Source organism: Jaculus jaculus, chromosome 4, assembly GCF_020740685.1.
Source record: "Jaculus jaculus isolate mJacJac1 chromosome 4, mJacJac1.mat.Y.cur, whole genome shotgun sequence".
NCBI classification, from domain to species: Eukaryota; Metazoa; Chordata; class Mammalia; order Rodentia; family Dipodidae; genus Jaculus; species Jaculus jaculus.
In genome coordinates this window covers 109795147-109867235 of record NC_059105.1, presented here as the reverse complement: position 1 = coordinate 109867235, position 72089 = coordinate 109795147, and the positions used below count along the sequence as shown (strand labels likewise).

Here is a 72089-nt window from a genome sequence, read left to right as displayed (position 1 = left end):
GTAAGTGGATTGGCTTGGCCACAAGAACTACACAAGTGCAAACATAGGGTAGCTTAGTGTCTTCTGGGTACATTCAAAGTAGGGATGCAAGACCTTGCAAAACCACACAAGGTTTATCAAATACCCAGAGACCGGTAAATTTCAAATAAATAAGGATTTTTACTTTAAATATAATTTAAGCAAAGTGCTTCTAAAATAAAACCAATATATTATCCTAAAATCCACATTTAACAGGTGTATTGAAAGCAATAATCTGGCCACATACTAGTCAGTACAAAGAATATGAGTTTCCAGTGCCCTCACTGTGAGGCTTGGATGGGAAGATGGCACAGCAGTTAGAAGCCAGAACAGAGCCAGAAAGTTTATGTGTTACATTCACTCTGGAGCGAGGGAGATGGTTCAGTAGGTAAATAACTTCCTGTGCAAGCATGAACACCTCAGCTCATTCCTAGAACTCACATTAAAAAAAGAAACCTAGGCATGGTAGCACATGTGATCCCAGAACTGAGAGGACAGAAGCAGGTCGCTTGGCCTGTCTGCCCAGACTACTCTAATTGGAAAGCTCCAGGCCAATGATAGATTCTGCCTCAAATAAATAAATAAACAGAATAAAGTTTAATAGAAAAATAAAAAGAAAAATGACAAAAGAAAATGAACAGTGCTCCTAAGGAATACTGCCCTCTAGCCTCTGCATACACAAACATGTACCCATTGACCTGTACGCACACCTGCACCTGCACACACATAAACACATACACACAAATATTCATGCCCAAAGAAAAAGCAATTATCTATGAATTTTCTGGATATAATTAGCATGTCTTATCAACATAGTCTGTTCCTGAAGATTCCATAAACCATGTGATTAACATATGCCAATTTTTATTACTTTGTTCTCTAGTCAATAAAGTATAATAACAACTATTGTCATAGCATTTACATTGCACTAGGTATTACAAGTCATCCATAGATTATTTATACTTTAGAAAATACATGAGGGTGTGCATAGATTATGTGTAACTACCTATGATGGTTTGATTCAGGTGTCTCCCATAAACTTAGGTGTTCTGAATGCTAGGTCACCAGCTGATGGAGATTTGGGAATTAATGCCTTCTGAAGGGAGTGCATTGTTGGGGGTGGGCTGACGGGTGTTATAGCCAGTTTCTGCATGCCAGTGTTTGGCACACTCTCCTGTTGCTATTGTCCATCTTATGTTGGCCAGGGGGTGATGTCCACCCTCTGTTCATGCCATCATTTTCCCCTGCCATTGTGGAGCTTCCCCTTGACTCTATAAGCCAAACAAACCTCTTTTTCCTAGGTGCTTCTCTTGGTTGGGTGATTTCTACCAGCAATGTGAACCGGACTGCAACAGTAAACTGGTACCTAGGAGTGGGGTTGCTGTTAGACACCTGACTATGTGGCTTTGGCCATTTGGAGCTGGTTTTCAAGAGGAATGTGGAAGATTTGAAACCTTGGCCTAAGAGACACCTTGCAGTGACATAAGTACAGCTTGATGAGCTATTCTGGTCAGAGTTGAAAGACCTGGATGCAGTAAGAACTATGGACTGTGAGGTTAGGATTATGAGGGTGAGAAAGAGCTTTGTCTGGTCTGGGCTAGCAATTTGTGTGGGAAGGTTGTTGTTATGCCTGGGTCCTGAGAAGTTGTGCATGGCTGCTTTGCATAGAAATGCACTGGGAGCAGAGGGATATGGCACAGAAAGAAAAGTCTGTGGGTGAACTGTTGCCCATTCAGCTGCAACTGAGAGATTAAAACCTGTAAGACTGGGCCAACTGACCTACATTGGGGCAGCATGAAGAATGTAGACTCTTTTGAAGGGGCCTGAGTGCTCAAGAAGTGTTTAGTTCTTCAAAGTCTGCTTTGTTCCCCCCAAATTAACAAATTGGCACCCTACCTGGTATTGTGGAGTACAAGAAAGGCAGGAAAGAGCGGGTCAGTGATTGTGCAACACAGTGTTGTGTTTTGGAAATGGCCACGGGCAGTGTGAAGCAGGTTTGCTGGATGCCTGCATGGAGACCCAATGGAGCCATGAGGATGAACCATGGATGGCAGTGGAGATGCCAGGGCATGAATGGCTGCTAAGGCCGGCCCTGATGAAGTTTTCCAGGACTGTGAGTAGCCTAGCTGGAGGGGAAGAATTGTAATACCTGAGACCTGTTGTTGGTTAGAATTATCAAACTTGGAGATTTGTCACTGGCTAGTTGTTGAACTTGAAGCTACAGAGTTTGATGTTTTCCCTAGTTGTTTTAAATCATGTATTGGCTGAATGTTACTTTGCTAAGCCCAATGCATTCTTCTGCAGGGTGAATGTTTACTCTGCGCCATTATGGGTTTGGGGAGATTTTTTGGTATTATAGCTCAGTTAGAAGATCTTGGACTATGGGGATGTACAAACACCATTGACATTGATAAAAACTATGGGGACTCTTAAAGTTGTATTGAATGTATTATATTTGTATCATGTGTGGTTATCAGTTTATGGGGTCCGGGACAGAATGTGGTAGTTTGATGCAGGTGTCCCCCATAAACTTAGGTGTTCTAAATGCTAGGTCACCAGCTGATGGAGATTTGGGAATTAATGCCTTCTGAAGGGAGTGTATTGTTGGGGGTGGGCTTATGGGTTTTATAGCCAATTTCTGCATGCCAGTGTTTGGCACACTCTCCTGTGGCTATTATCCACCTTATATTGGACAGTGAGTGATGTCCACCCTCTGTTCATGCCATCATTTTCCCCTGTCATTGTGAAGCTTCCCCTTGAGTCTATAAACCAAAATAAACCTCTTTTTCCTAGAAGCTTCTCTTGGTTGGGTGATTTCTACCAGCAATGCGAACCTGACTGCAATACTACCCAACTGTTTTACATCAACACCTTGAACATTTTCCAGGAACCAAATCCCAAGGATAAAAAAAGAATGGGACTGGAGAGATGACTTAGCGGTTAAGCACTTGCCTATGAAGCCTAAGGACCCCAGTTAGAGGCTCAATTCCCCAGGACCCACGTTAGCCAGAAGCACAAGGGGGCGCACGCATCAGGAGTTTGTTTGGAGTGACTGGAGGCCCTGAAGTGCTCATTCTCTTTCTCTCTCTCTGCCTTTTTCTCTCTTTGTCTGTCACTCTCAAATAAATAAACAAAAAAAAAATTAGAAAAGGAATGATTGGGGCTGGAGAGATGGCTTAGCAGTTAAGTGCTTGCCTGTGAAGCCTAAGGACCCTGGTAGGAGGCTCGATTCCCCAGGACCCACGTTTAGCCAGATGCACAAGGGGGTGCAGGCATCTGGAGTTCGTTTGCAGTGGCTGGAGGCCCTGGCACACCCATTCTATCTCTCTCTCTCCCTCCCTCTTTCTCTATCTATATCTCGCAAATAAATATTTTTTTAAAAAAGAATGATTATAGCCCAGACAAATGTAACTATTTCTTCTGTCTTGTTTCCTGATATGTACATGAGAAGAAGTTAATAAATAAAGCATGTAGTCATTCCAGAAAATTCCCTTGTAAAATATTTTTTTTTTAAATAGTCAGAATTGATCATGGTGTTAGCCATCTGATTTAACCACTGTGAGATCATCATGGGTACTTTTGAATACCAGTGAGTAATATTACAAAATAGTTAATAACTTGAAACTTTTTAAAAAATAATCTTAGGTCTTAAATGTCTTAGAATTTCTGGAAACTAAATTAAATGACACAAAGATGGGATGGCCTTCTGCCTACTTTTAATACTGAAACTGAAAATAATGTATTACTTAAATTTTAAAAAAGAAGTATAATATAGAAACAAGTTTGTGTATAACAACACCTTGGTATAGAAGATACTTTTTGGCACTAATGAGTGTTGCAGGCAGCTTTTTATCATTGGCAGAAAACACCCAACCCAGTGTACCTTGTAGGGGAAGGGTTCGTTTGGCTTATAGACTTGAGAGGAGCTCCATCATGGCAGGGGAAATGATGGCATGAGGAGAGGGTGGACATCACCCCTTGGCCATCATCAGATATAAAATAGCAGCAGGAGAGCATGCCAAACACTGGCAAGGGAAAACTGGATATAATTAATACCCATAAGTCCTCCCCCAGCACTGCCACCAGGAGGCTCCATTTCCTAAATTGCCATCATCTGGGTACCTAACACTCAGCACTCCCAAGTTTATGGAGGACACCAGAATCAAATCACTACATTCTGCCCTTTACTCCGCAAATGGATAACCATACATGATATAAAATGTAATACATTCAGTCCAACTTTAATAGTCTCTATGGTTCTTGTTAATCCAAATGGTGTTCACACACCTTAATAGTTCAAGTTATTTTAACTTAGCCATAATAACAATAACATAGTGGCACAAAATAAACATACACACTGCAAAAGATGGCATTGGGTATAGCAAAGAAATATTTAACCGATACAAAGTTTATAACAGGTCAAACATCAAACCCTGTAGCTCCAAGTCCTACAATTCTAGCCAATGACAAGTCTTAAAGTCCAATAATTTTAACCAGTGACAAGTCTCTGGAGTTCCAATAACACCCTACCAGTTAGGCTACTCACAGTCCTGGAAAACGTTATCCAGTGCCAGTAGCTCTATTTGGCAGCCATCCCATTCTTTTGGCATCTCCACTGGGTCTCTACTGTAACCCATGGTTGATCCTCATGGTTTCATCAGGCATCCATGCAGGTAATCCAACAAGCCTGCTTCACATCGCACATGGCCATTTGCAAAAATCAAAACTGTATTGTATATTCAGTAGCCCTCTATTTCCTCAATTTGTTATACTCATCATATATATGTGTGTGTGTGTGTGTGTGTGTATACATACATATATTACACATATATTCATATATATATATATATATATATATATATATATATATATATAGTATATATACTCATAGTACAAGATGGACTACCTATTTGCTAATCCAAGGGAGAATAAAGCAGACTTTGAAGAACTGGACATTCTTTCAGCTTTCAGGCCCCTTCAAAATAGTTAGCATTCTTCCTCTTGTCCCAGTGTAGGTCAGCTGGCCCAATCTCAATAGTTGTAATCCCTCAAACAACTGCAGCTGAACAGGCAGAAGTTTCAGCCTAAAGATTTCATTTTTCTTTCTGTGCCATATGCCTCTGCTCATAACAGTCCATTTCTATGCAATGCAACCCTGCTCAACATCTCAGGACATGGGCATAGCAGCAAGCCTCTCATACCAACTGCTTCTAGCCCAGTCCTGGCAAAAGTCTTTCTCACTTTCTCACCCTCATAAGCCAAACCTCATAGTCCATAATTTTTATTGCATTCAGGTCTTTCAAACTCTGACCAGAATGGTCCATCAAGTTGTACTTAGAGCACTGCAGGGCATTTCTCAAGCAATATTTCACATCCCTTCACTTTCCTCCTGCAAATCAGTGAAAAAGGCCAAAGACAAAAAATCTGTTTTCTAGTAGCCATAAACCCCCTCCTCTGGTACCAATTTTATTGTGTTGCCATTAGAAAATACCCAGCCAAGGGCAGCTTATGGTAGAAAATGGTTTATTTTGGATTGTAGACTCAAGGGAAAGCTCCATGATGACAGGAGGAAATGATGGCATGAACATAGGGTGGACATCACCTGGCCAATATCAGGTATAAAACAGATGCAGGAGGGTGTGCCAAAAATTGGAAAGGGGAAGCTGGCTATAGCACCTATAAGCCTTCCTCTAACAATATACTGCCTCCAGGAGGCTTCAGCTCCAAAATTGCCATCAGCTGGGGACCTAGCATTTGAACATAAAAGTTTATGGGGGACACATGAATCAAACAACCACAGTGAGGTATACTAATGGATCACTAAATTCTAGACTTCTTTACAATATATGTTCAGACAAGTTCAGTTTATGATATAATCATTGATAAATAAGACCAAACCTTAAGTCACTTCTACCACCTGAGAAGACACAGAGAGAAACACAGAAAACATACACACATGTACTTTTTTTTTTTTAAGCCATAGAGAATCTCAGAATTCTGAGAGGGAAAAGATGTGCCACTATTTGACAGAAACACTTGGCAATGGTGCTGACAGTTTGAAGAGAAGCCAATCTCAGTGGTAAACTCTTTTATGGGCCCTTGGCTACGACGTTCACATAGGAATGTGGTGCACAGGGAAAGCAGGGTTGGTGAGAATGTGAAGCAGCCTTCACTCTGTTTATTTCTGCCTTCACTGTAAACTGCGCTCATGGCAGAATCTATGTCATGCCAGACTTGTGTCACCTGATAGACCAGAAGATGCAAGGCAAGTTGAGGGAGATTGAAGAAATGAGAGAAAAGGCAGCCGTCTCTTCTAATTTCAGCTCTTAGCAAAACTTTGAATCCATCAACTGGCTTTAGCATTGCCATTACTACCCATATGAAACACTACATGAGCACTTGGCCTCTCCCGTGTGCAAAATGGTAATAAGAACTGCATTTACTTCCTAAGGGTGTCCTGGGGATGAAGTCCAAGAACGCCTATGAAATGCTTGTCATGGTGGCCGGCACCAAGTAAACATTCAATAAATGTGAAGCCCAAAACTGAGTGGCAAATTTAGAACATTATAATTACTGAACATCACAGATCCAGGATTAAAACCAAGCAGCCTGGCTCCAGAGCCAGCCCTCTTAATCACTATCTTGCTATGTCGCCATTAATTATCCATTAATTTTCATAGAACATTTGAAAAAGCCTCATTTTGGTTATTCTTAATATTGATAAAACGAGGCACAGAGAATTTTAATAGCTTGGCCAAGATTTTAACAAAAATGAAGCTCTATCTCACAGAGACAATTCCCCATATAAGTTCAATAAATAAACCTGAGTGAGTGTGCACTACACTCTAAATATTAGAGAAAGGATTGTAGGGAAGCAAATGAACTAGAAGACACATGCCCACAAGGAGAAGGCTTTTATTCTCGTCAAGGTAGCAGACCCCAGTCACTCAGAAAATAGCTGATGAATGGTAGTCCATGCCATGTGAACCCACGGCTCTAAAATGTGTATACAAAGGACTGAAAGGAAAAAAAAAAAAAAATGAGAGGGAGCAGTCCCAGAAGCTTCCAGGAAAAGGAAAATGAGAGCCAACTTTGGAAAGAAAAGAGGAATATGGGTTGGCAAAGTCTTTTCACCCAGTTATCTTGCCAATCAACAAACGCTCCCTGTCCAAGGGCCGTTCCCAAGGCAAATCATGATGGCGAATGTGTGCACAGCTCCCGCCCAATGCCCTCTGTACAGGGAAAGTGCCAGCCTACACTTACAACATGGCTTTGACAAGTGTCCAAAGTCATGGAACAGTACAGTAGAGGGTGGCCTGCCCCAAAGGGATAGAGAGAGAGAGAGAACTCCATGAAGACAATTCAAGTTCTATAAAAATTCCAGCCTTTATTATTTTTATTTTTGCCATTATAAATTATTTACTTCCTTATCATAGAACACATGTAGCTTTTGTACTTCTATATCTGTATTTACATGTGCTCCACAGTTTGTTCCCCTTTTGTATCCTCCCCTATGTTCTTATCTTTCCACATCACCTCCAACGACAAACAAAAATAAAAGAAACAAATATGTGAAAACTCCTTCTCAGAATGAATCAGGAGTCTATACTAGTAAGACACAGAATATGACTGGCTGCTTTCCAGGTAGCTCTGCATTATGGTAAATAGCTCAATTAGTTTTTCTTTCTCTCTATCTCTCTCTTCCTCTCTCTCATTGAATTTTGCCAAGTTCATGTTGCATTGTTGGAAAGAGGTAGTGCCAAATTAGCCTAACAGCATCACATTATATCCCTGAAGATGGGACCCCAGAGAGCAGCGGAGAAGTGGCTGTCCCCAAGCCCTGTGAGGACCGCAGGCAGCAGAGGGCACTGATAGCCAGACAGTCCCTGTTTCTTAAGGGTGGCTAATGAATGATGTAGATGAAGACCCGTGAGAGACACCTGGGCATCCTGCCCACCCAAACAGAAGACAGTGTCAGATGGCAGCCTTCACTGGAGTTCAGGAAGAGGAAGAGGGACAGGCAAGGAGTGCTAGGGGACAATGCTAGCAGGCAGCCCAGCTATGTTTGAATAGTCCTAAGAAAAGCCCACTTCCTGTTCTTTTTAATATAATACAATTGCAGAAATTGTCAAAAATGCCAGCTGGGTGTGATGGCCCATGCCTTTAATTTTAGCACTAGAGAGGAAGAGGTAGGAAAATTGAGGTGAGTTCAAGGCTACGCTGAGACTACATAGTGAATTCCAGGTTAACCTGGGCTAGAGCCAGACCCTACCTCAAAAAAAACAAAAACATAAAGATAAAAATAAGTCAGTGTGATGCAAGTCAGTTGTGTGCCTTTAGCACCTTTTCTTCAGGGATTGACTCCTCTGGTCCTCTCTTCACCTAAAGAAAGTTTATGCACCAAACCTCCATTCACCCCATATGCTCATAAGGAGAATACTCCCATTTTTGCTATATTTATGTCTATCTGAGGCTCAGCCAGACATAAACAGTGTCACAAGAACAAATGGGAGGGCTGCCTTCTGTATGGATGCTGTATTCAGGCCGACATATTCATAATTCCTTAGCTGAAACTTGTTGCTGTGCCTGAAAATTCATACAGAAAGCAGGACATTCATGTCATAAGGTAAACACATTTAGTCTGTTGTCTGTTTCGGTAACACTTTTATTGGTATTGGCTATGTGATACTGATGTATTCTTTACATTTTGGCATTTACAATATACAGTATTTCTGTTTGACTCATTACAGTCGTCATACCAATTAGGTGAAAGAAAATATTGTTTGCAAAGATACTTCTAGAGGGATTGAATTTATCCTAGAATATTATGTATCACAATTTCAGAAACATTGAGTCTCAACATTTACATATAATTACTATGGTTATACCCTAGAGAAGATATTTAAATGTCTTGACCCTATCTATTGGGTATGTATTTCTCTCCAAAGGAGAACCCTGTTGAATAATTACATTGCTGAAAGAAGAAAAAATGTTCTTGGTTGGTAACTTCAAGAAAAAAATGTTGCCCCAAGATGAAAATCCTTAATGTAAAATTGTTCTATGATTTGGGTGGTTTATTTTCTATGACATTATGGGGATTTTTTAAAATTTTAAGCATAAAATAATACAACTCAATTATCATGATATTTGCATCAAAGAAAATCAAATACTGAAATTAGATGGGTGATTTTTACGTGGACTTAAATCTAGTTTGTTTGAGTGTTTTTAATAATGTTTGGCTGCTGATGTGTCTTGTGTTTTACATGGTGAATGTTGAAACAGACATGGAGGTGGAGATTCAGCCGAAGCCCTTTGCTGGATATGGCTAAAGAAAACCAGAAAGATCCATCAAGAAAGGTCTCAAACACAAAAGAGAGAGAGGGACAGAGAGTGGTCTCCAAATACATCTTCCTTCAGACTAAAAAATAATGTTCCTGTGAGAAGTCTGCAGGCCTTTCTGCTGGATGTACACATTCATAAGGGGAAAAAAAGTTCATTTTCATTTTAATAGCAGGACTTCAACATCTTAGTTAGCAAGCACCTACATCCTTACTGATCTAAGGTGATAGTGGATACCTGTAAGGCAGTAGTAAAATAGTATACTGGGATGGTCCATCACCCATTTTCATTTTTATTTTCTGAAAAAAAAGAAGGAAAACGAGAAAGAAAGCAAGCATAATCAAAAGCCTACATGACACAGAGTTGACAGTCAGATTCTGTGGTAAGTGATTCCAGAGTCGCTGGCCTGCGGAGCCGCTGAGGAAGTCCCCAGCAGACCTGATTAATTCCAGTCTCTCCAGCTGCCAGGGGAGCAGAGGGTAAGCAGTTTCTCAGAGAGGAGCCTATTACCACTATGAGGCTGAAATAGATCTAATCAACTCGCAGCCGCTCCAAAGAAAACTTTACAGGTTTAGCTCACTAAGGCGGTGCTTTAAAATGAGGACTACAAAGGACCGTGGGAGTCTGAAAGCATTTAGTCTTTATTGCAGCTCAAGGAAATTTTCTGCTGTGGTTAGGCCATGCTAATTTACTGAACATGACAAAGCCTCCCAAACGGTGTGACATCATTTGTTTAAAGGCCCCTGCACTCATACTAGAGTATTTCCAATATTACTTTTTTTGTCTTCAAAAACAGTTAATTTGTTGATATTTCATCTGCGTTTGGGCTAATTACATACACCATTATAAATGTCTGGACTAACCCACCTTAACATTTAATTTAAACAACAATGCTCAGTAATTTGTCATGGTGCTCACAAAGTGATGAAGATTGCAACTTTGCTTTCTAAGCAGTCAACATTTTATCAGTGCCTCTTATAGTAATTCTTGGCCTGAAGAAAACCCTGAAAATTGGATACATTTTCAGCTTTAGAGTTGAAACTGAGTTATGGAGCAATTTGTAATGCAATGGTCAGACTGGATTGAAACTAGAAGAAACTAATAAGAACTAATGGACACCATATCAAAATAAGTTATAGATTTCAAAAAGTATCCCATATTCTGTGTTGGATTGTATGCACTCCTCATTTTTAGTGGAAAATTATTAAGAAGAGATTGAAACCAGATAACTCTCTCCCCACCCCTCTCTCCTCTTTAGAAATCTTTGTAAAGACTTGCAGAGGTAAAAATCTGCTTTTGTTTAAAAATCAAGATTTGGAAGCTCTCCATGAGTAACATGATACATTGTTTAGGATGCTGTCTGTGATAGACAACATGCACATGCACATTTATTGAATATATTGATTTCTAATGAATTCACAGATCACACCACCAAAAGAAATTAAATAGAAGTACTCAATTCTTTGAGTTAGTTTGTTAGTTATAGGTGATAATCTACAAGTTTCCTTCAGAAATTTTATGATGAAAGAAGATGTGGCAAAACTCAAAAATAAAGTGAGGAAACATGAAACAATGACAGTGTTGAATTCTTAGTAAATTACTATGGGTTCTCTCAGACATTATTTTAACTACAGTCATGGGGTGATATGGGCATGGGATAGCTGGACAGGATCCTGGAATACCACTGTATCGTAGCAAGAAAGAGCAGTCTTGCTATATCCCAAGATTCCACTGGAGTCAGATAAGATTTAGAATGCTACTTTTGCTGGTCAGCAAGTGCATAGAATTTATTGAGACAACACCCAGTCACAGCCTTCTTATTATTTGAATGGCAGTTTAGTTATTCATTTACATTGAGTTCTTGATGATCAGTTTTGCCTCTTAAAATTCAATTTGGGCTGTTTATGCTAAACTTCCACAGAGATGAACATGGTCTCTAAGCTCCTCTCAGGTTAAAAAATCTTATGGGGAAATGTTTGATTTTCATACCCATATCATCTTTGGTTACTTTCATAATTTATGTCACTAGAATTCAAGCCAGGCTTAAGTTGTAAGCCAGAGAAATCTATCCTTTTCTGTGTCCTTACAATTTTGCTTCATTCAGACAAAAAGTTAACTCCAAGAATTCAATAGTATCCCCAGATGATATGAAAAGGCTGTAGTCTCAGCAGGTCAGTCCCTAGCTTTCTTGTCATCCTAGAACACTGAGGGCCAAATTTATGTTACTTTGGAAGTGACAGCTGGTTTCTTCTGGCCTCAAATGGGCAATCAGTTAAATAGCTGGGTGCAGAATTGGTTTGACTTGCCAGTTTTGTTCTTCTAAAGAAAAAAGTATACCTATTAAAAGCCTTCAGAAGGATTTTTAACAATGTGGGTAGTTTAATAAACAAGATGTTTTATTATTTAGCAGTATCTAAGAGATCCAAGCAAGTGTGTAAGATTTGGGGGGAAGTATCAGGTGTATATAGTATTTGCAGTTGGTTTGATACCTGAGTAACAACTAGGCTGCCCAGGCACAGGTCATGAATCTTCATGCCAAACCCAGCCTGTAGGTTACCTTCTGTTTTAAAGATGACTAATGATGTAATGGAGATTATTACAGGAGAGGGAAAAACAAAACAAAACAAAAATATCCCAAAGGAGTTTAGCAGGACCAGGCAAGAGAAAGACAAAATGATCAGTGTGAACCCCTCATGAAAGCAATCAAAAGAAATGACCAACAAAAATGGCTTATCAGTACCAGGATTTCCCATAACAGCAGAAACTCTTACAACCTCCTCTTTTGTTATTTGGAAAAACATTAGTAATAAAAACCTTTAAGATGGATAATGTTAAGCATGTAAGAAAAAGTACATTCATAAAGCAAAACACTAAAGAAAAGGAGGTGAGTTGAATAACAGAAAAGCCCTGAATGGACTGTGTGTGTGTGTGTGTGTGTGTGTGTGTGTGTGTGTGCTGCCAGGATTTCTTGTCACTGCAAAGGAACTTGCACCAAGTTTTGTCTCAGGCTTTAGAAGGGTGCTGGAGAAATGAATCCCAGGTTTTGCAAGCAAGTGCCTTTGACTGGCTTTGCAAGCAAGTGCCTTTAACCACTGAGCAATTTTCCCTCCCTATCCACAATAACTTTCTATTGAGCACCTCAGAATATATAATTACAAGAACAAATATGTTCTTTACTAGCTATCTGACCTACATATATGTTTATGGAGGATTAGTTTTTCATGAATTTTACAGCAGGGTTTACCAGTAGATTTAGCTAGATTAACACTATGGCCAGTGTTCAGGTACATGTGGTATGTCTGCAATCAACTCCATGCATATTCCAGAAAGTCATTACAGAACAATCCAGTCAGGGCAACCTCCAAGGGACAGATAATGAACTTCAAGAACATGTGAATGCCTACACAGTGTAGCCTGTTATTAAAGAGTCTGAGCCAAGACCAGCTTATCCCCATCAGAAAACATTACCAGCCTTCTAAAGAGCATGTTTTATATCACACTTTTGAAGGAAAGAAGGATAGTTTTGTACTCACCTGGGTTTGTTTTATTGTTTTCTTTCCTCTGGCAAGATCACAGTGGTATCAGATGTGACTCAGGAGTAGAGGCATGACTCTGTTGTCAGATTTTGAGACTACACTCCAAGGTCTGGCCTGCCTGGTTACGACCATGTGGTAGGGCTTTATAGTGCAGTTCAATAGGCCTCGTGTTTCTTATTATGATTTCTTTAAAATCTTTGTTTTATAGTAGTTTTTGCTACTGAATGCTGCTCTAGTTGTCTCTAAATGCCAAACCCTCAACATGGAATAGTTAGGGTATGCTAATTAAATTCAACCCGTTTCACATCTATTAACTCAAACTGTGATTGCTCATCAGATTCCTCACCATGAGTAGGGCTCAGGGCTGGCCAACAGATGTACTGCTCAGCAATGTGGGAAGCAACCAGCTCCAGTGACCATTCTAAGTCAGAATTCTTCCCTTGTTCAGATGCTGGGGGTATTATATTTCAATTCAGCTACACATTTGGCCACAGAAAGTGAGGGGAGTGTATTTTATAGCTCCCCTAAGTGTGTTTCAATTGTCATTATTTTAATTATTTCCACCATTTAATCTTTCTTCTGAAAAGCATATTCACTCTGATTCCACCACTGATAAACACAGTGACCACTGGGTAGTACCATGCCAAATAGGTGACTTCATATGATACAAATATACACAGTGTATACACTCTGCTTCTAGGAAGCTGTCCCCTGAACAAAAGCACTCAGGAAACACCACCGACAGCAAGGACAAATCCCTCTGAGGTGTGCAGAAGGATAAGCAATCAACTTAAACAGGGTGTTTCCAGTGGGAAGGCTACATCAAATGATAGGGATTAAAATGATTAACGTCCCTGCTTCTGTATTAGAAAAGAATGACAGAATTTACACAGCACCAAATCTTAAGGACTCTGAAAGCAAATGCATCCTATACCTCAAAAGACCAATGTGTGGAGATGTGAGGATAACTAAACATGAGAGCTGTCATTTTCACCATTACCTAGTATCATTTACTGATAAAGTGAAGGTCAGAGCATTGCAGAATTTTGGAGTTTCTTTTGAGAAGTCCATACAAGTAAGTCCACAGTGACAGAAAGAGTGATGTGTGAGGGTGCAAAGGATATGCAAATTACTATTCAAAATCAAAGTTGATGTCCAAAGATGTCTAGCCAATCAGAGGGTTCACATCTGCCCCCTAGTGGAGGGGACAGCACTTCCACATGTCCATTATATTAGATTACAAAAGCAATGGCTTCTGAAAAAACCATGTGATCTAATTTAACAAATTTTCTTCTTAATGAAAGCTTAGTAATGAAATAACAATTTGATATGAGCAATTTTGTTTTCTGTGTCCTTTAGGATGTGAAGTAGCATTTCTGTTGGGACCAGGAGCTCTGCGTGTTAAGGTCTTGATTTTTCATCATATTGTACTCTGAATCTCTTTCTTTTCCCATGTCACCTTCTCAGACCCAAAACTGAAGCTAAAAAGGAAGAAGACACGTTGATCTACCTTCTTGCAACCTTTCTTTTCTAGTAATACTTTGAAGTAATATATTTTTTTCTTTTCTACTACTATGGCTATAGTAATATTTACCACAATGGGATTTCAACAGGTTGATGGGTTAATAGGACAAGCAGCTTACACTTTTCATTTACTTCCCAGGTCAAATAATGAAAAACAATATAAGAACAAATTAGCAAAATGCATGGTAGCATGGCACCCACAGAGATTTTATTTCAATTTTGCCACCCTTATAGAAGTATTTTTGAGTGTGACATGCTCTGAAATTTTATAAAATTCTTGCCAAAGGTAAAAATAATATATAGTGATGACATTCCCTTTTCACAAATGCGCATATTGTAGAACCTGTGCCTAGCCACAGGATTTCACAATCTTTTGGGATTGGCAATTCACACAGTGCAAAATCCCATTTGCAGCATAGCTTTCCCCAATCCCATGGGATTCATTGTGAGATCATTTTAATATCATAGTTTTGTTATACTTGAGAACTCTGGAAGGATAGCCCTTTGTCCAGAAGGAAGGCCATTAAATGCAGTGGAAATAATGAAATGATGGTACGAAGGAATAGTTTCCCTTTTTGCACTCAATGTGATAAAAAAGTTGGTTTCTGAGGACAACACATATATACTTTGCATTTGGGAGCATTTCTTACCTTCTTTTCTCTTCATTTAAAAAATTTCTTCTATTAAAAGGACAGAGAAACAGCACAGATTTGGGGTTGCTACAATATGGACGTGTGTCTTATGGACAAAAATCAGAATTTTACTCCTTTAAAGAATTATCTCCATGCCATCCCCCATCCTCAGAAACCCACCCCTCTTCTTCTCTGGCCTATGAGAGCATAGCGCCTTATGAATATCATTTTCTTTCCTGTAGACACCTCTTCTCCATGGTAAATGGTTTTTGAAGGCAGATCAATGTTCCCTTTTAATCAAAGCACCCCCATCCAGACTTTTTTTTTTCATTTTTATTTTCAGAAGTATGAAGTTCACAGGAAAATGATTCTTTCAAAAAATGGTGCCTACATTTCCAGGAACAAACTCAGACAGAGTTCTTTATGTTTGCATTCCACAGGGTTCACACATTCAAATGTCCAGTGATCTCCAAAAGCAGAGCAAGTGTCAGCTTAATCATCCACTAAATATTGATAGCAATAAGAACATTGGTGTGTGTATGTGTGGAACAAGAAATGTGGATATGCAAAGGTAACGTGGACACCTTGTCCACTTAGAACCAGCCTCCTCCCCAGCTGTTGAATATGAGACTGGGAAAGCCCAGGTCATAAGTCCAGCACTCATAATGTTGAATGTCTGACTTCTGATGTAGGAAAAAGCTACACCATGCACTTAATGGTTGCTCTGGGTTTCCATGAGAATTCTTTGGAGAGAGCCGCCTTCTCTAACAACCATGATTTATGGTTTGATCCTACTGAAATTCTGGTTTCATCACATGTACTTGTGTATGTAGATGCTTCCACAGCTGTAAGTCATAAACAAAAACACCAGAAATTTTCCTGAAAAAAAAATATATTTAGACCTAAAAGTTAGAACATACTTCTAATATGAGCAATCAACTGCAAGCCAATAAGATCTCTTCATCTAAAAACAGAAAGGCAAAACTAGCCACATACTTCCATCTTTGGGTCTTTCTCCTGGGGGCAAACAGATAAATGACCCTTAAAACTTCAGACTACCTCAGTCCCTGTCACTGAAAAGAAAAAAAAAAAAAAAGACAAGGAATAAATATGAGCCTATTACTAATTGGAACAAAAAGTCATCAAATTTAGTAATTCAAGAAATTGACTAACTTTGTTTTATTCTGGTAGATGAATTATCCTCATCTGTGATATACATTTAAGAATGAAACTTAAATTAGCTCCTTAAAGTGGTCTTGTGACTTTAATTATTCACAAAGTACACAAATTTAATGAGTTTTTAAATATTAAAACTCCTCTCTATTGTCACTATGGTGAGCTCTTAATTTACAGAGCAATTAAGTCAGGACCCTCATTTATCAGGACATGTGCGTTTGTTGAAAACGTCGTCAGTTTTTATTAATTGATGCCGTAGAAAGAGTGAGGTAAAATTAATGCATGTCTTCAGAGGTCTTGCGGGTGGTGCGGGGGAGCTGGCAAGAGCAAGATGTGAGATAAGTAAGAGCTGCCCTTCCTGATTGCTCCAGAGATGGCTGAAATATTCAGTGGCACATTGGTTACTGGTCTCAGCCAGAATGCTTGCAAGAAAATGCCCCCTGAGTTTTTCTCTGGCAAACATCTGTCAGGGATAGTAGCTGAGAACTAGGAAAAACTTCAAAGCAGTACTGTCTGATTATTAGCAGAGTGCGGGAGTGAGGAGTGTAATGTTCTTACATTTTAATGCAAACCAAGTGTTGATGAGCTGAGAGGGGAGAATTAAAAAGTAGCCCAAATTTCCTTTGTTCTTCAAAATGGGTCTGACAAGAACATTTGCTTGAGGACTCTTCCTCTGTGCTCATCACTCTGTGAGCCACCAGAAATTCCAGCACCCAAAGGGGATGCTGGGAGGGAAGCTATGCTATCACCTAGCCCAGCTGTCCACCTATGGTGGCTCTGTCCATGCTCTTCTGCTATTCAGCATAAAGCTGACCAATGTTGTTCTAGAAAGGGATCACAAAAGATGAACAGCTTGTTCAGATGGTGTATTTTGGATAATTTGCCCACACTGAACCTTGGCCTCAAAGAGTCTGCTGTAAAGATTGATACCAAGTCACTTTCTGCTTTGGAAGAAAGAGCAGCAAAAGAGCCTGAGTAGCATTGAAAACATCTCCTTCAGATGCTGTGTGACTTCATGAAGCAAGGTGGATGTCATTGAACTGGTAATGGCTAGAGACACATACTTTTGTATGAAAACATTTGACAGTCAACCACCCAGACAGCAATTAATATTTTTATTATTTTGTTTTTGTTTTGAAAAACCAAAAGGTCACTCTAGATCCCAAGGTGGTCTTGGATTTGTTATGTAGCCCAGGCTAGCCTCAAAATTGCAGCCCTTCTATCTCAGCCACAACAGCATAGAGAATTCTGTAAATTCTGGACCTTCACAATTCACACTTAAAACTCATGCACGCACACATGCAAACACACACACACACACACACACACACACACACACACTACAGCTTGATTTCTACCAACTTCTGATTTCAAACAAACAGGTTATTTTAGCCATTCCCTGAGAGGAGATCCCAAGAGAAAGACAGACATGTCACTCTTCATCCCTTATGTCCTCCAGAGCACCCAAAAAGTTTGATGAGACTGTGCCAAGTGGTCCCCTATAACCTGGGGTTGGTTATCATATTTCCATTCTTCATTCAGACAGGCAACAGAGGCTAAAGAAAAAAAAAAATAGCAGCAGGCAACAAATGCTGTCTTCTGCAAATGCTTGGTAATAAATTGTGCTTTCAGCAGTGCAAAAGACGGATTTTTCTTTCCTTTGCTTCTTTCATCCTTTGCTGGGGAGCACCAATGGGAGGCTGGCTTTCCCACCTGGCCCTGGCTTCATGTGCCCATAAATTTGCCTATGCCTGTTTACGGGTCGCTGATGGAACATGGAGACGGTGCATTTTGCAAGCGCTGGGTAGATAATCATGGTAATTGATGTTTGGAGCTGTGAGCTCCTAGGAGCACAGGTCTCTCTCTCCCAGTGAGGCCCTGCTCTCTGTTATCAGTCCAGCCCATAATTAAATATCACTCTTTTACAATATGTTTCAGGCTCCTTAATGAGTCTAAAGCAGAAATAGTCACCTCTTTCCCCTCTGAGCTTTATTTGCTTGTTATTAAACAATGTTATTGAGCTGCCTTCTTTCCCTGTGTTGCCAAACCCGCATCATTTCCGTTTTATAATTGCACAATTAGAGCCAAGGCTTTGCTTTCCTACATCAGCAGGCCCTGCATGTGCGTGTGTGTGTGTGTGTGTGCGTGTGTGTGTGTGTGTGTGTGTACGCACGCATGTACACATGCATCTGTGTGTATGTGTGTGTGTGTTTGCTTGTGTAGGACAGGGAGAAAGAAGGAAATCAGGTGTTCGTGTAGACTACTCAAATGCATCTTATTTTCATTAACTGCCAGATTTTGCAGAATGGGTAGTGATTTATCATAAGCCGTTTTCTCCTATCCACCACCTCCACCAACCAATGCTGTGACTTTCACCGTGACCTTGTGCTGTAGCTGAAGGTCCAATTTGCTCATTGTTACTGGCTTGCATAATCCTGTCCCCTCCCCCACAGTCTTTTTTTTTCTCCCCCAAGCAAAATCTAGTCATTTATATTCTGAGGCTAAACAGTCATCTTTTTGCACCCAAAGCTGGCATGCTGTATAACACCAATAATTCCTTCTAACGAATTTCCAGAGAGCCCTTTCTCTTATACACATACCGCTCGCTCTCTCTCTCTCTCTCTCTCTCTCTCTCTCTCTCTCTCTTTCTCTCTCTCTCTCTCACACACACACATACATACACACACTTCTCCACACTCACATGCACCCCATAAGCTGCTCTGAGCAGTATATTAAGTAGCTGAAGAAAATCCATTCACATTCTGCTATGTCGCTTTCTTCTCAAGTCATGAACCCATCACAGACTTTTTCCAGCTCTGGGTTGCCACGGTGAAGATTTACAATGCCAGTTATTCATACAACCGCCTTCTCCCCCCCCCTACCCCCCCACACCCTTATTCGTAAATCCCTTGGGCGAGGGCAACCTTGATACTGAGACTCGTAAAATTCACACAGGCTTATCATCCTTGGTAAAGGCTCCAGGCTGTGTTCTGCATTCCCCACCAGCTCTTGCCATGTGGGGGTGGGGGGTCACCAACTTTTATCTCACTAAGAGGTGGGGGGATAAGGGTGCAGAGAGGGGATCATTACATGAAACATAATAGCAGAGAGGAATCATTACATGACACATAATAAGAAATATATACATATATATGAATATGTATTCATACAAATACATGCATATATATACAAATATATACATTCATATATGTGCAGCATTGACTTCAGCAATCATTTATTGATTTTTTCATTTTACTTTTGGGTCTCTGATGGCCACTATTCTTTAAAGGCTTGAATGTTAAATGAAAACTAACCTTAGTTTAGAAATATTAGGATGTCCCCAGGAGCATCTAAGGACTGACAGTGGGAACACAGATTCTTCTCACTCCACTCAACCTTCTAACCTCAGCATATTTGAAAATGTGTGCATTTCATGACCATTGTTTGATTTTTTTGCTATTTTCTCCACTTGATTATTTCTTCTCTTAATTTTTAACATTCCTTATTTTTAAATAATATAGAGAAAAGGGAAAATGAATACTTTCCATGGCAAAAATGAATATTCAAATGAAGTCATGGAAAATCACCCTCAATCCAAAGAATAAATTAATCATATAGTACATAATGGAGAACTATGCTGTAATCATTATTAAAAATTGCATGCAATGTTTGTTCAATATGCAAAAAAATAAGTTAGATCTGGGCAAGTGATTACCTGAATCCTTTTGTAAAACTTACAAATTTACTTTTAGCTGAATTGAAGTATATTTTCAAAATTATAGGGTTTTAAAATCTTAATAATCTGCTCTCTGATTGTATAGAGGCCTGCTCCATAGGAAGGAAGTGATGGCTGGTACTGGGAACCAAGTCAGAAGCCTATGGCTTGGAAGATCATAAACATTACAGCAAATATTCCACAGTTGTTTGGTTAAAGAAGAGGTTCTGCCCATCAAAATGTCTTCTAAATGTCTATGCTTATCCCCTTTGGTCCATGTTTTTCTCACTCTTGGATAGAAAATCTGACGTTTCAGATGACAGTGAATACTAAAGAGACCTAAGACTAATCAGTATGACAAGAATAGATAGCTGAGTGCCTAGAGGAAGAGAAGTCATATCACACCTGTCAGAGCCCAGGAATCATTACAGAGGAAGTGTCTGATTAAACATGAATGTTATTCTTACTCCTAGCCTAAGAACCTCCTCAGTAAGATGGCAGTAGACACTAAGGAGACTCAAAACTCATCAAAGCAAATAACAACAACAAAAAAAAAAAAAATAGAGGCTTCCCAAGAGAACTTAACACTAAAGGATACTTCTAACACACCCTATAAGGTTCATAAAACAGTGCAGAAGAGGTGGTGTGTGGTAATCAGACTCAGGTCATTGAGATGAACCTCCAAACCAAGCAATGTTATGGAAGAAGGAAATTTATGTGAAGCTTACAGACCCAGCAGAAGTTCCTTAATGGCAGAAGAAGTTGGAACCCTCTTACAGGACCAAGCAGAGAGAGAAGGCACTAGCCACTAAAACCAGTACACACAAGCACACTATTGGAGCTCCATGCTGAGCTCAAGCACTTTGTATAGCTTTAGACTGAAATTTTAAAACCACCACCACACCCTAAGGCAGGACCTTAGGATCCACCTGGTGACTGCAGATCAAAATTATAAACTTTAATAAAATTCTGAATATATTGGGGGCCATCAATTCAAACTACCACATTCTGCCCCTGGCCCCCAAGAGATTTATAACCATTTCACACTATCAATTGCATTCAGTCCAAATTCAAAGGTCCCAATAGTCTTTACCAACTTAAGATAGTTCTAAAGTCTCAAATCTCATCTGAGATTTAAAATGGTCTCTTGACTTTGAGTCCTGTAAAATCAAAACTAGTTATATATTTTCAGCATATAAAGGCACAGAGTAAACATTTTCAACTTCTGTAAGCATAGCAAGAAGATAGTGAAACAATGCAAACTCCATAACCATCAAGCAAACATCAAACTTCTGTAGTTCAAGTCCAATATAACCAATGACCAGTGAGGAGTCTCTGGATTTTCTATTTCTGTTCCTCCAGCTGGGCTGAATAGAAAGGGAAAACTTCCAACCCAAGCCAACAGCCTCCTTAGTATGCCTTTCATAGTTCTGGTATATCCAACATATCTTCAGGGGTCCATATAAATTATGGCTCATATGTCAATGGCCTTGCCAGCCTCTTCCTCAAGGTCATAATGGCCTGCCTATATGCCACATTTCAGCAGTAGATCCTGGAACCATATATGAACTTCATGATCACTCCACACATTTTTTTCATGCTTCCCATACCAATACCAGATGTACAGGACACAGCCATATTCTTACAGGACCTAGCAGAGTCAGAGAAAAGCCACAAACTACCAACACCAGTACATGCAAACACATTTTTTGAACTCCAGGTTAAGCTCAAGCACTTTGCATATCTTTAGATTGGAATAGTATGTGTACTCAAGTAACCCTTATCTTATAAGTAATAATGCTACAATGTGAAAGTATTTATTCTTGTGATTTTATTACAATATACTAACATAATAGATCATTAGTACAGTGATATGGTTTTTACAAGCAGGGGAGTGGGATTGAGCATGGTACTGTTTATATTGTGCCCAGTTTATAAAATAAAATGTAATTCAAGTGTGTATTAACAGAAAGAAGCATAGCATATCTACAGATTGGTATTATCATGGGTCTCTGACATCTACTATTATTCTTTTTTACAACTTTTTTTATTGACAATTTCCATATTTATAGACAATAACCCATGGTAATTCCCTCCCTCCCCCAATTTCCCCTTTGCAACTTCACTCTCCATCATATGTTTCCCGCTCTCTATTAGTCTATCTTTTATTTTGACATCATCATCTTTTCTTCCTAATATGATGGTTTGTGTAGGTAGTGTCAGACACTATGAGGTCATGGATATCCAGGCCATTTTGTTCCTGGAGGAGCATGTTGTAAGGAGTCCTACCATTCCTTTGGCCTTTACATTATTTCTTTTTATTTTTTCATTTAATATACATGGGAATATATGCAAATCAGAGGGATATGTTGATGCAGAACCAAAAACATAATTTCAGTACCTGTGAATTTAAAAGCAAGCTAAATGTGACCAAGTTCATGAGTGAAAAAATGAAAACATCAGCCTAGATAGAAATGCCTCAGACAGAAGTTTCTAGATAGTAACAAGATGGATTACCTTCTTTCTGCCACCTCTTCCACAATGTACCCTGAGCGTTGGAAAATAGAGATATTGCAGTGCTGAGCACTCTCTGTCACTTCTTCTCAGCACCATGTTGCCTTCTGATTCATCCCCAGGTCACTGCCACTTGAAAAGAGGAGCTACTCTAACCAAAAGTGAGAGTATCTTGAATATATGGGTATAAACACTAAAAGAAGTGCTTACCGAGCAGTTTGGTGAGCATAGTATATACATTTAGCCAGACACCAGCAGACATTATACTCCTAGGGCTCATGACTACCCTTGTTGTAGGTTTTCGGTACCAGGGATGTATTACCTCCTATGGAGTTGGCCTCCAGTCCAACTAGAGAGCAGTTGGTGTCCCCCCATAACAGACATGCCACTATTGTACTTGTTGGCTCATTTGGCCTGGCTGAGCAAATTTAAGGCTTACAGTGTCCACCGTTGAGTAATTCCACTGGTGATTTCTCTCTCTTCCATTGAACTGCACGCAGCATAGCTTTTTCCAGCTTTCTTTCATCTGGTCTACACAGAGGAGGTTTTCAGCTCAACTCAAGGAGGATTTCTCAGTGACCTTTCAGCCCAAGTATGTGGAGTCTTGAGCAATGGGGTCTTACCACTTATTCCTGGTGGGACACCAAGATCCTCAGTAACAGCCTGTAAAGTTTTAGGTGACTTCAGGGACCTCCCTTGCCAACAACTCACTGGAAGGCATCCCATCCCTGGCACTGAAGAATTTCTAATAGCTATCTATGGCTTATGGTTGTTCCATTGTCCAAAAGCATAGGTTTCCAGATGACTCATTCATACTGTCTCCACTGTTTCTTTACTCAATCTCTTCCCCTAAAATCACTCAGGTATTTCCACCCCCAGTAATGTGTTCTTCTACTTACATATATACAATACCATACTCTTTCTCTTCTATTCCCTTTAAATCCACCTATTAGCTTACTGGCCTCTGCTACTGAGTTTTATTCCATCTCACATAGAAGTCCAAACATTTGTAGCTAGGATCCACATTTGAGAGAACTTGTGACATTTAGATTTCTGGGCCTGGGTTACTGTTTACATAAACTCTACAATTTGGGTTGTGGTTTGTGTGTCTGGGGATGTGTAGCATAAATTTCTCCTCCATGGGCACCCTTTCTCCATGTAGGTGTCTACTGTACCTTCTGCTCTTTCCTTTGGGAAGTCTTCAGGATCAGCAGGTATATGATGAATCAAGTGAACAGGCTGGGAAGCTAGAGGTTTTACTGTGTCAGGAAGATTAAGTTCACCCCATGGAATATTAACTCAAGACCACATTCTGATTTCATGTGACATTAATCAATTTACCACAGATTACCTTCCAAATGCTATTCACCTTTCAGAAACTTGTAAACATACTTTTCTTCAAGGGGTACAAAAATATATTAAGAGAAAGAATTCTAAGCCCAGGATGGGTCCAGACTTCTAATCAAATTTGTATGGCTTTGACCCTGTGACCTTTGGGGCTTCGGTATCCTCCACTGGTTATTCATGGTTTAGTCACAATTCAATGAAATGTAGGCAAGAACTAGATTAGTTTGTCCCTTTCCAACCTCATGCATGGCTGTCAAATTCTATTACCCAAAGATATGGTTCAGCCTTCATCTTGATTTCCTTGTGTGCTAGACTCTGTCCTCCCTCTTTGAGGTACTTAGGAACTATTTAGTAAATGGTTACAGTAAGCATAAAGTCTGTAGAGAACTGGAAAAGTTCTCAAGGGAAAATACCACCAAGCTGCCAAGATTGTGTTCCTGAAAAGTTGGATAGGATGAAAGGAAGGCCATAATAGAACTTCTGAGGATCTTCTAATTTAATTTAATATAATTTGATTTATTATCTCTGCTTTCCCTCTCCAGTCTTTTCCGCTTTCTTTACATGGAGATGTTTTTCTCAAGACCATCTCTTGATTTACTCATCTCAATGGTCATAAACACTATCAGTTCCCCAGGCAAGACTCATGAGCAAGGAAATCCAACCATGGCTCTGATGCTTATCTTAAATGTCACCTCAAGAGTTTTGTCATACTGTGACCTCACTTCCTCTAAGAAAACTATCCAGCTATCTCATCATTAAAACTAAGTGCCATGCTGGGTATGGTAGGGTATGCCTTTAATCTCAGTCCTTGGGAGGCAGAGGTAGGAGAAGCACCATGAATTTGAGGCCATCCTAAGACAAAGTGAATTCCACTTTGAGATCATACCTCAAAAAACAAACATCAAAATAACTAAGTAGAACTAACTTTCAGCTACAAATAGCTTTGGTTGATAGCCAACTTAAAACATGGGATTTCACAGTGGACAATTCCACTCATCTTTCTGACCCACCTGTGTCTTAAATCTGATAAACAAATCTAGCATCAAAGTGTTGCCCTCATGTGAGATTCTGCTCTTATTACTACCAGGTAAAAGTAATGGACCCAATCAACTTCTCTCATTTCCCAGGGCTGCGTGCATCAATATGCACATGCCTTAAAATATTCGAGAATGTTTGATGGTGATATAACATTCTCATTATTTATTATTAATAGTATGCTACTGGCTGAAAAGATAGGCATGATGTCCTTCAAAAATTTTTGACCATGACTAACAGAAATACCTCTTAGATTTTACAGTAGGATACATTTATGTCATCTTAGCTGATATAAAAGTTTTATTACAAGAATACACCTCATTATCTGTGAAATATATATTATTTTATATACTAAAGTTATACAATTTTCATATTCCCATGGGCCTTGCCCTGCAGATTGAAAAATCCTGAATATGGCCCACTGAGAGCCTAGATGGAACCTCTGTGTGAATTAGTAAAGCAGATCAGACCTACTTCCTGCCTTGGATCCTACAGCTTGGTACATGGAGTAGGGCTTCAACACTCCCTTGTCCTCAGTTAGAGGCCTTTGCAGAGTCCTGCACCCATACAGGTGTCCACTGAAAGGGGAGCCACATTCGAGGCTAGGGAAGAAAGCTTGTCCTTCCATGAACTGTGCAGGGTGTTTCTGACTGGCCTAGACACTGGTCAGATACAGCCCCCAGTGCCAGGTCTACCAAGGAAATGAAGCAAGGACTAAAGTGATATTTATTAAGGCTAAAGCATTCTGAGAAGATAAATAGAAAATAACAAGGATCTTAGTTCATTAAAAGCTGCCACCCTCTCTTCCTGCCCACACTGTGTTCTGAAGCTGATGGAAGTAAAGATGGACAGCATTGCATTTCTGACCCCATTGAAAATTTTAAAACCATCTTCATCTATCCCACAAATTCATCTTCAACATAAATTGGAGGAAATAATAAGGAATATTGTCAACTGAGAAATCTATAAAGTCCCTCTTACAGAAATACCTTCATTTGTGTGTGTGTGTGTGTGTGTGTGTGTGTGCAATAAGGTCTGAGGAGCAGGTGGTGAGCTCAAGTCACCTCAGAGCTCCCCAGCAGGCCTTTCTGTCTGGGCAAGCCATTGGTCAATTGTGGGCTTTTAACAAGGTCATATTCTCCTATACCAACAAGGTTAGTATTAAGATTATTTTTCAGGTTCACAACAAAGTTAACCAATTGGAATCACCAAAAACCTGACATCAAAGCAACAAAAAGAAGAAAGAAGGAAGGAAAGAAGGAAGGAAGGAAGGAAGGAAAGAAGGAAGGAAGGAAAAAAAAGACAAGTATGTCCTTGTATCCCACTTGTTGAATGTTCAAAATATGTGTCATTAGTTTACAGTTACATATTTCATACTTAACACAACATTCTCTATACCCTTGACTTCTTCCTGTTGGCATATGACATTGAAGTTTTTTCCACTAATGCAATGTAGCCCAATAGAGCAAGAATAAACAGAAAATACATATGTCCCCCTTTTTCTACTGTCCCATGCTCCTTGGTATACACACACACACACACACACACACACACACACACACACACACTGATGATAGTAGCCACTTTTAGAGGAAAGAGTTGAATTTGAACAAGAAAAAACATTTAATTTTAAAACATTTCGTAAGTATATAATACGTTGCTATAACACATTTCATTTTTCTATGTGTTTTAGTTTTGATATCTGGTTTATAAACTTTCAAAATAACTTCACTGAAATAATTCTTAAAATATTTTCGTATGTGGCATGCCTTTTGATATCATGCTGTGGTCATACTAACAGCTAAAGTAATTATTAACAGGACATAAAAACCAGTCATGGGCTAGGGATATGGCTTAGCAGTTAAGGCACCTGTTTGCAAAGCCTAAGAACCCATGTTTGGCTCTCCCAACCACATGTAAACCAGATGCACAAGGTTACACAAGCATGCAAATTCATACATGTGCATGCAAATTCACACATCTGGAGTCAAATTAGTGGCTGGAGGCCCTGGAGCACTAATTCATTCTTTCTCTCTCTCTCTCTCTCACTCACTCACTTGTTCACCCTTACTTTCACTCCCTTGCATAAAAAAAAGACCAGTCTTTTGGGTTTGCCTTAAACAACAACAACAACAAAATTTACCAGTCATTTGAACACATGTCTGGATTAGGCAAAATTTCCTTCCTTTCAGAGAAGGATGGAAGAACAATAGCTTTAACCTGATCACATTACTCAAAGGAGATGAAGACATAAACCCTTAGGAATCATACTTTCTTATCTGATTCACCCATTCTCTTTTGTGCTATATTGTCTCTCCCATACTATTGCTCAGTGATAACACCCTTAAGAAGGCTGGAGGCGCAAGTTGAAAGCAGAACTTTTCCACAGAGCTAGACTATGCCACGGCCTTGACTCAATCCTGGCCCATCTAGGACCTGGACCAACTGCAGCTCACAGCATCTTGACAATTTGCTGCACTTGGCCTTATCAGGCTTTCACCTGTGCTCCAGATTTTTACCCAGAATAGCATCTGAGGGGCCAAGATTTTCCCAGAGTTTTCAGCAGATGGGAGCTAATAATCACTGTTGTCTTTTCTCTGCCCACAGACAACCACCTCCAGCTGGCTTCCCCATTTGACTTCCTGCTTCTTCTGCCCAGCACCCAAATCCTTTGATCGTCTGGTCACTGGCCTTCTTAGTTTCCTTTAAAAAATTCTGAGTGAGAGAAAAGGAAATAATTTTGGTACAACCCAGATGGCATGGATCCACCTACAGACATCTGTGAGTGGGTGACTATAGTTTAATATCACAGAGGGCTAAAGAGTTTAAGTCATATTGTAGGGGTGGGAGACCCATTCTGTGGGGCTCACATTACCCAGGGTCTATATGCAATGGCACCACCTGCAATGGAGTAGTAGTTCAGAGAGCGGCATCTATATGAAAACAAGGCCCATTTGGCCAGCACCAGAGTGTTCTTGTCCAGATCCCAACTAGCAGCAGGTAAAGTACTTCCTACAAATACCTCCAATAGGGTTTTTATGAGGGAAGATGTATGGTGTTTAGAGATTATAGATACAGCTCATGAAATTCTCTAGTCCATTGTCATGTGGTGCCATCTATTCTATCTGCTCAGATGCTAGCTCCTTATTGTCTTGACACTCATAGGAAATTCTCATTCTTAAACACCCACATCTTCCAATGGGAACAACCTTCTAGGTATGATTTTCTTAACCAGAATAATAATTTCCAAACATCTGGATTCTGGAGATGGCTTTCTTAAGCCAACCACTCTGATCTTGACTACTGTTTGAAGCACCCATCTTCCCCATGCCTACAAGGAGACTATCTTCTCTGACTTTAAAAATGGGACCCTACTTAGTGATGCTTCAAGAGCTCCCTCTTCTGTGTTCTCATAGCTCTATAGATATAGTTCTATTTTCACTCTATTGTATTGTATTGTTAGAACACACCAAAGTTACAGTCTCTTACAAACCATGAGTGGCATGAAAATAGGGAAAAGTGGAAGGGCTTCTTCCATCCTGAGAAATAGACAAGTGACACTCAGGAATTGTAGAAATTGAATATGTTTGTTGACAGAATGAATGCAGGAATGAAGAATGATTGTTTGATTAACATGCTTATGCAACAGCATCTCTGACATGTACACATAGCTCTATGTCCAATCAGCTTAATACACACATGAAAATCTACAAACGTGGTTATCATTTTATCTTTAAATCGGATATAGACATAAACTCCATTTTTTCCAGTTTTATGCTATTGTTTGATAGAAACTTAATCATTGTAAACATTTTGAGTTCAATTTAATTGCTCTATATTAACTCATTGTGTAATATCTCAATGAACTAATTTATGTAAACATCCCATTAGTTATTTATTACTTACAATTTGGTTACCTAAAAGAGTTAATTAATGAACTAACAGAAGACATATACTCATACATAAAAAGGCATATATATAAGTGCTATGGATGGTAAATATTTTACCTACATATAATTTTATTTTGCTCTTGGATAGAAAAGAAATAGATTCTATTAATACATAGTAGTATTACAAAAACACTACAGAAGACTGGGTGGTGCTATTGAAACATGGGTCTTGGAGCAGCTGACACCTTTCTGAGAGCTCTTTTGCCAAAACCATCTTGCAGCGGGTGGTTGCTATATCTAACAACATTCAGTTGAGGTCTTGGAACACATCCCTGTGTGATGATAACACTGTTCACTGTTCCCATTGTCCTCTTCAGACTACAAAGCTTGCAGTGGTCAGTTCACAGAACTTTTCAGCCAAATTCTCAAGAAGCAACCATTCTCTCCTTATTCTACTTTCCATTTATCTCTACTTAAATATATATATATATATATATATATATATATATATATATATATATATATGTATATTTGAGAGAAAGAGAGAGAAAGAAAAAGGCAGACAGAGAGACAAAGAGAGAATGGGTGCGCCAGGGCCTCCTGTCACTGTAAATGAACTCCAGATGTATGTGCCCCCTTTTGCACCTGGCTTACATGGGTCCTGGAGAGTCAGACTAGGGTCCATTGACTTTGCAGGCAAATACCTTAACAGCTACGCCATCTCTCCAGCCCCTATGTCTACTTTTTTCAATTGTTCAACAAAACGGTTTTCCCCATGGTCTTGCATCTTTTATCATTTTAGTTTTCTAGAAGCATATTATTTTAATAATTTTCATTCTTCAATTTTAAAAATTCGGTACTTTCATATTTTCTTCATGCCATAGGTTTTGCTTTCTGTACTTCCTGCATATCCCTCTGGGAGAAAGATGAGGCACTTGAAGCAGAGGGTCCTCTGTTAGGGTGACAGCAATCATAGAGATCAGAGCAGAACATTCAGGCTTTACATTCTTAGCTAGTATTTTCACCCTAAATCATTTCATATTTTATTTAATGATGCTTTCATTGATGGAGAGTATAGACAGAAGTTCCAAGGAGTTTAAATTCACCTATTCAAAAAATACAGAAGATCCAGTATTTTTCTTCCTTCTACTTTTCTTCAGGTTCTTGTATCTAAAATAGCTAGATTTAGTACTATATTCTGTCTTTTTCCAAGGCACATAAGTGCCTTTTGTAAGCATAAGCTTTAAAAAGATTTTTGCTATGAAACATGGATCAAAATCATAATTTGTAAATGATAAATCTGAAGTAGAGAGTGACTAAGCAATTCTTCTAGGGCATTCATGACTAAGCACAGCTCACATGGCCTTTGGAACTTAATTTATTCTGTAGACAGGCCAAGTTCCAGACTATGCAACTTACAGATGAAAAAGCAGTCCAAACAAGGCTACTTTTCTGAATTATAAGTAGAACACTTAAATTGCTTGCAAGTAAGCACAAAATTCCAAGTTTTACTGTGTTAAGATCCTTCAATACAGGCATACAATGGACAAAAGGAGGAAATTATGAATAAAACAAGATCACTAAAGTTATGTAGTAGGGTGCTTTTTATATGAGATAAAATAATTCATACATATATATATATATATATATATATATATATATATATATATATAAATCTTAGTCTTCATTACAAGTACTTAAGATATAAATTAGGTATGAATATCCTATTATGCTTTAAGTTCAATTATACATTTTACACAGAAGTATTCTGGGCTCATTCATCAACCTTAGAAATATATTTCCTAAATGACAAAGACCTCAACAGACCAACCCTAGGGAGCTTATGTTTGTATCCAAATATTTTTCATGTGGCTCATTTGGTCATGATGTGCTTGCTCACTTTGTGACATTTTAAATTTTGCAGTTGTCCTTTGCAGACTGAAATATGGATAAAGTTCTACTAGAGCCGGATGCCTGGAGAAATCCAAAGGAATGGCCTCAGAAATTAAAGCCTTCATGATTGTTAGTGTGCTAGCAGACAAAAATGAAGCAGGTGATAGTCAGAAATAACAATGGTCATTAAAACCCCAGCTCAGGCAGGTTAGGAAAAAGGAACAAGTTGAAATAAGAAAGTCCTTGCACTAAGGAATAGATCATAGGTTCATGGTGGAATGCCCTATACAAGCAGATATAAGCAGGGCTAGAAGCTGGTTGGAGAGTGTTCAAACTCAAGCAGCAAGTGACTGCTGGCCAGGCGCAGAGCAAGTAGAGTGGTGCTTATAGCTAGGAAACATTAGGAGTCACATAGGAGTTTAACTTTCTATACACAGTGACCATATGCATCTTTTTAAATGTTGTGTTGACCTCTTCATGCATGTGGGTATGTTTGTGTATGTACTACAATTCCAAAGGACAATCACTTGAACTGTTTAAGTGAAAACAGTGAAAAGGTGAAAAGTTTTAAGGATCTCTTAAGTTGGAAAGACTTCAGCAAGAAGAAAAATTACCTCCAGTTAGCTGTGTTATTAGTTACAAACAAAGGAACTGTTGTATTTCCAGTGGCAACCTATATACTTTAAAGGACTCTGGATTGTTGGCTCATAAAAAGAAATACAATTATATTGAAAAATATAACATAAGTTATACAAGAAAGACAAACATTCTCCAAAGCCATGTGTACAAAAATACCCATAATTTAAAACAGGGTGACTATTTATAATAAATACAAAATAAAATTTTGAGTTTGTATGTCTGGGTTCTGGTTTATATCTCTTCTCCAAATTAAGAGGAAAAAATAAATATTAACATCTATCTATACATAAACTCAAAAGTCTCAAGATTTTACAGAATTCCATAGTAGATGATAATTTGGAATAAATGAAATACATTTATAGGTATATTTCCTAAAATAAATTATTTAAGGCAATATTAGAAATGGAAAAATTCCCTACCAAGAGTTCTTTTTTTTTTTCCCCCAGAAAGAGACTGATGAATTAACGCCATAAGCTTGAAGTGGTAATTTTATTTAAATCATTTTCTATATTTCAGAATACATCAATATTTTTGTGCATTGGGTTTGTATGTATACATTAATGCACGCATTACTTGGTATATATCTGTGTGTGCATACGTGTGTGTGTGTGTGTGTGTGTGTGTGTGTGTGTGTGTGTGTACATATAGACATTAGTTGTGAGTCTGTTTTGCATATACAGGCTGGTTTCATCTTAGCAAATTCCAAATGAGGAATTAAATGTCCTTGACATTCCATTTAATAGACAGTGGGTGGCACCATCTTAAGCAGCAGATGATGAAAGTTTGAATTTGGCACTATTTTCTTTATTTGGGCTACAAACTCTATCCAAATTTGAAGGACTTTCCACATTAGTAATTAATAGAGACCCATTATGCTAACTATCATCCAACTTAGGACATCTTAGAGGAAAGATAAGAGATGAATAATTTGAAGTAATTTTCTTGTAATCATGCCAATCACTTGAGCAAAGTAGTTATTAAAGGAAACAGTATTAGGATGAATTATAGGACATCTAACACTGAATACCTTTTCTTATCAGCTGCTTAGAGTTTCGATGCTTAAAGAAAGTCAAACATGCATGTCTATTTCCAATAACACTCCTTTTATTGTAAATAGCAGTTTGTTTAGTAAACCCTGCATTTTAATGAGGCACAAAGGCAGCCTTCACCTTGCATTCTGCCCATCTTTGAGAAGAGCTGAAGTTCACAGGCTTCTCCTTTTTGTGGAAGGTAGGCATATCAAGCACGAATCACCTTTGGTGACAAGGGATTCTTCGAGTTCAGATCTGCTGAAGTGATTAGACATTATTTATCTAATTAAATGTTCAAAACACATCATTATTGAAAGGAATAAATTTAGTACATTTGTTGAGCAGCGTTAACTGAAATGTAACTGCACCTCATTTGACTTTTTAACATTTTATTATATCTATTAAGTCTTTCTGTGCTTAATTAAATCAACTTATTTTTTACAGTTAATTTAACGTGATTTCATTTTCGTTACGGAGAATGAATCAGATATTACAGAGAAAGCCAACTGTATACACAAATTAAGCTTTGGCTCCTCAGGTGTTCTTTGCGTCTCATTCAAGTCTGGCAGCTTATGGAAGATGTCATGAGTTTAAATTGGTGTTATTTTTACTCAATCGAAAACATATTCTTCATGTGAGATATTATTATTGTTTAAATGGAACCATGTTAACACTACAAAGTCATCAGGTTTATAATGTGCTGTGTCCAGTTTGAGGCGAACATGACCTGGACATAATGCTTTAAATGTTTGGATGGGGAGAGGGACACATAAAAATGATTTTGGAAGTATAAGCATCCCTTGCCACCTCCTTTGGAGCTATACTTTATGAATGAGGCCTCTAGGAACAATGGTGTCCTTCCTCAGATGGAGCAAAGTGTCTGAGCAACAGTGACGAGCCAAATGGCTACATGGGAGAAGCTATGTCTCCTGTGCCCAAATGAGCACTCCTCTCTTCCCAAGAATCCCAAACTATGAAGAAAGGGTGAGGAGAGGAGCATGACTGGAGCCACAGTGTTTGGTGTCAATCAAATGCTGTGGATTGTGACATGTGGGGAGGAAAAGAAGGCATTGGTTTGGTTCCCTCCAAAGTGTTCAAATGGAGACGGGGCTGCAAGCAAGCTGGAAGGAACACTCAAAGGTTGCCAGTGGTGGGGGAAAATCCTAATTAGACAGTTACGTCAGCTTGCAAAGCTCCTTCTTTTCCTCAAATGTTGGACTGTTTCATATTCTGTCACCCTTCCACTGAGAACATTAATGAAGAAGGTTTGCAAAACGCTCATCTTACTCCCAGATGGTGAGTTTAAAAGGTAGCCACAAAGACACTGTTTGAGGTTCTCTATCCCTCATCAGAGAACAAGTGTGGGGAAAAAGAAAAAGAAAGTGAGTTATGTGTGCCTAGGTCCCCCTCCCACTCCTCCAGGGCCAGGGCATCATACCAGCCTGGCCCCCTCTCTGGGCTCCAGGTGCCCATTTCAGGCTACCCTTTGATTCTCTGGGGTAAGTGTTCATGATGGCAAATTTGGCCAAAAGATTTTTTCATTACCCTCCAACATTTCCTTTCACCTCCAACCTCTAGGCAGGACCCTGGCTTTCCCTTTGGAGCTGAGAATATAAAGACTTGGGGCCATCAGGCTGACCCGGAGGGCCCTGCTGTCAATCACAGCCTCGCCATCCCTGCTGCCTTTCACACCAGGCAGCTGGACCCATCGCTGTCAACCAGGTAACAACCCCCAAACAATAGCGGCCTGAAAGCCTGGTCTAGACACTCTTTTAGCCACTTATTCGCTGCTCTTGGCAGCTGTTGAAGCATAAATAAGCAGTTTGTAATCAGAAAGCTGACATCATCGCAGCTCGGCTGAGAGGGGAGATTGTTCCTGAGCACTGAGCGGATTTGTGTGTGTGTGTGTGTGTGTGTGTGTGTGTGTGTGTGTGTGTGTGACAAGAGATTCTGGGGTGGGGATGCAGATTTATGCCATGCTAAAGCTGGTCTTTCTTTGATTTGCAGAAGACAATTGGATCAGGTCCCTAGCTCCAGGGAGAATCAGAGTTGTTTTTTTTTGTTGTTGTTGTTTTTTTCATATTCAATTTCTAGTGACCAGTAACATCAAATAACAGGTTGTAGAAGGGGAACATGAGCTGGGCCAGGGTGGAGAGATGGTGCTGAACGTTTGGATGTGGGATGTTTGCTGGGCCATGGGGCAACACATCAGCCTCTTGCCATTGGCTCTATGGTGTAGTTTTGTTGGGAGACTTAGATGGAGGGTATGTAAGGGATGGGTGTGTCTGCATGCTCTGCAAAATGAATGGTTTCACAATAGGTAGTGGGAAAGCAGACATTCCTGCTTCTTGTATTTGAGTGTGTGCATGTGCATTTCAAGATCAGGTTTGCCATTCAGAGTGATTGGCAGCTATCCTCATGAAAGGCTGAAGACATCAGTGATCCAGGAGAAATATTGAGTCTCCATCACCTCTACAGCTCACTAGAACCTCCCATAAGTTTTCCTGTTTGCTTCCCAAGATGGCTTTGTTGCTAGCAGAAGCAGAGATGGCAGACATTATTCATTATCATAACTGTCTTCTTTTAATTATTTTGAGGTTGTTCCCAAAGGAGAGAAGTCTTTGGTGTTTTTTAGCAGAGTAGCTGTGTGGCCTTATGTCTATTGGCAATACCTGACTCACTACTTTTTATTTTTTATTTTTATTTTTTTTCGAGGTAGAGTCTCACTCTAGCCCAGGTTGACCTGGAATTCACTATGGAGTCTCAGGGTGGCCTTGAACTCATGGTGACCCTCCTACCTCTGCCTCCTGAGTGCTGGGATTAAAGGTGTGAGCCACCACACCCAGCTCAATACCTTTTAGAACACAGTGGCCAAGTCCATGCTGCAGACCTTTCTACCTGAATAGCCCATTCACGGGGTTTTGTCCATCTCCAGTTTCATTTACAAAAAAAAAAAAAAAGAAGAAGAAGAAGAAAGACAAAAAAACAATTCAACAAAAATATTGACTTCCTATCTCCCTGAGGGGCTTTAGTGTTAGTTTGCTCTAAGTAGCTCATGATTTAGAGTACAAAGGCATTTCCAGGGTGCATGTTTAACAAAATGACATAGCAGATAATTGAAATTTATTTGCAATTTTCAAACTACAATAAACACAATTCTCCTTTTCTTTCATTAATAATCGCACGGCTAATGCAGAGCAATCCCTCCGCAGCTTTTACAAGCAAACTTGAGCTGCTGTGCCGTAATAGCTGGAAAAGTTAATGTAGCTTGAACAAGGTTTCTAATTGTCCCTGTCTCTGTCATATTTGTCTACTTGAATGGCCCTAAATACCACAGCGATTAATTACTACAGAGCAGGTATTACAAGATGTTATCATCCTTCCCCAACTGTCTGGGTGAATGGAGAGAAGGGAGATCGTTGCAGTGTTTCATCTCTGCTCTTCCTGTAAGGCACTTTAACCAGAAGATTTAACGTGTCAAAGTTAACTGCGTTTTCTAGCAGATATTCACATTCTAATTAAAGATTAAGAACGTAGTACATTACACTGTGATTTGTCATACATGGCTTGTTAAATAGGAAACCTACCGGGATTCCCTAACATTTTATAAACATTATTCAGGGCTTTTAATGTGGGCAAAGCAAAAGATTATTCAACTGCAGTGCTATATGGAAAGCAGATTGCCCTCTGCTCCAGGCTCCCCCCACAAGGTCCAATAAATAACAAAATAGGATAACTTAGACAGTTGGGAAGCTGTTTTATGGTGGAGATTTTGTTTAAAACATGAATCACCTCGAGTTTATATTTGGTAGTGGAGGAGAGATGTTCAATTTTAAACCTAGGCTTTTTTTTTTTTTTTTTTTTTTTTTTTTTTTTTTGTACTTTTGCATTTGGCTGTCAGCTAAGTAGTGGAAGGTAAGAGCCTTTGTTTGGATTAGTGCGCCAAAGGACAGGATGAAGATGAAACAGTGTTTCAATATGCAGTCCAGGCTCTCAGCTGCTTCTCACAACCCTGGTCCCACCAGTTCCAGTACTAGTGGCACAGGACTGGTTCACATTCGATGATTGCCTGAGGAATAAATTAATGAGGTTACTGAGATACTGAACATTTGCATATTCACGGATGCTTATTAGGTAGAAAGTGAATGCCAGGTGCAGTGATTTTGGGGGATAGAAGATATGTTAAGAAGTCATATCTTACCCTTTTTTAAGAAAAGGCGTGTCCTGTCACAAAAACAATATGTAGATAAAACCCCTGCTTAATGAATATGTGAATCATTATAACAGAAAGCCAAGGCAAAAAACAACAAACAAACAAACAACAACAACAAAAAAGCCCAGTGTCTTCTCTGAAAGCAGCAGAGAAGCCACCAAGCTGCCCTATTTACTGGGAGACCTGGATGCAGGAGTTCTGGAGCACAAAGGAAACAAATTCCACTTGTTCTCTGGATTTTAAGCTTTAATAATGCTGGTGGTGTGCTCAGCTGAACACATGATGCCATGGCACCTGATGGGAAATTATCACTCTAAGCAGACCTTTATATCTGTAAACAGTTTTATTGAATGCATGCCAATCCAAGTTGGAACAAGGCAAAGGTTTTCAAGAAAATTAGGTGCAAACCTGAATCACGGGTATAGGCCCATGTTTCTTCTGCTGGTGGCTGCTGCAAGGGCTGGGAAGCAGTGCCTTGTCTGGGATGTTTGTTTCTCATTGTGGAGAGAAGTTTCGATGCTGCTCTTGGTCATGGCTTCTAGGCTATCTCGCCAGAGCTCAATTGGCAGATGTCATATTTGTCCTGTCATTGGGATTGCTTCATAGAACACAATGTGCTTTATAACATAGAATGATGGCTGTCCATGGTGTTTAGAGCACTGTGCAATAAGAAAGACTCTTTCACTTTTTTTCTTTCATGTTATATAGGTAGGTTTTCTTTCAATTTTTTATAGTTTTAATTTCTCTTTATAAAAATTATTTATATAATTCAATCTCAAAGAACTGATCTATCAAAATGAAAGTAAGATATTTTATCAAAAAATGATATGTATTTCCAACAAGCCCCATTCTGTCTCATTATTTCACAGGACCTCACATACCATTTCCCAGTCCTAGCCAAGGCACACAGTAACTCTGCATTGAAATTTTAGTATGTGTACACACACATAATAAATGGATAGTCAAAGATTCCATGATATGTCACCTTTATACAATCCCTTACTCATATTAAAACCTATTTTTTCCAACATCCAAAGAGCTTTTAGAAAGATTTTCTCCCTATTTTTAAAAACAATCTCTGAATATGCATAATTTAAGAGTCTTCCCAGGGACAAGCCAGGGGCTCTTTGTACCACCTCTTTAGTGCTGAAAACTTCAGGTTTATTTTATCAAGGCTCAGGAACTCCTCCCCCTCACAGCCCCCCGCCACCGCAAAAAAATCTGCACATGTTTTAAAATTCAATTCTCTTTTCACACAAGTGTTTGAAGCAATCATAAATATATAGGAATTACAATTATTTCAAGGTATAAGGGTTATATCCATGAAAGTGTATTTTCATAAACTAGAAAAATATAGCTTTATTGTTTGTTGACAGTATTGTTTAAGGATTTTTTTTTTTTTTGAAGTATATTTCACCTCCAAAGGACCTGCTGAAACCTACACAGCAGCGATTTCACTAAGGTCCAGGTTTTTTGTCACACACGCAGAGCACAGATTTTTTTGATTATGTAGATTTCTTTTCCTACTGCAGTTTCATATGCAAAGCGTGCAGCGGCCACATCCATGCTATCTCCTAAAGCAGTCATTCTGAAACCCAATCTGGGGACACTGCAGACTAAATAAAATTTCATTTTGATTTGGCCTCCCGCTGAGAATGGGACTGCTTTGTCTCAGCCGACAGAACCAGCAAGCCAGAAAGGTATGTCGCGTTTTGCATGGTTGGTGGTGTGTCTTGAGGCTCTGCTCTGGGCTGGCCTCTTCCTCTTCCTGCTCCTCTTTCTCTTTCCCTTCCATTCGCTCTCCTATGGAGTGCTGTGTGCCTTCTACCTGCAGGGCACAGCCGTGGCAAACCCGCACCGCTTGTTTACTTTGGCATATGTTTAATAGCTTGTGGGACTGTTTGCATTTTTTTCACTGCCTTTGTTGTTGGCCTTTTTTTTTTTTTTCTATCTCTATTTTGGTTTTTGTTTTGTTTTGCTTTTCTCACCCACATTGGCTTTCCGTGCTTCTCAAGGTGTTGAATACTAAAACACTGACTGAAAGGAAAATTGTCTAAGTGCTGCTGTGATGCTCCAGAGACTTTACTGGAAAATTTGTCATGCAGGATTTTATTGTAAATTTGAAGACGTATTTAACAGTTTTGAAGGACTTTAGCTTTCATGGCTCTTTTGAGCTGCCTTGGCAGAAAAGCAGTCGCCCATTTTCGAGAAAGAGGGAGAATATAAAGACTATCTTCCAATGGGACTAAATGGCTGTGCCATATTAGTATGTTTTATAAATATGTATTGCGGGGCTTGCCTGGATGGCTGTTCAGCAAGGCTCTCTTCTTAACAATGACCTTTATTTGGAGTCATCTCATGAGAGGCCGCTGGTGTCAAATGCCCTTCTTGCTCTTGTCCTACCTTTCTGAGCTTGTGTTGGCAATCAAGGGACAACCTGCTGTGATGTTCTCACAAGAAGCTTTAACTACAATGGCAATGTGCCAGGGGATTGGCAGTTGTGGGAATTCTGTTTTCAAGCCCAAAGTCTCCTTGGAACTGTCATTGCCCTTGACCAATTCATAAGGTGGCATAAGGGAGAGATGTGTTTCTCCTTGGCTTACATATTGGCATATCATTAATCTAAATTAGATGATGGTGAACTGGTTAAAATGGATATAAAAGAAATGAAAACTAAATTGCCTAAAAGGAGAGCAGAGAGTAACTTCACTCTGACTCAGGGGCTCTGCATAAGTAATTCTAGCTAGGAGATGAGTAAATGGGTAAAAACACTAATTAGCTTCATAGGGATTGTAACCCCTCCCCCAAAGCAAATACAAATAAGCTAGGTTACATAACTTTGTGCATCCTGACATTAACTCTTCAAAATCCATACTACTACAGCACTTTTGAGTGTTCTAATATTTTTAGGTGACTGGTCTTCCACGGGCATTTTTGGTCGCCATGACTGACATGCCATTACAACAAATGTTGGTAATAAGATAATGTCTCCAATCTCATTACTCTGCACCTGCTATCCAAGAGTCTTGGGTGGGGAGGAGATCCATCTTTAGGCATCTATTAGGGTACTGACTATGTTTTCATGTAGAACAAATTGAAGAACAAAATGGAAGCTAAGGAAGATGTAGAAAAAATGGTAGTGTGAATATAACACCCAAAGTCATTTACATAAGATGCCATTGTCTTACATCTGTGAGGAAAATGGCACTGCTGGCCATGACTGGTAGGCTTAGCTCAACACATGGGTGTTTCTAATGGTACCTCAAAGAGAATATTTTGGCTGTTCCCTGACTATGAGAGCTGCATGCTTATGCCACAGCTGTTGATGGCAACAAAAGTATAAATTTGGACTGTGTCCATGTTATAAGTGCTGTTTATAGAAGGAACTTATTGGAATTTTATCCACTCACTACTAGATACTATACATTAAAAAAACAGTTATTTAGGACTGGAGAGATGGCTTAGCGGTTAAGCGCTTGCCTGTGAAGCCTAAGGACCCCGGTTCGAGGCTTGGTTCCCCAGGTCCCATGTTAGCCAGATGCACAAGAGGGCGCACGTGTCTGGAGTTCATTTGCAGAGGTTGGAAGTCCTGGCACGCCCATTCTCTCTCTCTCCCTCTATCTGTCTTTCTCTCTGTGTCTGTCGCTCTCAAATAAATAAATAAATAAATAAAAATAAAAATAAACAGTTATTTAGGAAGAATACTTTCTTGTGAATCAGAATTAAAACATAGGTATGTATATAAGGACTAAAAGATAAATTATATACACACAAATACTTACATTTTGGGTATTCATAAATGTATAAACATATGTAAGTAATATGCATGTGAATATATATATATATATATATATATATATATATATATATATATCTCCAAAATGTAAGTATTTGTGTGTATATAATTTATATATATGGAGAGAAAAAGAGAGAGAGACAGAGAGAACTTGAATTAGTCATGCTAGAGTCTCCAAGGTTATCTTGAGGATTAAAGTCAGTGTCTAATGCAGAAAATACTAAATTATGGTCTATTGTGACCATATAGTATGCGTTAGAGGTTAATATTGAACAGTAGAGTATTTTTGTTAACTTATAGGTTCATCTTGGACTCTATCTTCAAGAGATAAATTATTACAGTATGTTTTCAACACCATGAGGTCTGGGGACCAGGACTACAGTTAAGAAGCAATGGCTGCACTGGAGAGGGGGATGGGACTGTACCTCCTTACTTACCTGGTGCCTATCATGCCTGATGCAATTGTCCCCCAAATTTTAATTCATGTGCCCCATAAGTTCCATGACAGTTCTAAGGCAGAACTATTGAAGATGACTGTCATGGAGACTCTTGGTACATGAATTAAGTTTCTGTACATTTTATGATGCCCATTATCTGGCTTTGCATGTTTCATTACCTGGGTGTCTTTTTTTTTTTAAGACCAGAAAAGTTTAATATTTTTGAGTCTTTTCAGTTTTGGAATATTTGCATAGACTTTACAGGTTGAGCATCCTGAACACAAAAGTTTCCAAAAATAAAAATCTTTAGAGTGTCATATTGGTAGTCAAAGTTTAGAGAAAGAACTCTGATGGGTACCTTGAGAATGATACCCTGTCGTTCTCTTGCATGTGGAAATGCTGAAAGTTGCTCAAGACCCATTAACCACATAGAGAACCAGGAACATTAGAGTACTCAGTTTTCATTTAGCCACTTTGGAAAGGTCCCATAGTTTAGGTGCCTATGGCAAGATTTAGGTGAGCTATTTTTTGAGCAGTATCACATGCAGTTTTGCTATTGAAGAGGAGACTTCTATTTGAACTTTGAGGTCAAAAGTGTGTAATGAGAGAAGCTCTGCAAACCACAGCTCAGCTGTACATGTAGATAATCATGGAAGTGTCCAGAAAAATCTCAAGTACCAGATAGATCATCCCAGAGGTACACAACTATTCTCTATAAATGCTTGTCCTCCAAAATGGAAGGATAGCCTGGACCTTTCTTTCAATGCCCACATTAAGGTGACCATGGTGATAGGATTAGGCAGAGAGAGGCCCTAGGACTGAGATTCATTGGCTGCTATTCTTGGTTATGTAAAGCATAGGTGCTGCTGTCAATAGGTAAAATGGTCCTACAGCAGCTATGACTATCAGCTGGCTAGTGAACTGGGCTGAGCACCAAGGTGAAACTCCTATAGGTAGAGAGGTATAAGGAGACTGTGGATGCAGAAGGAATTACAGGCTCTTTTCTGGTCATTCTTCCCAAGACTTAGTAAAGACTCAGATGCTTACCAGCTCCCATTTTCTTATGAAGGAAAACACTATTCTACACCAAACAGAGATAGTGAATTCAGTAACAAGGATGACAGATGGCAAAAGGGCATCCCATGAACCCAAAGATTCCTACTTATTCCCACATTACTAAGATCTATAAGTTGCATTCACCTTTACCTCCTTTCAGGGTATCATCTTAAGGGAAGAAAGAAGGATATACAGAGAAAACATAAGAGATTGGTGGGCATTTTATCCAAGTGGAAGGATGAACACCACTGGAAATAGACAGCTTAAATTATCAGGCCTGACAGCTCTCAACTTGATTGGACATTTAATTAACTCCTCTCTCCTATCCTCACTCATGACTGATATAGAACTTGGGAAGAAACATAGATGAGCTGCAACCAAAACACAGAAGTAAATTATATTTTTATTTTATCAATAAGTTGTATTGTGACTGAAATTTTCAAGTCAGCTCCATCTGAAAGACTCTAATTTTTTATCTAAGTATCTATCCTCTGTGACCCAAGAAAAGGTGAGAGACTTCATTTTCCAAAGCCAGAAAAAGAGGGGCAGGAATATAGACTGAATTGATCTCATAGGTCAAGTTGATCTTCTATATAGTGGTATGCAATATAACTTTAGCCAGATAATAAAATGTCTCTAGTATATGGATTTTTTGTAGCAGTTTCCCCTTCTATGAAGGGGATAGTTCATATACAACTGTGGGTCGCAAATGTACTGTCAATGTGGGGTGTGGAAGTGGCCCAGTTTATGAGCCAGGCTCAAGATGGGCCCCAAGAGAGACAATGTTTGTCTCCCAGAAATGTAGAACACAAACATTGAAGTCTGATTGCCGGGAGCTGTTGGAACAGACTCACCAAAAAGACATGGCAGGAGACACCCATTTTAGACTTATCTGAGAAGAAAAGAGACTGGTCAGTTTTCTTCTTACATAGACCTGTTTGTTCAACTCATGTTGAGTTCTTTGAAATGCCAAGGTGTTATCTCAGCCAATTTTTTTCCCTTATGCTTGAGTTGGATAAAATTTTTTCAGTTGTTTTCACGTAAGACTTGTATGCTGCCAAATATATGTGAAGAAGAAATTCCTAGAAATCATTGCAAGAGTATTGACCTTCTATTGATTAATCTAAGGAACAATAGAGATGATGAATGCTCACTTTTTATATGCCCACATACTGAAGTTTGAGGTTTGCTGAATATGGTAGTGGTTATAAACATTGAAGATTTTAATCAGAAGCTTTTAGAAAAGGACATATTATTTTTTTTCAGGAATGCAGCTAGTTTGTAGCAGGAGATTGTCACTGTATGGGACAAAGTGTTCCAGTGTATGATCCATGGAATAATGTTCTAAAAATTACCCAATGTTCCTTCTGCTCTGCTGGCTTGTGTAATCCTGAGAAGCAAGTATCCCATTGAATGCCAGTAGAAAACTTAGAATTCAAGACAGAAGCCAAAAGAGCCAAGAAGAATCAAAGAAGTAAAAGGTAGACAAAATCAAATCATTACTATAGGGACCTAGATATAATAGAGATCTAATTCCTTCTGACATGGGAGTCATAGATAGAGTTCTGGGATATTAAAAAAAAAAAAAACTTGAGATGCCAATGTTTAAAACTTGTCACTTTGAAGATTTGTAGCTAAAGCACAGCCTTTTGCTGCACCATTAAGACATATCAGTAAAACAGTATAAACATGGAAAAGAATTGCATTATAAGCAACACATAAGTTAAGTCTTAGTCTACTGTATGAACATGTTATAATATTTCATGTATCGATGGAAATTAGCAAATGTTAGTAAATTTAATTACTATATATGTAATATACAATTATATATATATATATATATATATTGCCAGCTACATATATATAATAGATTAATGAATATCAAATAGGATACTTAGGGGAAAAATACTCATTTGGTTCAAGGGTTTGTTCTGTGTGTGTATAAAGGGCAAACGAAGGTGAATCTAGCTATATCATTATCACCCACCCACATTAAGAATGTATTTATTCCCCTGCAGTCCATTATAGACTGCAGTGCTTCCTAGCAGCACACCTTTTTTTTGTTTGGCTTATTGACAAAAATGTTTGAATCTCTTAATACTAATGAAAGTTTATAAGGAAGAACAGTTATGTGGCTACTGACTTATTTTCAAAGAAATAGCAGTCATTGGCTGAGCTACATGATGACCAAGATTTTTTTTCAGTTTGTCAAACAAACATCTATTCAGAGACCATGAACACTAATGAGGGCGAGGAACTAGGTGGAACAAGGGGATAGGGTTTGGTGTAATGGCATGAAATTAAGAAAAGGGAAATTTAGGTTGATTACTAATTACCAATTGAAAATCTTCTTAATGTTGAGGTCTATTAGACTGTAGGGTAATCTTGCAAGGGAAGTAGTGGGATGCCTATTGCTTAGATGTTTAAAATTAGAGTGGACAGAGCACCATCAAGGACACCCCCAGGGTGAGCCATCTACCCCACCCTGTTGTGTAGAATGAGCAAGTTCACCTTGGTTGCCTTTCTAGGCTCAAGCTTCCTTTTGGCCTGGGAACAGAGGACAATAGTCACCTTGGTCTACTCCACAGAGCACAGGATTTGTCATTCTGATACATTTCTTCTGCTTGTCATCTGCAGAAGTCTTCCAAAGATGTTGATAAATGCTCAAAAGAAGCAGTTATCTTGGCAGCAGACCTCCTCCTGAGATATATGTTTCCCACCTGGGAGCTGACATCTTCCCAAGATTCACAGAATCCCATATCTTATGTCAAGCTATACTCTGCATTTCAGTAAAGTCAAAACTAAAGCAAGCAAGTGACATTTTAATAGCATGAGTATCAGGGCATGGAAGGTATGCATGTTTTTCCATGCCTAAAAAAAAAAAAAAAAAAAAAACAGGTAGAAGGGATGGATGAAGAGGAAGAGAGTTACAAATGGAAACCGTTCTGCCTTGTTCTAGCCACCAATGAAAGTAGGCATATTTAATATGAGAAAAATGTTCATTTCTTTGTGCTCTCTGGAAGCCTATCTTATGACATGGGAAATGATTTCAGAGAAGGGTTGCTTTTTGTTGTTGTTGTTGTTGTTGCATGTGTGCATGTGTATGGGTATGCCAGAGCCACTTGCCACTACAAACAAATGCCAGCACTTGTGCCGCTCTTTGCATCTGGCTTACTTGGGTGATTTGGGAATTGAACCTGAGCCCTCAGGTTTTGTAAGCAATCACTTTTAACTGCTGAGCCAGCTTCCCAGCCCTAGAGAGGGTGTATAACATGATAGAAATATATGTATATATTTAAAAGCTACAGTGGAGGTAGTTGTATCTGGACTTTAGTGACTTTGTATATGGGGGCCTTTGATAAAGTTCTATCAATCAAAATAAATAGAAGCATACATTACATATGCATTATATTATTCTCTTTTAAAATATTCTACTTAATTAAACATAGCCAACCTCACTATAGCCAATAAGAAGGAAAGAATGGGCTAAATTTATACCTAGCTATGGTTTAGATGCTATTTGTCTCCATTATAAATCATATTGAAACTTAGGTGCCATTGTGGTGGTGGGACCTGTAAGAGGGGATTCAGACACCAACAGGAGTGAGATCTTGCTCTTATGAGACTTGGTCATTTGTCCCATTGTCACAATGCAAGTCAGAGAACCTGCACTTTGTTGCTTTTTCACATACCTACTTGCCCTCCCACTTCCTTCCAAAGTCGAAACAGCACAGGCCCTTAAAAACACCATGATTTGAAACATCATGCTCTCAAGAACCAAGAGACACTAAATGCCTTGTCTTTGTACTTTCGTCAGTCTCAAGCCTTCTGTTAGAACAACCGAACCAAAACAATGGTGAAGCCAGTAACAAGAGGGATGATCATCAGGTATCCAGCACCTATTGGTGCCCATTTGTGGAGGTGATGCCAGGACACTGAATGTGGCGGAAAGGCAAGCACAGCAGAGCTCCTAGCCTAGAAATCTGTATGGAGGAGCATGGAACTCCACCATGTAGACATCACCTGTGCCCTCTTTCCTCCATCCGTAACATTTAATTCTCATAGCCAGAGATCATCAATTTGACCCCGGCCTGGCCTCTGAGGACACTAAATGGAGAAAACAGCAGATAAATGCCACTCAGTGTTTTAATCTCTGTTCTGGAAATTGTGTGTGTGTGTGAGTGGGTGTGTGTGTGTGTTTGAAAGGGAAGTTAAGAAAGGAGATTAAAATACTTTCATGCGTAATGTATGTGCATGTCTCCATTCTGACTGCTTAGGAAGACTTCCTTCGGTGTTTATGAGTTTAACATTATTCTCTGTAATCTAAGTCAGTCAGTGAAAACATATCATTCCAACCAAACTGACTTTACACATGAAATTAATATTTTACAAAAAATACCATATGTGTAGAGCAATCCGTCAGAAAATGTTGGCTGTATATCAGGATATATGTGCTTAGATTTCAAAGAATTACATACATCTATCCCTTCCTCTCTCTTCCTTCCACTCTTCCTTTATCCTTCCTTCTTCCTTTCTTTCTTCCTTCATAACTCATAGCAATTATGACAACTTCCTTTAAAATAGAGATTAGAAACAACCCAAAGTAGTCAGTTTAGGTACCTGCAACTGTATTCAGCTGCTGTTTGTTGGGACATAATTTATGTTGCAGCTGGGTCTTAGCATCATTGCTTCTTTCATTGAATCATGCATGTTCCCTTCTGGTCCTCTACCCCCCACACACACCATCTGGGTCAGCTTTTCACAAATGATCCAGGTCTGCCCTCCATACACCATCTGGGCTACAGCCACTATGATGTCCCTCTGGTACTATTTTTCTGAAGTTATTAGTGAGCTCCAAATGACTCTTTCATGAAATCATGAAGGTTATACCAGATTTGCTCTTTCTTAAAGACTGTAGCCTTTCTTTCATGTATTGTGAGATAAGACATGATACCTGAAGAGCAGATGGTCACCAAGTAAAACAACATACCCAACCAGAAGCAAATTATGGAATAAAACGTGTTTTATTCAGCCTCCAGTTCCAACAGTATGGGAAGACATAGCAGGCCTAAGGAGAAAGCGTGCATCATATCATCACATCTTCAGAGTAGATGCAGAGGAGGAAAACAGGACCTGGGATGGGATATAAAACTTCCATGCCAATCTCTACTGACATACTTCCTCCTGCAAGGCTCCCCCTCCCGAGGTTTCTACAACTGTCTGAACAGCCTTACCAGCAGGAGATCTAGTGAGCCTGTGGGGACGTTTTACATTCAAACCACAACAGACTCTGTGTAATGCTGAAAGCCACAGACCATGTCTTGCTCACGTGGAGTGTTTCTGTCCCATTTTAGTGCTCCATTGGAAAGCAAAATGAGGGCCAATAGCAGGAAGAAGGAACATGCAAGTAATTAAAATCCACTTTTCAATCAGTACAGCAACAATTAAATAATTTTGATGACCTGATATACATGCAACAAAATAACATCACAAGCTCCCGAAGGGTGCGATGTATATGCAAGACTGTCTTACCTGCCCTCTTAGCCATCAATCACAGCTGAAATATGCAGGCCAAGTCCAAAGTAAAAGGGTAGAATCACTTATTCCACAAGCAAGAGAAGCCCTAACATGGTAACCTAAGCATGGGCTACCATGGAATGCATAGAACTCATGCCAGGAGGTAGCCAAGGCTGGCATTACCTTTTCTGTTCCTTACTTGGTCTGCTTCAAGGACTAGATTTCAGCACAAAGCATGGGAAAACTAGCAACTAGGAGCTGTTCTTAAATAAGGAAAGCTAGTTTGTTTGCCAGGGCTTTGAAGTTCAGACAGAACCTGGCAGGTTCTAAGAACTGGGAAGGAGGTATGGATGTACACATTAGCAGAATCAGAATTCACCTGAGGGTTTCTTCCTAAGAGTAAGGCTGTATGAGTCTGATTCCTTTTGCCTCTTCAGAGGTTGGAAAGTGTGCTTCCTCTGATTCATTAATGTCACTGAAGAAGCTCTGAAAACTTTATCTTAAAGGGACACACTAAGTTTGCATGCCCTTTAACTTTGGCACTGCAGTCACTGGACATAATTAAAGGTGAGTATTCTAGGTGGTCATTGTTCAGCTGCTTGTTAACATGTCTAAAAGATAGTGAAGGGGGCTTTGATATTTGCTTACTTCAAAGTCCTTGTGTCTTCTGGTGCTATATACAGGTACAGTCACCTCATCAGATATCTTCAGGACCACCACCTTCCAGTCAGTGGGAGTCTTCATGGACTGGTGATGTCCCTTTAAAGGAAGGCTGCCTAAGGAAGCATCTGGAAGTATCTATCAGAGCCATAAACAGTGAAGCAGGAAAATTGTTTAGACCCTGGATTCTAGGCCCAAAAGCAACAAGGAAAAATAAATCAAGTCAACCAAGATCTTAGGGTTTCACTCATTTAACAACATCATAAATGATATTACAATCTCCTCTTCTCATTGAGTTGAGTCCCTCCAAGCTCTTTAAAACATACTCTATGAGAGTTAAGTGTCCCAAAGCCTGTAGTTAGGTTGATGTGCCCTGCTTCCACCCAGAGTCATCACTTAGTAGCATTTGCCATTGCCATCTTGTCAATGAAATCAGGATGGCGTTCGTTTCTAGCATCCTGGATTTTTGTTGAGCAAAGCAGCGCAGTGCATGAAAGGCATGTCAAGAGATCTGACGTAAATGGAAATCACGCTTTCATAATGCCGCACAACAGGTGCACAAAATAGATGTTCAAAATGGTTTCTATTATTTGGCTTTTTTGGAATCAAATCAGAATCAAGAACAATAGTGGCCATTTCAGATAAATTACTTCTGCACATTCTTGCAGATTGAGCAGCTGTAAAGGAGGGGAGGGGGAAGATGGGGGTGCTGGCTGTTTTGAAGGTGGATGCAAATACATTTGTAATGTGTATATAGTATACCCAGTATATTAAATTTTAGCCCTTTATGTGTGATGATAAAAAGTAGTTTTCTTTCTGGGATTACATGTTTCATTAAAACCAGACTTTAATAATTAAATGACACAACTCTGGAGGTAAGAACTAGCTAAGATAAAAGTTTTCAGACACTCCATTATTTCTCATAGACATTCCCACTGAAGCACCAATGGAAATATGGTTTAATGATTTAAGTTCTAAAAATGGGCTGTTTAATAAAATATTGGCTATGTGTGTGGTTTTGCTCTGTGTGTGTGGTTTAGCATCTCTTCTGTTGTTGTTAGGCATGGTGTGCTAATGACAGCAGGTGGGTGATGGTCTGGCTCTGCCCTCTGCCCACCATCCCCTGCATCTGCCCACTCTGAACAGCTTTATTGCCTTAGAGTTTCAGTTCGTAATATTTAATGTTGGAAAGGGAGTTTTTTTTTTAAATCCTCTCTGTTATCATATTCCATTGTGTTAGACATAATTCAGAGGGAGAGGCTAAAGACTGGTAGGTAGGCCCTGATTGAGGGGGATGTATAACTGGGTGTAGTGGGATTAAGCAATTATCAGCATAATGAACACATGGCAAAAGCCTGATGAGCATTGGAGGCAAGCAGTAGTATTTCCATCATTATGACCCTTCTTACACATAAACCGTTCAGTACCCACTTGAAAGGAACAGAAGACCCATTATATATAAGCAGTTATTTTCTTGAGCATCCTCTGTTCCTTTTAAACTTAGTCTAGAAAACACTTCTCATATTTTCATTCTGTTGTTCTGCTGTGCCCCAACATCAATGCATGATAGTTTTAAAAAATTAAAAATTCCCTCAAAAATATTAGATCTAACAGAAATAGATACACATTTAGATTTCGTATAAGGACCTTTGATTTGCAAAAAAATAATAATAATGAAAACAAGATATGTGAATGTTAATGATGCCCAAAAGCAATGAAAGTAGGAAATAAGTTAAAGAGCCTTATTTTTAGGTACAAATATGCCAAAGAAAATAATGACTGAAAAAATTATAATGTGCTTTTATGTGTGATTTGAAAAGCAACCCTGTGCCTCATCCCTAGGCTGTGGTCCTTATTTGTGTGGCTGTTTCAGGTGAAAAATCAAAAGGAAAGTGAAAGAGCACAGAGCATCATAGTTGTCCCGGATAACATGCTTAGGGATATTTGATGGATTACTCCTTGGCTTAAGCTTGTATCTGATGGATTGCTCTCCACTTAAATTGTGTAAATATGTACAGTAAATCTTTTCCTTCATATATTTCCCCTAGTCTTCTTCCTTTTACAATGTAGTGGGTTTTTTTCATCCTCTCTTTAAAGAATATATCATAGATCTGATGACAACAGGAAGTCATGACATATCAATTAAGAGTCATTTCTGGGTAATATTTTTTGATCACCTAATACTAAGATGGAATTACTATTCAGTTTGCCTGTAATTCATTATGTTATGTAATTCTTCCTGGCAAAGTCATCACTACCCGTGATGATTCTGGCTGGGAGGCTTCCTTATTTTAAACTTGTTGATGCTCAGAGTCCTGTAAAGTTTTTAATAGCATTCTTTTCCTGAGTGATAGATGGTTATAAACATTTGAACTTCCTTGCTGGCTGCGCTCCCTCTTCCTTCTCTATCTGTCTGACTTCTGTGGACACCTGCCTCGTATTTGGAACCTGGAATCAGGAAACAGGAAGGGGAAGATCTAGGATAGGGGCTCTGCTGCCTCCCTGACCAGTACAGAGGAAGCAGCCCTGGAGGAACAGGATCACAGTGTAAGGAGCCCCCAAGGTCCTTCTTTTAACCTTCCAAAAATGCTGTAGTCTCCAGATTTGATAGATCCTTCCCCTTTTATAAAATTGGCTTCAGTTCTCATATAGAAACCAGTAGGTCGAGAATAGAACAGTCCTTTGCATGAAACACAGAATCTGAAGGTATATGAACACTTGGTGTTAGAAGTAATTTTCACTTTCTTTCCATTTGTTTTAATTGCTTTCCAGAGGGAAAACTCCATAGACTCTGAAGCCAAAGGGCCTTTTGAAAAAAAAAAATGCCTCTTTTAGATTTCAGCTCCAGCCCCAGCTGAATCGACAAGGGAGGGTTCTCACTAGACAGTTGCTTGCTGCTGGCTAGAGTTTCCCACTTTTGTTTCCTGTGGAAACTTACATGGGGCAAATTGAAAGAGTGATTATTTGAAACCTCCACTGTCTTCCTGATCCAGCATCTCCAGTATTTTCATGGAAAATTGGAGAAGTGAAAGCAAGGGGAGATGTCAGGCTTGTCAGTTTCAGCTGGGCTTGTTGGCATAAATCTGATGTTTCTAGTTTTGCAAGCAAGCTGTGGAACTCTGTTCCTTTTTACTTAAAACAAATGGTAGCCGAACATCGACTTTACCTTTACCTGCCCCTTCCATGACTTTGCTGTTGCTGTGGGATTTTTAGGGGGGGAAATATGGTAAGTAGTTCACATGGGTGGTAAGAGGGAAAGTTGCAAACTCTATTCAGCAAATTAATCATTGAATAATGAATGGATTCCTTCCACACCACAGGACACAACACTTATAAATGCAAGTGACTGGTTTATCCAGCTGGTGAATTACCCCCATCTTTACATATCTCCATCGTTTCTTTATGAATCTCCCTTTCTTTATAAACCTTGCTTTTTATGACGCTGGGGGAAAAGGCAGAGAGGATCAATAATATCATTTGCTCAGAAAACATAACTCATTATTACTTATCACCTGCTAAAATAGACTAAGGTTAAAAAAAAAAAAAAACTAGAATTGTCTTTGTGTGGATAAAACTTTTCCTGGATGCCATTGCTAGCTATTTCTCTAGAAATCCCCAATAACTTTTTTGTATTTAAATTTTAAGAACTCAGTACATTTGCTGATTTTCATCCCCAGTGCCTGCCAGTCTTGATTTTAGTCACTTGAGGCTGTAGTTTCATAAAATAGCATTTTTAAATAGCAGAATGTATTGTTAAAGGAAAGATTGGTGCTGCATGTTTGCATTATCATGGAGAAGGAATTGAGAATGTGGAGTCAGTAAATCTAACAGACTGGCTACTTACCTTGCACACAGCTCTTGGCATGCACTGCTCCAGTTAATTCCCCATAGTGTTATGAGGAATTTACTTATCCCTATTTTGCAAATGAGAAATCAGAAGCTATGTGAGAGAACTCAGAAAACCATCACACATTTCTTCATTGCCATTGTATGGAAAAAAAAAAAAAAGAAGAAAAGAAAGAAGATCTTGGGCTGCCAACCATGATTGTTGGCAAAGTAGACCCAGGAAGGAGGAACTGTTCACAGAGAGATATGGGTCAGAGATTCAGTTTTGCTTGATGCTTACTCCCCAGTGTCTCCTGCAATCCTTGGCATTAGCAGTTTTCCACACTGGTCCTCGTCTTTCCTATAAACGAAAAGCAGAAAGTTAGAGTGAGGAGCTCATCTTAGCTAGCTCAGCATTGATATTTCCCCAGAGTTGCCTGGTATTTTGCTTCTGATGCTGAAGAGACAAAGGCAAACAAGAGACACATAACCAAGAAGACATAGATACCACATCCCTGGTATTCAGACATTTTGGGCAAAAAGAAGAGGGATCTGGTTGATAGCAGAAAAGGGATCTGGTCCTGGTATTATTAGTCCCACCTTCCAAGAACATCCTTCTGCTCTTTCTCCCCCCCCCCCCATATATATATAATATATAATATCTATCAGCTTTAACAACATGTCATGCTTAATGTCTTCATAAGTCTTACAATTCTTTCTCAGATTAAAGCAAGTGGATACACTGAGAAGTCAGGTTCTCTAAGACATTTGTTCCCTAGTGGAGAAAGCTTACAAGATGGTATTCCTGGTTGGCAAGGTAAGGCTGACAGTCACCCCCGTGGTGTGGCCAGGGGGCTCCTCATGCACTTTCAGGTCCTCCCTATAATTTTATGCCTGAATATACTCATTTACTAAGTTTAAAAGGAAAATCCAGTGTTCTCTCTGATTTTACTGCAGCAAAAAATAATTTATTCTTACTTTATTGAGGGGAAACTCCAATAGTCTAAAAAGCCTTGCAAATTCAAACTGCATAGTCATTTCAAAATGCAAATCTCCAAAATCATCTAATTAAAAAAATCCCAATAAGTTGGTGCTACAAAGATTGTTGAGTGGATCGAGCACTTGCCATGCTAGCATGAGAGTCAGAATCTGGACCCATAGCACTGCTGAAATGCCTAGTAAGCATGGTGGTCTGTGATCTCAGCTCACAGGAAGCAAAGAATCCCTGTGGCAAGCTGGCTGGCTAAACTAGCCAGACCATTAAGGTCTGGATTCAAGTGAGAGACTCTGCTCAGTAAGTGAATTGGAAAGCAATTGAGGAAGATACCAATGTCAACCTCTAGCTTCCATATGCAAACACACATGCACCCAAGGAAATACAAACACACATACACACACATACCCCCCAAAAATTATCTACAAATTGCAACAATCATGATAGTTTATACATGGTACGTAGGCATATGCATACACACACACACACACACACACACACACACACACACACACACACATATATATATATATATATATATATATATATATATAGAGAGAGAGAGAGAGAGAGAGAGAGAGAGAGAGAGAGACTTTATGAGGAGTTCATTCCAAGATTCCCAGGAGATGCCTCACACTGTGGATAAAATCAAATCCTATCTGTTGTCTGTTTGCTCCTATGTATACACAGCTATGCTAAGTTCAATTTGTCAATCATACATGGTAAGAGTATAATAGTAAGTGATGACAATATATGGAAGAATGATTGGCAATGTCACTTTTCTCTTTAGCATTATTATTAGTTAAAATAATGATTTTGTAACACAAGCATTGCAGCAGTATGCATCCATCTGACAACAACGCATAGCTGCTAAGCAAGCCCTGGGTAGGTGACACACAGTGGGGATGAACAGGACAGAGGGACAGTCCATGCCCTGGAGGGATGGGGCCAGATGATGCAAGATTTTGTCCTACTCCTCAGAATGGCACACAGTTAAAAATTTATAAATTAATTCTGGAGGTTTTCCATGTGTTATTTTCGAAAGTGGTTGGCATGGGAAACTGAAACAGCAAAGTTGCAGGTCAGCACGGATGGCTGTATGCATGAAGTAGACAGGGATGAGTAGTGTATACATAAATGCTTCTTACAGCTGGAAGGATGTGGGAAGCAGAGTGGGCTTTGCAGGCTGGCCCTGTCATTTACTCATTGGGTGAATTTAGCCTGCCTGTGTCTTGATTTCATCTCTGCAATAGAGCACATGAATAGAACTCACTTCCCTGGTACAATGGCAAGTACTGTGTACACATGTTTGTTGAATGGGTACAATCTCAGTAGAGTGACAATTCTGCTCACAACAATCTGACAAGGTTGGCATTATATCCTCAGGTAGTATGTACAGAATTTTCAACATAGAAGCCCCCCGTTGAAGACACAATGGTCATGGTGCTACTACATGGCTCCAAGGCCACTCTCTTCGAAATGTAAGGGCAGCATCTTTCTTGAGATTTTCTTTCATGTGCATAATTTATGTTTTCTCCTTAAAGATATTCTATAAACATTATTGTTGCTAAGTTTTAATGATTATAGAACAATGTTAAAATTAGTATGAGTTGGGGTTACTTGGCTTTTCAGGCAAATGCTTTAACCACTAAACCATCTCTCCAGCCCAATACTTATACTTTTTGAAGAACTTCCATATTGTTTTCCATAGAAACTACAAAAATTCACTTTCTTCCAACATCCATCCTCACTACAGTGACATATTATCATATCACAGTTTTGAGTCTCATTCACTGGGTAGTGATTCTGAGCATTTCTTCACATATCTGGTGACTGAATCTGTAAGACTTCTTTAAAAACAATGTATTTAGGTATATGTCTTATTTTAATCAGTTTGTTTTTTATTATAGAATTTCTGAGGTCTGTATATGTTCCAGATATTAACCCCTTTTCCAAATTATACTTTGAAAATATTTCCTTCTATGTTAAAAGTTGTCTTTCCCCCTGTTAATTGTTCCTTTTGCTGAACAGAGCTTTTTAGTTTAATATACTTTTATCTGTTTATTTTTGCTGTGTTTCCTGTTTTTTAGGTCTTGTCCTAAATTCATTTGTTTTTCCTTTTCCAGTGTCCTAAGGCTATTTCCTGATTTATTTTTCTAGCAATGTCATAATTTCTGGTCTTACCTTAAGGGCTTTAATCCATATTGCATTAATTTTCACAAATGATGAGAAGGGAAGATCTGTGAACACATGCACAGATGCACACATAAGTATGCATATAAGTACACATATGCACACACACACAAAGGAACTCAGTTTGGAGCAGCTGTATCTGAGCTGAGACACCAAATAAGGAAATAAATGATAGACTTGTCAATGAATTTTGTGAGAACAACTGGGAGGAAAAGAGATCAAAGAGATAAAATTAGATTTCTACCTCAAAGCATTTGCAAGAATATATTCCAGACCAAGAAGTGTTAAATATGAGAATAGAAACTGAACATTTTAGAAGAGAATATATTTTTGACATAAAACTTGAGAGGAATTTTTAAATTTAAATTTAATTTATTTATTTGAGATAAAGAAAGAGGCAGATAGAGAGAGAGGTATGCCAGGGCCTCTAGTCACTGCAAACAAATGCCAGACACACAAACCACCATGTGCATCTGGCTTACATTGGTGCTGGGGACTTGAACCTGGGTACATAGGCTTCACAGGCAAACACCTTAACTGCTAAACTATCTTTCCAGCCTAAGAAGAATTTTTTTAAATAACAACAGAAGTGAACACAGTACCAAAAATATTGATTTATTTTCTCTATAAAAAGACCCTCCTGTCCAAGCAACTCATGGTCTAACCTACTTAGCAACAAATAACCTGTTGTGATGCCTACACAAGTGCAATAGTGGCACACAGCCATGGTGGGGAACCAACTGCTCTTGATTTGGCTAACTGATCCCCTCAGTGGTGCGGGACCCATAGCTGGAGCTGGGAAACAAGTCAGAACCATATCCAAACATAAGCCCACTCTCCAATATCAAGCTACCATCAATCATAGGGTATAAGAAGGCCTACACCCATTAAACTCTCTACTAAAAAAGTAAGGGTTATCTCATTTGGCCTGGTGCTCACTCACTCTCCTTTGGAGATTCTGCTTCTCTTTTTCAGATAGATGCAGATCCTAAGGAGAGAGCCACCCCACCATACCTCAAAAAGGCCCAGACTGAAACTAAGGAAAATTGGCAAAACAAGCAAGGGTGATGTTTTCCTGATGAACCGGATACCAGCACAAGGGGAAGGAGACCAAGACAGAGAAAAATCAACTCCTACCAAATCAGACAGCAGAGCCTCAGAGGCCCCCAACACCTCAGCACTGAAGCAGACCAAAAATGAACCCAACATGGCTCAGGGAAATTTTGCGGAAGAAGGGGCGGAAAGAATGTCAGAGCCACATGTTGGGTCATGATATGCAGAGACATTTATCGTACCAATAACTGTGGGCTAAATCCACAATGCACGACCCATATACATCAACAAGGAGGGGCCATTGGGGAGGGGGTAGGTCACGGATGAACCTAACAATGGTACCAAATTGCCTGTATTTGCTGAATACATAACTAATAAATTTTTTTAAAAAAGACCCTCCATGAAATATAAGTTCACTGTTTCTGATCTAAACCAGTATCTGTCCTTTCAATTTTCCATAGATTCTATCACCATTGCTTTAAAATGAGATTAACTGTCACTTTTCCTCCTTTGTTATTCCTGCAAGAATTTTCTCTGCAAGGCTGTAGAGGTTTAAGTGTAAAATGTCCCTCATAGCCTTATGTGTTTGAATACTTGATCTCCAGCTGGTGGTGCTGTTCGGGAAGTGGTGGAACCTTTAGGATATGGAGCTTTGCCAGGTGAATTGTGTCTCTGGTAGCAAGCCTGAGGTGTTATAAAGTGGCCCCACTTCCTGTTCATCCTCTGCTTCTAATGCTGGTAAGATATCGTGCAGGATTCCTGCTTATGATGAAAATTTCCTTCAAAACTAAGTGGAATTAAATCTTTTTCTTCCACAAACTGTTTTTGGTCAGGCATACTGCAAGAATGCCTCAAGAAGAAAGTCACTGATTCAAAGGTTTGCACTCCCTTTTGCACTGGCCTACTTCCTCAACTGTTCGTATTTTCTTCCTTGAACAACCCTTGTTGAGTGAGGCTTGTGAGTCATAAACAATCACAGCTTTGTCAGCATTCAGATCCTGAGGCCCAGTGACTGGGTTTGAACTTGGTACTGATAACCATGTTCTTTCAGCCCATTTAACATATTAATACACTGTCTTCTTTACTGTGGGAACTTGAGCAGTTTCCACAGGAGAGCTTAGCTTCATGTCTAAAAGAATGTTCATTAAGTTATACCAATGTTTCTCAGTATCTGAGCCAGGATATTCTTGCTATCTGGTCCATCATACATTGGGAACTAAGGATCCTGGATACAGCAGATATGATGCAAATTACAAAGAAGATAGTCTTCAATATTTGAATTCCATTACCATGTCCAGTGATATGATACATTTCAGATGTTTTTCTTCACGTGTATAATATTCAACTTACCAAACAGCTTTTCCATATTTGTCATTGGAATTGGCTAATGATACACAGCATTGAAAGGTTAAAAAGTAGAACATTCCTGTGTTTAGAATCACTCTGCCCTAACTTTAGCCTCCTGCATATGCTCCCACCATAGCTGTCCAGGTGCTGTCCTTGTCTTTTGACACTAGTAGACCATTGTATTTTATGAATGTGACTGGATTTTGTTCCATCTAGTATCCCTGCAATACAGAATGGTGACTGACAGAACATTTTGAATGTTTGTGAGAGAAAAGATTAAACCAAGGCAATAGCAATAGTAAAAGCAATAGCACACACTAAAACATCACAAATCAGCCAAGAGTCATAAGACAGTAGCCTAGTATATATACGTGAAACCACTTCAGATCAGAAAACTAGCTGCTTGATTTAAACGGGGACACTTTTAAAATGTTTTATTTATTTATTAGAGAAAAAGAGAGAGTGCAGGGGGAGACAGAGAAAGTAAGATTATGGACATGCCAGTCCATTGTGCCACTGTAAACAAACTCCAGATACATGCACAATTTTGCCTATGTGGCTTTATGTGAGTAGTGGGGAATCAAACCCAGACTAACCCAGGGCTGGAGGCCTTGCACGCAAGTGCCTTTAACCACTAATCTATCTCCCCAAGCCCAAACTTGAACATTTTTGAAGAAAAACAATGATGTTAAGGTATTTATTCTACCGACAGTGAAAATGTCATCTAGAGGTGGAAAAATATTTCTGGGACATTTGTCTTGAGGAGAAAGGAAAATTTAGTTGAGGGGATGGACAGATGGATTAGCAGTTAAAGCACTTGCCTGCAAAGCCTAAGAACCCAGGTTTGATTCCCCAGAAACCAGGTAAGCTGGATGCACATTGTAGCACATTCATCTGGAGTTTGTTTGAAGTAGCTAGAGGCCCTGGCCAGGCCCATTCTCTCTTTAGCTGTCTCTCTCTCTCTCTGATAAGTAAAAATAATAAAATAATAAAACAGAAAAAAAAGAATGTTTAAATTTAGGTGAGAGGAATGGAGATGGCTCACAAAACAAACAGATGAAAATAGAGCATCTCAGAACTACAGAGGATCGTAACTGAATGCCTACTCAGGAATATGCATTCTATATATGTAGTAATTTGAATTTGAGAAAAGATATTATCAGCATATCAACTCTGAAAGTGGGAGTGATTTTAATAAAGACATATAATGTGAAAGGGTATACTGGAAGCCACTCATGCCCTTGTGTGTATCAGGAACCCATTACCCTTTATTCTTGGGTGTGGTTGGTACTGTTGCATTAATATACATTATTTTAAAATTTGTGAAGCAGTTTGTGTGTAGTGGGGTTATTTTCAGATAGAGATAAACATTGGTGTGAAAGATTTTTTGTTTTGGACCTATGTTTCCATTGTCTTTCATTTCACAAGTTACCTATCAGTAAGTTTGCATCACATGACAGATAATGGCTTACTTTTGTGAAGAAAACTTCCAGTTATCTTCTAAATAGCTGTACTGTTGCACTTTTCTGTCAGCATTGTAAATTCTACTTCTAGGTCTTGAGCAAGCATTCTTCCACTTAGACCTGCTGAGGTGCATGTTGGTATCAGGTGTTCGCTGGGCTTAGCTCTCACAATCCCAAAGCACATTTGATGTCTGTGTCTTTCATGCGTATGTTGGCCATCCACACACCACTGGACTAATGTGTCTGTACAAAACATATTTAGAAATATGTATTTTCTTATCACTTAATATTTAGATTTTCATAATACATATGAATATACAAGCCTTTCTTCAGATGTACACTTTAGAAATATTTTTTCCCAGTTCATGGGAGTTTCTTTGTACTAACAATGTCTTTAGGGAGTTGAAGTTTTAATTTTGATGATATTTCTTTAATGGATTGTGATTTTGCTGTTGATCTAGAATTCTTAGTCTAAGGCAGACACGATGATTTTTTTTCCATATATTTTCTTTTACAATGTACACAGTTTTATGTTTCACACTCAGTATAGATATATTTTGAGATAGTTTTCAAATATTTGAATATATGGGTCAAAGTCCGCTTTTTGAAGTATGGATATTCTATTGTCCAATGCCACTTTAAATCTATAAATTGTTTTGATGTTTTTATTTCTTTAAATTGGTGGTTCATTTAAGCATTTCATTTTCTTCCTCTTTTGCTAGTATGCTTAGAAAAGCCTTTTCAATAAGAGAACAAGTAAATAATTTTATCCAAAGACCTTTTGACTTTTTTCTTCATTTTTTTAACCCACATTTCAACACATCAGGAATTTACTACAGTACGTACTAGAGAGATGAATCAGCGGTAAGGAGCACATCCTATGCAAGGAGTAGAGACTGGGAAGGGCTCAAAGACTGCTCAAGTTTGATTCTCCAAAACACACATAAATAGCTAAGCATAGCCACACAATTTTGTGATCCCAGGCCTGTAGGGAAGCTGTGACTGGAGATTGCCAAGACTTGTAAAAAGCAATAGGCAACCTCGAAGATAAGCAAACTCCAGTTCAAGTAATAACAGGTAAATAACCATGGAGTGCCCTACTTTCCATTCTGACCACCACAGGTCAGCATACTATACTACAGTTGAGCAAATGCTGTGGGGAGGGGACAAATGGGCACATATACCACACACACATAGCACACCATACACAAACCCACACTACATTATACACACACAAACATACATGCACATAAAATGTTCTGCAGTAGGCAGTGACATATAGGTGTTTATATGTATGTGTGTATACATTTGTCACTAGCTAATGTATTAATATGATTAAAAACACTAGAGACAGGGAAGCTAGGTCAGTGGTTAAAGGTGCTGGCTTGCATTGTCTGATGGACTGGGTTCAAATCCAAATCCACAACCATAAGCCAGATAACAACAGTGATGCAGCAAAAGCCCCTTCTGCATGTTCACATGTGTGGGCACATGAACACACTCCCTCCCCATATACACAAAATAAATAAGTAGAATACTACAGGATTCCATACACCAACATGGTTATCTTTGATTTTATTACATAAAAAACTAAAACAGAAAAAATAAGAACAGATACATGCTGCTAGGATGGGAAAGAAATATGAGCTATTACATACAAATAAGAAGATATGAACAGAGTAAAACAGAACAGATTGAATAAAATGTCAGGTATAATTTTGGTGCCAATACATCTGAAAGTATTAAAGAATGTAAGAAAATATAGGATGATACACCATGTTGTCTGTGGCAGTTCATCTTCCCTGTCAACTTGGCTGGATTTAGAGTCACTATGGGAAAAAGAAGCCTGTGGATGTATCTCTGAAGGTGTTTCTAGAAAGGTTTAACTGAAAGGCAGAGATCCACCCTTAGTATAGGCAGCACAAATCCACAGGCTGGGATCCTGGATGGAATTAAAAGGAGAAAGAAAGCTGTGTCAGCATTCATCTCTCAGCTTCCTGAATGCAGATACAAGGTGACCAGCTGCTCAGACTCCCACTACCATGCTTCCTTCCGTAAGTTGCTTTGGCCAGGTATCTATTTACAATAATGAGAAAAGTAATACACTGACAGAGGAAGTTGAAGAATGGAATCAAACCTCCCATGAAAACCATGGGAGAAGTTGGAACTGTTTTCAAAGAATTGCCTCAGTGTCATGCTGACTTAATGAAGTTCTATGGTAAAATGACAGAAGCAGGGCATAGTAAAATATAGAAAGTTTCTCAATCATTCTTATAAACCAAGAAAAACACTTGAAAGCAGAAAAACAGGCTATTCTCAGCTGATCATGAAAATATGAAAACTCCTAAGTTTCATTAAGAGATCAAACCAACCAAATTCAAATATACAGAGAAAAACATCAATGTGGGGGTATAGATGTCTCATTATTCTATTTTCAGTTGTATGTATCTACATTGTTGTAATACATGTAGACTGTAACAGGTGGTTCATTAAAGGAAATATACTAATAAAAATATTTTTTAATAAAATATTCCCATAGACTACTTTTAAATATTTTTATTTATTTATTTGAGAGAGAGAGAAACAGAGAGAGAGAAAGAAAAAAAGAGAGAGAGAGGCAGACAGAAAATGGGCACACCATGGCCTCCAGCCACTACAAAGAACTCCAGACTCACGTGCCACACTGCATCTTGCTTATGTGGGTCCTGGGGAACTGAACCGAGGTCCTTTGGCTTTGCTGGCAAGCGCCATAGCTGCTAAGCCATTTCTCCAGCCCCCAAAGACTACTTTTAACTTTTGAAAAACTTGAGGTCATTATAGATACACCCATAATCATAAGCAATAAAACAATGATATCACGAAATATACTCAGTTTTCCAACTGAAATATTTTGAATCCATATCCTACAAGCAGGAAATTTATACTGAAAACAATGATGATCAACCTTACTCAGATTTACATATTATCATTTGTGGGTATCATTTGGTCACAAGTATAGATTTACATCTAGCCCACAGGCAAGGTGAAGGACAGCTCTGCTATGAAAGCCACACAGGCACCTTTGACAGACACAGCACTCATTTGCTTCCTAGTGCTATGGGCTTCCCATTTCATTTTAAAGGGTGTTATACAGATAGAGCCACAGAATATATGACCTTTTATATATTTAGTTTCTTTTTATTATCAAGTTGATTTCCACAGCATGGACATACCACAGTTATTTTTTAACCATTCTTCTTTTGAAGGATTTATGAACTGTTTTAAGTTATAAGCTAGAATAAATACACAAATAAGTAAATAATAAAGCTGTTAGAAAAAAGTAGGTACAAATTGTTTCTTATGCATGCTTTATTAATCCAATGTTTCTTTCAAGAGTACAACTGCTGGGAGCCGGGCGTGGTGGCACACACCGTTAATCCCAGCACTCAGAAGGCAGAGGTGGGAGGATCGCCGTCAGCTCGAGGCCACCCGGAGACTCCAAAGTGAATTCCAGGTCAGCCTAGGCTACAGTGAGACCCTACCTCGAAAAACCAAAAAAAAAAAAAAAAAAAAAATGCAACTGCTGCATGGTATGGTTTGCATATGTTTGACATCCTTTTTCATTTTATAGTCTTTCCACTGATGGATAAGTTAGAATCTCTGCATCCTGACTGACATTTGTTGATAGCAATATTTATTTTATTTTATTGTCTTATGGGTATGTTGTCATATCTCCTTGTGGTTTTTATCTGCACTTCTCTAATGGTTGTTGACACTGAGTCATTTTAAATGCTTATTTTCTACTGGCATCCTCTCCAGTGAAATAGCTATTCATATCTTTTAACCATCTTCTACGGGGATTGTCTGTAGCTTGTCTTTTTAGTTTCTTAGCAGAGATGTGCAGAACAATAGTATTTGATGCATTCTAATTTATTACTTTCTTCTTTTATATCATGTTTCTGATGTCATCATGTCCAAGAACTCTTTGTTTAACCCGAGATCCTGAAGTTTTCTCCTTTTTTAAAAAATTTATTTTTATTAGTCACGGACATACTTAGTATGTAAACAGCACATGTGGGTACCATCCTTTCCCTCATCCCTGCCCCTTTTGCAAAGAGGCCCTCCTCATTAGGGATGCAAGTCATCCCCATGGGGATTGTGGGTCATGTATTATGGGGCCAGTAGTCAGTTATGGGGAAGAGGCAATGTCTCTATGCATAATGTCCCAACTTGTGGCTCTAACAATCTTTCTGCCCCCTCTTCTGCAAAATTCCCTGAGCCATATTGGGTGTGCATTAAGTCTACTTCAGTGATGGGCTCTAAGGATCCTCTGGACCTCTGGTTTGGTAGGTGTTGAGTGTCCTCAGTGTCTATCTCCTTCACCCTTGTTCAGATATCTGGTTTACCAAGAAAGTTGCACTCTTGCTCATTTCCCCATTTCCCTTATGATGTGCACTTTGTCTTTTAGTTCCTCAGGTCCCACTCCTGTCTGAGAAAAAGAATCAGATTCTCCAATGGAGAGTGAAGTCAGCACAGGTTAAAAGGGAAAAGCATTATTAATTTAGAGAGAGTTTAATGGGTGAAGACTCCCTTATAAGCCCAAGCTTAGTGGGAGCTTGATATTGGAGAGTAAAATCATTATCAGGATATGATTTTGACTTGTTTCCTAGTTCCAGATATGGTTTTCTTTCCACTGAGCAGATCTGTTCGCTAATCTAAGAGCAGCTGGTTGCCCACCATGACTGTGTGCCACTATTGCACTTGTTTGAACATCATGTCAGGTTGTTTACTTCTGAGTAGCTTAGACCTTGGGTTGTTTGAAGAGATGTTGGCCACTTTTCCCCAGTAGCTCCAGCATTAGACAGGCTAAGTTTCTGGGGACTCTCTTCTGGATTCCAGCCAGTTTGGTACTGACAGCATATGGTGTCTTCAGCAGTAGGGTCTTACAATTAACCTTGGTGAGTAATCAAGTGCTATGACAGAAGTCTGTCTTGTTTTGGGAGAAATTGTAGTTCTCTCTGACAGACAGCTCATTGTGGATATTAACAGCATCCTGGCACTGGGAGTTACAGGCCAGCACCAAGTGGAAAAGAAAAACAAATAAGAAAAAGAAGGAGAAACAGGAGAATTTTGTTAGACTTCATCTCACACTCTCCAGAGCCCTTCTTTTCAGGTGCTCCCAATAAGGTCACATTGAGGATTTAACCTTTTAGATTGTCTTCTAGAATATAGGCTTCTATGGTACCAGTTCAATTTGGGTACCTTTTGTGTTTTCCTCTACCCTCTTCTACCCCCAAGCCCTACCCCCCCCCAATTGTCCAGGCCTCAAGATGCCTATCAGGTATGTCATCAACTCAGACTGATCCAGGTTAGGAGCCTCAGAGGAATGAAACTAGGCAATGATTGTCTTTCTGTGATTGTGTGCATTCGCTGAGTATGATCTGTTCCTAGTTCAACCATTTTTCTACACACTTCTTTCGCCATTTTTCTTATTGCTGAATAGAATTCCATTGTGTAGATATACTGCATCTTGGTTATCCATTTGTCCAATGATGGGCACCTGGATTGATTGTAGTTCTTAGCTATTATGAATTGAGCAGTTATAAAACATGACTGAGCAACTATCTCTGAGTTGAGGTGTGAAGCTTTTAGGCTAAATGCCCAGTAAGGAAATAACTGGGTCTGTGGATAACTTCATAATCATCCTTTTCAGGAGTCTCCATATTGATTTCCATAGTGGTTGTATCAGCTTACATTCCTACCCACAGTGAATTAGTATTCCCGTTTCTACACATCACCACTAGCATTTGTTTTCATTTGATTTTTTTTTTTTTTTTGGATGTTTGCTATCCTTACTGGGGTAAGGTGAAATCTCATCACTGTTATAATTTGCATTTCCCTAGTGATTAGGGTTGCTGAACATTTTCTTAAGTCTGTGCTTGCCATTTGTCTTTCTTCCTCTGAGAACTCCCTATTCAGTTATTGGCCCCATCTTGTGAGTGGGTAGTTTAATTTTTTTGTTGTTTAGGTTTTTGAGTTCTTTGTAGATTCTAGATATTAGGCCTCTGTCAGTTAAATAGCCAGCAACACTTTTCTCACATTCTATGGGTAATCTATTTGGCTCAGTTTATGCTATGTTCGTCTTTGCAAAAATTTTTCAGCCTCATGATATCCCATTAGTTGAGTTATTGTATAAGTTCCTGAACTACTAAAATTTTGTACAGGAAGTCCTTCCCCACCCCTATATTCTGGAGATTTCCTCCTATTTTTTTTTCTTTCAGTAGCAGAAGTGTTTAGTCTCCTATATTTTTAATGAATGGTTTACATTTTATTATCTTTAGGATTATGACTAAGTTTAAATTAATTTTCAAATAAGTTCAGACAGGTAAAACTTCAAATTTTGGCATGGAGACCAATTGGTCCAACACCATTAAAGACGATTCTTCCTTTTTGAACCTGTTTGCAATGGTCAAAAGTGAATTGTGGGCTGAAAAAAAATGGCTTAGTGGTTAAGGAGCTTGCCTGCAAAGCCAAAGGACCCAGGTTTGATTCCCCAGGACCCACATAAGCCAGATGCATGAGGTGGTGCATGCATCTAGAGTTCGTTTGCAACATCTGGAGACCCTGACATGTCTATTCTTTTGCTCACTCTTTCTCTCTTTCTCTTTCTCCCTCTTTCTATCTCAAATAAAAAATTAAAAAAAAAATTTAAAGTGATTTGGTTGCATGTGTGGTGACACTCTCGATTGTATTTATGGGCTCTCTATTTTATTCTATTTTCAAGTGTTTTCCACCACCAAAATCACACTGTCTTATGTTACTGTACTATAGATTTAAATATTCCCATTTTTTTATTCAAAAAAATCTTCAGCTATTTTAGGGTCTTGCTCTTTTGTATAAATTTAAATTATCTAAATTTGCAGAACCCATTGCAGAATTTTGACATGAAGTACTTTATATCAGGAGGACAAGTTGAGGAGAATTAATAGCTTCAAACAGTAAGACAAGTTGAAGAGAATTAACATTTTGACTGTTAAGTCTTCTAGCTCATGAACACTGAATAGTCTCTTCATTTAGTTAGGCCTTTGATTTAATTCATCAGCTTATAATAATTTTCAGCATTGAGATTGACATGTGTTGTGTTAGATTTTAACTATTTCATTTGTTTTATAGCTAGTATATATTATAACTTGTGTTTAACAGTGTTTTATACTCATTTGTTACTATTTTATAAAAACCTATCTTATTTTTATGTGTTGACTTTGTATTCTAGATTGTTATGAAACTCCCTAGTCCTAAAAAATATTATTGAAGTTCTTGGTCACTTTCTACTTAGAGAACATTGCCAGCTACAAGTGGATACCTCTGTTGTTTTTCTATATTCATGCCTTTTATTTTCAAAGTGTTGTTTTCTATAAAGGAACTTTTAGCACTAGGTTGAATAAGAGTGATGAGAACACCTTTCTTTCCTTATTCCCAACTTCAGAGGGAAGAATTCCACCTTTCACCATTGAGTTTGATGACAGCTCTAGATTGTAGGAGATTGTAATGGGCTTGAAGATGTTCCCCTTCATTCCGACTTTCCTGAGAATTTAAATGATGATTATTAACACTGCTATTTGTCAAATGATTTTTCTGCATGAATTAATGTGACTTTCTTTTCCTTTCAGATAAGTGATGGGATGGATTGCTTTGATGGATTATGGAATTTTGAACCAGCTCTGCACATTTGGAAGACAAATTATTTGATCATGGTATACAAATCTTTTTATATTTCTGAAGTCCATCTGCTAATTTTATTGGGGTTCTTGTTAATTAAAATCATGAGAAACATGGGTCTTTTGTTTGTTATTGATATCCATTAATCATAAGACTTTCATAAATGAATTGTAAGGTGTTTCCTTCTATCTAACCTTCCGAAAAATGTTGTGTCAATTGGTGTTATTTATTCATTAAATGTTCTATAAAACTCTCCCGTAAAAACATCTGTTATTAGAGATTCTTTGAAAGTTATTTAATCTTTAAATACAAACTCTATAAGGGTTTATGACTATTCAGATTATTTATTTTTTATTGATTTTTCATAGTTTCTAGTTTTGTGTGTTAGTTCATTTATTCAAAGTTGTTCAAACTGTGAGCATGAAGTGTTATTATATACTATCCTCTTAGTTTACTTTCTTTCACTTGTCTCTTTTTTGTTTTGCAGGGCTGGGGATGGAACCCGGTGACTCGTACATGTTAAGCAAGTGCTATTCTCCCACTGAGCCATGTCCCAGCTTCTTTATTCCTTCTTAGTATCACAGCTTCTGTTGCAATTCATTCTTGACATTGATGGTGACAGTCCGCTCTTTTAAAATTTTTGTCAGTGTTCAAAAGATTTATCCTTAGAGTGCACTTTGTTACCCTAGCCTTTTTTTTTTTCTGTAACTTTTTTTTCTGTATCTTTCTGTATTCTTCACACTGACTTCTGTTCTCATGTCTCTATTTGTGTTATTTTTTAAAATATTTTATTTTTATTTATTTATTTGAGAGAGGAAAGAGGCGGGGGGGGGGGTGGACACACCAGGCCTTCCAACCACTGCAAACGAACTCCAGATACATGTGTCACCTTGTGCATCTGGTTAACATGGGTCCTGGGGAATCAAACCGAGGTCCTTTGGCTTTGCAGGGAAGCGCTTTAGCTGCTAAGCCATCGCTCTAGCCCTCTACTTATTTTTGTTTATATTCCTTATTTTGATTACTAACATGGGGACTTAGATTTGGTTTTTTTGTTGTTTGTTTGTTTTGATTTTGTTTTTAATAGGGTCTCACTGTAGCCCAGGCTGACCTGGAATTCACTATGTAGTCTCAGGGTGGCCTTGAACTCATGGCGATCCTCCTACCTCTGCCTCCCAAGTGCTGGAATTATAGGCATGCGCCACCAAGCCTGGCTGGACTGGGCTTTTTTATTTCTTTGTTTCTAGTGTAAATATTTTGTGCTACAAATTTCTATCTTGGCATTGTTTCCCTGATAGTCTACAGATCTTGATATCATCTATTTTTATTTTTTATTTTCATGTTCCTTATTTAGTGATATTCTCATAATTTCTCCTTTATACATGGTTTATATAGATTTGTGTTGTTCAGTTTCTAAGTATTTGGATAGATATTTGGATGAATGAAATGTGCAGAGAACAGTTCTGTACAATTTCATTTTTGAAAAAAATTTATTTTATGGGTACTTTGTGTGTCCTTGATACATTTTATTTTCTCTTTATTGTGTTGTTAATTTCATCTATATACTGGCTGATTTTCTATCTTATAGGTCTAGTAATTACTGGGCAAGTTTTTGAAATCTGGAACTATAATTGTGGATTTGTCTATTTCCTTTTATAGTTCTATCAGTTCTGCTTCATATCTGAGGTTTCATGTACCTGGTACACATAGATTTACTATGACTATGCCCTCTGTGCATTGATTCTTTTACTATTAGGTAATTTTCCCTTTTCATTGGTGTCATCATAGTCATTCTTATATTTTTACAAATTTCTGTTTGCATATTTTATCTTTTTCCAATGTATTGTTCCCAATTTATATATGCTAGTGTTTTAAGTGAGTTTCTTTCAGACACCATGTTGTTGGATTTAAAAATCATTCAATTTGCCAACATTTTTCTTTGGGTATATTTAGACAAATTACTTTTGAGGCAATTGATATGATGGGTATTAAATACTGAAATACTCTTGTTTTCTATTTGCTTTCTTAGTTTCCACCCTTTGTTTTGCTTTTCTGTGTTTTTGTATAGAACTTAGACATTTTTCTCAGGATTCCATCTTGACTAATTTATAATGCTGTTAAATATATTCCTTTGGATAGTTGTATTAGAGGTTATTTTATTAAATTTTAGTTTTTAAAACACCCTGATAATTTGAATGACTTCTAAGAGGATAAAGAAATTAAAACATTGTGACTTTACACATTTCATTTTGTGACTACCTATACAATAAGTATATGTGAAGAAATGATTTTCTGTAGGCAAAAATTAGGAAAAAATATGAAACTCACAGTAAAAAATTAAATCATTGGCTGGAGAGATGGCTTGGTACTTAAGGTGTTTGCCTGTGAAGCATAAGGAACCAGGTTCAATACCTCAGGTCCCATGTAAACCAGATGCACAAGGTGACACATGTCTAGAGTTTGTTTGCAGTGACCAGATGCCCTGGTGTACCCATTCTCTCTCTCTCTCTCTCTCTCTCTCTCTCTCTCTCTCTCTCTCTCTCTCTCCCCCCTCTCTCTCTGCCTCAAATAAAAATAAATTTTAAAAAATCAAATCATTAAAGGTAAATATATAAATATTTTAAAAGAAACTCTGAAGGTTTTTCTTACAGAATAAGAACCCCCCCTCCCAAAAATAGAGGTATATACCATGAGTTAGACTGATATACTGTCCAGAAGTATTTGAATACTTCTAACATCAACACACTAATATTTTTAGAAAGCTTATAACTAGATAAAATTTTTCTGTAGTAAAAAAAAAAATAAAGATGTTGAAAACTATTTAGAATGGTGAAAAAAATCCATACTTCATTTAAGTATCTTAAAAGTTGCAGTGCTTACAATTGTAATGCTGGTCCTAGAATGGCCAGTCATGTTAATATGAAAAAAAAAAAAGAACTCTACTTTCTCTCTCTTTCTCTCTCTCTATTTCTCTCTGTCAAATTAATAAACAAAAATATTTTTTTAAAGAGCTGGAGGTATGGCTTAGCAGTTAAGGCATTTGCCTGCAAAGCCAAACGACCCAGGCTCCCTTCCCTAGGACCCATGTTATCCAGATGCACAAGGTGATGCACACTGGAGATCATTTGCAGTGACTGGAGGCCCTGGAATGCCCATTGTCTTTTTCTCTTTCTCTCTGTCAAATAAATAAATAAAAATATTTTTTTAAAAGCTCTAGAAATAAAATGTAAAATATCAACATATTTACTGCTCATAAATTATATTTCAAACCAATGAAAACCTTTTCGTTTAATTAAAAATTTCAAGAATTAACAGAATAATGTATTATATTTTTTCATAAATTTAATTTCCTTTCAATTCTGTAATACATGTATTCATCCTTTTTATGTTTCTGAAAAAAAAAAGTTCTTACAAGGAATATTTTCTTTTAAAAGTTCTTCATACTTATTTGTCAAATCTAATTATTCTTATATTATTTTATTTTCCTATAGCAATAGATATACTTAGGTCTTATTTTCCTAAATTATTGTTATGATTAGCTTATATTACTATGTTCAGTTTTGTTTAGTATCAAAAACATTTATACCATATATTTATGCCTAGTTTGGATTATGGCCACATTGTATATTTTTAAGCATATATATTAAAGATTTCCTAGACTACTTCACATATCTTTTTGCTGTATATTAAGTCTTTTATTTAGTTAAAAAGTTTTATTTTATAATATTTGCTTAAATTTTTATTTGTGACTTCTAGTTGGATTGCCCTTAAGTAAGAGAATTATGATAAATTTGTAATGTGGATGATGTTGTTTGTTTTATACTTATTATGACCATATTGATTTGTCCCTAGACACATAGAAATGTAATATAATTATCTAGTGTGTCACTTTTCATGCTATTGACATTACATGCTCGTTAATATTTGTCTATGGCCTATTAAAAGCTCAAAATCTCTTGTTTTTGTTTTTAAGTCATTTCTTCTTGTGTTTCCAATAGTATTAATTCATATAATGTAGTAATAAATAATTCTGTGACAAACTTTCATGAGTAGTATCTTCTTCGATGAATATGCTCTTTACTTTGAAAAAAACAAAATGTGCACCATGAATTTTCTTACCACCTGTCTTGCTTTCACATAGCCTCTTCCTCTTGGAAATATTTACTCATTTTCTCCATTTTCATAAGTAATATGCTTGATCTCTTTCATTGCATTTTTATTTGTATTTCCCTTTTATTATTTTGTGTTCTCTTTATTGATAGTGCAAACAAGTTACTTGATTAATTTTTTCTGGTAATTTTATTTACTGTTTAAAACTACTTTTGTGCATATGCTAATGTATGGGAGTATAGACACACTGTAGCATGCACATGGAGATCTTAGGATAACCTCAGGGTATATATCAGTCCTTGCCATGCACCTTGTTTTGCTGCTCCAAACATTGGACTGGCTGACTATCAATCGGTGGGATTCTCCTGACTCCACTTCCCACTGCCATGGGTGTGTTGGGATTATAGATGCTGGTGTTACTTAAATCAGGGTTCTGAAGATCAGAACTCTAGTCAATAGGATTGTGTCAAAAGTGCTGTTAATCACTGAGCCATCTTCCATGACATTCTTCTGGTAATTTTAAAGTTATAGGTCCTGTTTCAACTATACTTCTAGAATCTGCCCATCTTTCTTTTTCCTCTTAAATCCCAGCAACAAGGAGTGAACTGAAGATTTCACATATGCTAGACAAATGTTCTACCCCAAGTTACACAAGTAGTTACAGCTACTAGATGCCATTGAGACACATTCCTGGCCTTGGGCTGGCAGATCATGCTTCTGACTCCACTGTGTAACAGGCATACTTGTCAAACCCAGTGCTTTGCTGCCTGATAAAGCTTTGTCTGATCTCCAGCATAATGAGTTTTGATGCTGTTGTTTCAAAGTCTGGGAAAATAGACACTGAGGAGTACTGTATACTTCTTGTTTTTAACCTCTTCCTGATTTTCTAAACTGGGACAAGGAGCTTTCTTCCAAAATTTCCTCTTTTATCTCATTCAAGCATAGCTTTATCTGTGGAGAGAAAAATGCAATCTTTTGAATAATGTCTTCCTTGAATCTATCACATCATAGAACTCGGGTTTCTAAAGCTTTCTCTAGTACAGGTTTTACTTCCAGGATCATGTCATGACTCCTGATTTTTGTTGCTGTTTGTTCAAATTATTAGACACTGGACAGAGGATTAAGCTTGAGTTCCAGGTGGTTCTACCTACCTGACTGACATTGGAGGTTGATGTGAAATATAGTTTGAAAGAACACATACTACAACAGTTTTTGAAATAACGAAACATAGTTTGAGCTTTTTAAACTTTCAATTCCTCATACTGTGAAATTTACTTAAAAATAAATATCTCAATGTATATAAGCTGAATATAAGAACATCCTAAGACTATGGGTTTCAGATCCTGAAAGTAGACATGATGTGCTCATCTTCATATTTTCAAGCCTAATATTTAAATGCCTGTAGCAGCACTTACTTACTTATATCCATCCAGAAAAAAAA

At 38.4% G+C, this 72089-nt stretch overlaps 2 long non-coding RNA genes across 2 annotated transcripts; both read left to right on the top strand.

The window, feature by feature from the left end:
* The first annotated feature begins 37933 nt into the window (after positions 1-37933).
* On the top strand, positions 37934-56011 carry LOC123460211. The gene is made up of 3 exons (XR_006636859.1): positions 37934-38202; positions 52517-52610; positions 55956-56011. It is a non-coding gene; the product is annotated as an uncharacterized LOC123460211 (long non-coding RNA).
* A 6300-nt stretch (positions 56012-62311) lies between these two features.
* LOC123460046 lies at positions 62312-67226 on the top strand. Its single transcript, XR_006636759.1, has 3 exons — positions 62312-62336; positions 66493-66576; positions 67029-67226. It is a non-coding gene; the product is annotated as an uncharacterized LOC123460046 (long non-coding RNA).
* The last annotated feature ends 4863 nt before the right edge of the window (positions 67227-72089 follow it).